The 60,948-nt window shown below is 40.0% G+C and overlaps 4 protein-coding genes across 5 annotated transcripts; all 4 read left to right on the top strand.

Annotated features, from left to right (window-relative positions):
* Positions 1-351: 351 nt before the first annotated feature.
* On the top strand, positions 352-2,117 carry LOC131248285 (pentatricopeptide repeat-containing protein At1g15510, chloroplastic-like). 2 transcript variants are annotated; one of them, XR_009172186.1, is made up of 3 exons: positions 352-738; positions 1,604-1,797; positions 1,895-2,117. XR_009172186.1 is itself a non-coding variant. In XM_058248489.1 (3 exons), exons 2-3 carry the CDS (start codon positions 1,604-1,606, stop codon positions 1,964-1,966), a joined length of 297 nt encoding a protein of 98 aa, XP_058104472.1. In that variant the 5' UTR covers positions 352-738; the 3' UTR covers positions 1,967-2,117. The 2 variants fall into 2 exon arrangements, 1 of the variants encoding a protein (XP_058104472.1); XM_058248489.1 differs by having other exon boundaries at positions 1,864-2,117.
* Positions 2,118-23,677: 21,560 nt separating this feature from the next.
* LOC131248284 (uncharacterized) lies at positions 23,678-25,139 on the top strand. Its single transcript, XM_058248488.1, has 2 exons — positions 23,678-23,875; positions 24,737-25,139. Exons 1-2 carry the CDS (start codon positions 23,726-23,728, stop codon positions 24,911-24,913), a joined length of 327 nt encoding a protein of 108 aa, XP_058104471.1. The 5' UTR covers positions 23,678-23,725; the 3' UTR covers positions 24,914-25,139.
* A 15,507-nt stretch (positions 25,140-40,646) lies between these two features.
* Positions 40,647-41,297, top strand: LOC131249490 (uncharacterized). Its single transcript, XM_058250300.1, has one exon. The coding sequence runs from the start codon at positions 40,647-40,649 to the stop codon at positions 41,295-41,297; it is 651 nt and encodes a 216-aa protein (XP_058106283.1).
* A 426-nt stretch (positions 41,298-41,723) lies between these two features.
* LOC131249491 (uncharacterized) lies at positions 41,724-42,905 on the top strand. The gene has a single exon (XM_058250301.1). It carries the CDS (start codon positions 41,724-41,726, stop codon positions 42,903-42,905), a length of 1,182 nt encoding a protein of 393 aa, XP_058106284.1.
* The last annotated feature ends 18,043 nt before the right edge of the window (positions 42,906-60,948 follow it).

Here is a 60,948-nt window from a genome sequence, read left to right on the forward strand (position 1 = left end):
AAGGCCACATATACATGTATGTAGAGTAAAAACACACTACTAAAAAAAATGAGGAAAGGATACAGAACATGTAGGATTTTAGCTACGGATATAAACCGTAGTTGGTACACCACTAGAAATGAATGGTCCTGGAAGGGACTTTTTGAGGCCCACCACAATATGTGTTCTATCTAATCCGTCCATTTGTTTTAAAATATAATTTTATGGTATCTTCCCAAAAAATAAGTATATTGAAGGCTCAAGTGGACCACATGGTAGGAAACAGTAGAGATTAAATCACACGTGATTCCTATGGTGTGGTCTAGTTAGGCCTTCAATATAACTCATTTTTTATATCATTCCGTGAATGTATTTATAAAAATAAATGGACGGAATGGATAAACCATATACATCATGGTGGGCCCCACGTAGGTACCTAATCCACGCCCAAAAAAATTGGGCGCGCGCTCAAAAAACAGCTGCGCGCCAAAATGAATATGCGACCCTCTCTCTCTCTCTCTCTCTCTCTCTCTCTCTCTCTCTCTCTCTCTCTCTCTACGCCCAAAACCGAGTCCCCTCTTTCTGCCCAAAACCCTTTCTCCCTCCCTCTCTCTCTTGTTAACCGATTTCTTGATTTCTCTCTCAAGAAGAGTTGCAGAGAATGAATCTAGAACTATAATCATTCAAGGTCAAGATCAAAGAGAATCAGGAAAAGATTAAACTCAACAAACAGCTCCCTTAGTCGGCAACATCATTGAGGTCAGTCTTCATTGTCAGATCAACAACCCTGGTTGAGAATGCGATCCACTTCTTTGCATGGATGCAGGAAACTGGAGCCCTTGCCAACTGATGTAGAGCGGGTCGGGGACAGTTTCATGGCCAAGATGGATCAGAAAAGGCCCAGTCGACGACAGAAGTGATCCGGGCCGTAGGACCTTAGATCGGGCGTATCTCGCAATCCGGAATGAGTTATCTGACGTAAAATATATGATTTTGGGGTAGAACGAGCTACTTTAGCCAACCAACCTTGCTACGCCGGGTTACGCAGCCCAGAATTGTGAAAAACCCCTATATCGACGGTCGTTTCCCTGTTTTAATTTTCTTTTTACTATAAATAGTAAGTTTTAGTTTGATTATAACTATTCATCCGCCGGGCTTTAGGAGTTGTGCCCAACGTGAAAAGAGCTTAGAATAATTAGGAGAACGGTTTGGTGAAGCCAAATAGGACACTTACTATTTTTGGCCGAAAACCTTGCGCACTAGTAGACATCACGACCGTCTATAAATAGTAAGTTTACTATTTATAGTCAATCGCGAATTCTAGAAGTTTTAGTTGTAGTTTGATTCTGATTTCTTTCCCATTGGTTGGTACCCCTATTTAAAGGGTTGTGAACTCATTTTTATTCATTCATTAATCAAATTCGAATTTATTAGAATTTATTTCTATTTCCTGCTTTCTTTCCTCGTGGATTTGAGAAGTCTCTGTGAGGAGTCCAGAGAAGTTCCGTGGATTTGGAATAGTTATCCTCTTGAGGAAGATGGTGCTCGACCTCACGTCCTCCCCTGCGTCACCAACAGATTCACCTATTAGCATGTCTTGAAAACCCGTTTGGGCCGGTTGCAGATGACGAAAGGGAAGGAACTTCATGGGATTATAAATAGGAGAGGATTCAAATTTGATGCTTCCGTGGCAAATGCTCTGATTGATATGTATGGCAAATGTGGGGATCTGGAGGCTGCTCGTTGGCTGTTTGACAGAATGCCTCAGAGAGATGCTGCTTCATGGACATGCATGATATCTGACTACTTGCAAAGAGGGTATTCAAATATTTTCTTTTCTTTTCTTTTTCTGCTTTTAGACCTTTAATTACAATGTACTTTCAGGCTTTCACTGTGCCCATCTGTCGTTCAACAGGAATGGGTTCTGATGACTAGCTGCGGCCTGGGTTTGAGGGACCTGAAGTCGCTGCCCTCCAAATCCCTCTGATCACGTGGCAATGTCCTCCCAGAGTATGCCAATGTTCATTTACTTTTCGAGTTTACAATGCAGTTTGTGAGATGCTGTACACTTTACTATTTCTTAACCTTATATAATTTTCAGTAACAAGAGTTTCATGCTTTTAGAAGGGAAGGAATCATATGATCCTAGCTTATTTTTTCGAAAAAACAAAGTTTTTTTCCTCGACCCAAGGATGTGCACATTTTACTTTCTTCCATTTGTAAAAGTGGAGCCCACTGCTCATTTATCCAGATCAATGGTATGTTGAGCCGTATTCTGAATGGATCAAAAGTTTCCTTTAATGGACAAGCCTAACTTTCGGTGTGGCTTGGAAGTAGACGAGTAGGTTGAGAAATACATCATCAGTCCACATTCAATTGAAAAAAAGAAGAGGACTAAGCTTGGTGGCTAGGATCTTCCTATCTGGGAGACTTTTGGGGCTTGGTCCATCCATGATAAGGCCCGACAGACCAATGGCCTGGTCTCTGGACCATTGGCCCTCTAGTACAAAATTGAAAATATGAGTATAATGCATATCTTCTTGCCAAGGATTCGGTAATTCCTCTTTAAATGCTTCTCGCTCAAGTCTCTCTGATTTAAATCCAATAGTAAAGGATTGAAGTCATATATTTGCTTCTTTTCCTTCGATCCATAGTTTCAAATTCTAAACTTCTTCTATGAATATGGAAATGAGCAGTCGAGGTGAAAGGAGGGAACATTGTTTATTTTTTATACTAATGCAGCCTAAACTAATATCTTGTTAATTGAGTTGTCTTCAATGGAAGATTTTAGAGCAACCCCCAATCATCACTAGGGTACATCAGATTATTGTTATGGATGAAAGAACGTTGCACAGTAGGATTATTGGATTTTCCGTTTTCCGTCAATTTGAGAATTGTTGAAAATCTTGCAATTGAAATTCAGGTTTCTGTCAATTTTCCATTTTCTGCATTATGTTTAGTTCTTCCTCACGTACATTTTCTGTTTTTATTCTTTTTTTCCTTTTAGTGCTTTGTTTGGTTGTTGGATAGGGACTTATTGCCAAAGGCTTACAAAAGACATCAGCTCGGTTGGGCAATGTACGTTGAATCCCATCTTTCTTCACCAAATCTGTACTCTTCACCGTTTGAGTTGCAAACCTGTACATGATTTTAGGTGGCCATGATGCATACTAATATACTGGATTGAGGAAATCTTCTCCGTCCATCCGTTTTTTGAGTTCATTTTAGGATAAGATGCCAAAAATAAATCATATCCAATGCTCAAGTGGGCCGAAAACGTGATAATTGAACGTCCACGGTTGAAATATTCGTAGGGCCAAAAAAGTTTTGAATCATGCTATGATTTCTGTTTTCAGTTCATCTCAGTACAAATGACGTTATTGACGGTATGGATGGCATGTAAACATCGCTGTCGAACATAGGGAGGTTTCAACGGTAGAAATTTCCCCAACCACCTTTTCCTTTTGTACGGCCCACTTGAGTCTTGTTTTCCGCTCAATTTTAATTTCATTTCCTTAAATGAGCCATCTCCTTAAATGAGCTCACAAAACGGATGGGTGGAGTGGATTTCTGAAAAACATCACGGTGGACCCACCTAAGTTTCAACTGCAGGAACTTCCTGCGAAACCTTTCGCAGGAAATCCGCGTCCGACCCAGTCAATGCCACGTGTACGAAACTACGCAATCCCGCTTAATCGCAATCCTGAGCTCTATCTCCATAGACATTTTAAAAGGTAAGAAACCACCGTCCTTGCAAGCACGATTATTGCAGCTAAGAAAGTCATTTTATACTCCAGTAGAGCACGAAACGTGATACACATGCACTGAGAAATTATACACGTGGCATATGTAAATTCAAACTAAACCGTCCACAATTCGCAGTCCCCAAAATTCTGATTCGTGGACATTGGTTATTTTCATTTTTAAGAGACCTGATTCTTGGATATTGTATATTTTCATTTTTAACCGTCCAATAAATGTCCGTTCACCGATCCAATGGTTAGATAATGAAATAAGTTTGAATTTCGATTCATTATTCATAGAAACGTAGACCCACATATTGGACAGTTTAGTTCGATTTTAATATTATTATTATTATTAATTTTACACATGCACTCCCACTATAGTAGGATTTCACCACAGCAATAACATTGGAACCCATGACCTCGTGCAGAAAGACTTGTGAGTCTGCCACCAAGGAAATCTAGTTCGAATCATTCGTTGGTCAAGCATACTATTTTTAATTAATTTTTAAGTGCATGCAGGTTGTCCATCACACGGAAAGTATCAAAGTAGTACTTATGTAGTTATGCTAAGATGCTTTATTTATTTATTTATTGTTTAATTCGCAAATATCATTTTTTTAATGGGAGTGATCTAAGAATATAAAGTTTTGCAGATAAGTTCTTACATTGGCTTTGTTCTTGTATAAGTTCTCAGAGGTGATATGAGTGGATTTTGATGTGAAAAATGATCCAGTGCTCTTCTAGTTGCTTCTGGACACACGCACAGTCCTATCGATTGATCTAATCCATTCATTAGGTTCAGCACATATTTCATCGGATACATTCTTAAAATCGCACAGATTGGATGATCTGATCCATCTATATATTGGCCTTCTTTTCCTTTTTTAATAACCATCCGATATCCAAGCCTTGGATGGATGGTTAGGATTCTCTGATAAATGTGATTCGGAATCACAAGTAATTCGTTATGGTCCCCAAGATGGTTCAAATTGTAGGTTTGTCATAGTTTTCTATAAATGATCTCAGCCATCCATTTTTGGCCACTGATCGAATATTTGTAACCGTCAGATCTGTGTGCTTTTTACCTAGTTGACTTCAAAATTTGTGCTGGACGTAAGGTACAGACCGGACGCGGATTTCCTGGAAAGACTTTCGCAGGAAGTTCCTGCGCTGCGATGCTACGTGGGGCCACAATGACGTTTCCTAAAAATTCACTCCGTCCATCCGTTTTTTCAGATCATTCTAAGGTATAATCCCAAAAATCACATGGATCTAAAACTGAAGTGAGCTGCACGAGAGGAAACAGCGGTGATTCAGTGACCACCGTTTAAACATTTTCATGGCCACAAAAGTTTAGTATAATGGAAATAGGTTTACGTTTTCACTTCATCCAAGTGGAAAACTTATAAACAATTAGGATGGCATATAAACATTAAGATGGAGCCGAGGAAGGTTTCAACGGTGGAAAACTCTTTCTCTACGGAGGATTTTTTTAGAAAAGTCATTGTGGGCCCCACGTTGCTTCTCAGTACAGGAACTTCATACGAAATCCGCGTCCGGACAGACAAGTCCTTGGACTGTCCAACTGTCTCGTTGCAACCAAGAGCAATAGAATATTCCACTTTTTAAGTTAAATTTTAAATATTTCATGAATAGCCCATCTGTCAACGTGAATGGTACGCATGAGTATTAAATTCATACAGGTGGGGCTCAAATGTCAATGATACAGACCGTTGATCTGATGGCCCATGGCACTAAAATCCCACGTTGGGAGATCTGAACTTTCCTGTCTCACAATTGCTTTGCAGGCAACGGATTAGAATCTTAAGATAACTACCCTTTGAGACTACCATTCAATAGGATCCTTACTCTTGCTCGGGTGGTAGAGTGGCAGGAGTTTCAACACCAGGTTCAAGGGTTTGAGTATCCATGGGTGGTGAAATTCCACTAGCGTGAGTGTGTGGGGGTGTGTGCGTTTTTTAAAAGAAAAAAAAACAAAACAAAAAGGTTTTTTTTAATTTAAAAAAACCCATCATTCAATGATATAATATTGGAGTGCAGAATAACACAAGCTTCTTCCAAGTTTATGCTGGTCCATTTCTTATCGCCTAAGGAATCTCTTTATTACGACTAGGTGCAGCCAAACGTTCCCTAAGCTAATATCATTTTATTAAAATGTATTCAAATGAGCATTGGTTTCGTAGATGTAGACGAATGCAAATGTCAACTAATGTTCGTCTTAGGAAGGTCCACCTAGACAAACTAGATCCAATTAATTCATCCTAGGGAAGGTGCACCTGGACTAATTTAACTGGCCCAGTTTGCTCCTGATCAGATGGCCAGGCTCGTCAGCTTAGCTACATATGGGATAGGATGGGGCCCACACATATCTAATTAACTCTGCCGTCCACATTGCATGTTTGGACTAATTAAGACCTGTTCATCTCAGGGAGGTGGAACTGCATTAATAAAATGGATTTGGAGGATTGCCAAGTAGCCTATAGTGTATTTAGTAAACAATGTGGACCTACTATGAAGTACATGTTTGATCCATGCCGTCTATCCATTTTAGCAGCTCATTTTAGGGCATGGCCCCAAAATTGAAGTATATCCCAATGTCAAGTAGACCACATCACATAAAATAATTGAATAATGACATCCACCATTGAAACCTTCCTAGGCCCACTGTGATGTTTATTTGTGATTCAAACTGGTTATAAGGTCACATGGATATGGATGAAGGGATAATAGAAATATTAGTTTGATCCAAAACTTTCATGGCCTCAGGAATTTTTCATAGGCATGCATTCAATTCCTACTTTTTCTTGTGGTTTGGGCTACTTGAACTTCGGACACCCTTCAATTTTGAGCTCAATGGTTAAAATGAGGTAGAAAAAATAGGTGGACAGCATAGATAAGACACATACATGATAATGGGCCCTACTTAATGAGCATCCATTTTGCCCTGTATACGTAGACTGGATAGGGATTTTTTAATGCTTACAAGCATGACATGATGAGATTTGGACAGTCTTGTCCTTGCTTGTACTAAGCTTCATTTACCTCTGGCATGATGGAATTTAATTACACTGTAATTATACTGTATGCTGTTGTTAGAGATGGAGTCAAATAGCAGGCATTGCCTGACCCCATGTCTAACAGAGGCCAGCTATCCAACTATATCTTGCCACAAGAGTGGAGGGTACTGGGAACATGTTGTAGAAAATATAGCCACGCAATGTATATTCGAAAGCAGTTCAATCCATTTTGTACTCAACGGGCTCCATCTCGGCCAGTCTTTCAATCAAATCCTACTGCATCATACTCAATATAAGCAAAGTAGCTCCCAATCCATGCCCCCGTCTATAGGGTCATCATGTCCCTGCCATAGATGTTGCATGTGGAATGTGATTTCTATTGTATTTGATGTCTTAAATCGAGTTAGATATAGGGTCTGTTGATGCCATTGATAGCCTGTTTGATGTCACATTCGATAACTTTGAATAATTCTTGATCTTATTAATGTTTTTTGAATTTTCTTCCGTTGGTCGATAAATTGGGCACTTTTTTGATATCATTAATGAGTGTTCGATACCATCAAGAATTTTTGAAAAATCATGTTTTGTCTCTAGACAATTGAGGTATTATTTCAATGTCATCGACAGGTATTCGATACCATTGAAGGATTAGTTTTGATGCCATATATGAGTATTCAATGACATCGATAGATTTTATGTAGATTTTACGTAAAACTGCGAATTTGCAGGATTTGTTTCCGATTTCGTTTGGAATTCTTTTCAAGGCTATTTACATGGGTGTAAACAGGATTGAGAGGTATTCTAAGGATTTCTAAATAGTCCTAGGGTTTTAAAGGAGTGTAATAAGGGTGAGATTCGAGGTTGTTCAAATTGGGTAAGTATGCTCTCTTTGTAATTTCTGCTTTCATAATGATCATCTGTCACTTTGTGCTGTCGTTTTTTTCTGAGAGGATTTTTTCACGTTAAAATTCATGTGTTCTCTTTGTGTTTGATTGGTGCTTTTGTATTGTTATCTCAGATTCATTTATGTGTGCTTCTGCAGTTCTCCCAACAATTTCCACCAATGGTTGTCCATCCTTCTCAAGAAGGGTTATTGCTGGTGGAAATAAGGAATGGAAGTGTTATTTCTTTGTTTTTCGTTATAATTTACTATTGAGAGTCGTGGCACCCATCGTATTGCATTTGACTCCAACACCCTCTGACGCAAAAATCCTCCCCCACGTAGCGATTGGGATTCCTAAAAATCTGATTCTCATTAATCCATACCCGTCCCTTATAGGTGCAAATGAACTAGGCTGGCAAAGTATAGGTTCTTTTGAGCTCCAAGTCAACATCATAGAGTGGGCCCATGTAATCAAACACGTAACTGTTGGGCCCACCGATGACTGTGACTGAGCTGATCATAACCGCAACTTCAAGGCTGAGCTCTTCATGATATATTTAACTTTGTTGGCCTTGGGTATTTGGCCCAAGGGTCGAACCTAGTTCATCATCTGGTGGGCTTTTGATGGGCCTGGGTTCACGTGCAATATTCAGACAGATATAGGAGCTTTAATGGTCTCAGCTCAACTCAGTGGAGGGCCCGAGCACATAAAATATTTATAATTTTCAGTTCTGATTCATAAGTATAATGATTTGTGGGACTTTGCTTCTAAGAATAATAGGGAAACTAAATTTATGGTAGATTCCAGTTGAATACGATTTGCTTGGAAGTTGGAATGGATGGTGGAACGGCTTCTAACGGCTACTTTCATGGAATTAGCATTTGATTCTTTGTCAGCCAAGATTTAAATTAGGGATATTTCACAAATGCCACTCTTTTATTGGCTTAATTGGAAAAAAAAAAAAAAAGAAAAGAAAAAAAAAAATCTAAAGATGTCACCACCTCATTTTAATAAGTTAATTTATTTTACCATTTTTTGTCAAATCAAAGCAAGCAATGATCATTAGTTTATTTCTAAAAATGACAAAAATACTGTCAAGACTTAAAAATACCTTTGCATATATCAATCGAAGGATAGGTCCAGATCTCTGCCTATCATTTTAAAATAGTTTCGATTCCTGTCCTCCTACTTTTGAATAATCAAAATCACTGTCCTCAGTCTTGAAATGGTTCAGATCACTGTTACTGTCCACGTACTTTTAAATGGTACAGATAACTGTCATATACTTTTGAATGATGCAAATCGCTAATTACCTAGTGTTGAATCCTGTAAGTAGTCATCTACCATTCTGGAATGGTCAGGATTGCTGCCTGCAAACATTTGAACGGTCCAGATTAGTGTCCATGGTTAACTTCCTAAGGATGTTTTCATCATTTTTACAACTAACCCACCTGTTGTACTTACTTGAATTTGACAGAAATTGATAAAATAAATACACCCATTAAAATGTGGGTGGGGGATATCTTAAAAAAAAGGAATTTGAACGGTTCTAGGTAAAACAATTGGTCAGCATTTCATAAAAATCCTTAGAGTGTGTGTGTGTGTGTGTAATGCTTAGCTGTGCACCGGTCTGCACGTATACATGATGTGACTCTAAAATCTGTACAGTCCACTTGAAGCAGCACCTCATGAAACTCCCCAAGCACAATTTTTTACTTTGGTAAAAAACTTTGGTGGGCCATAAAATATGAAAACAGTTTCCTCTTTTGATTTGCATTTCTCTTTGCTATGGCCCACCATAATTTCATATCAAGGTGAAAATTCATCCCTTAGGTTTATATATATACTCCTTTGATTTGCATTTCTCTTTGCTATGGCTCACCGTAATTTTATGTCAAGGTGAAAATTCATCCCTTGGGTTTATATATATATATATATATATATATAGAGAGAGAGAGAGAGAGAGAGTATTACTTATGAAGTTAAATGACCTGAATTCAATCTTGGCTTAAAAATTGTTCACCAGGCCCTAGCCCTGCCCATAGGCCTCATTAAAAGGTCCGGATGGCCTGCCAAGCCCATTGCCACCCTACATGTGATAGATTTAGTTATTACATTTAAAATAAAATCCGATAGTTATGGTGGGCTTTATCTAGGTTCCGACCATAAGAACTCGGTGTGGGCCAGGGCATGGGACTTGCATTGGTTGGAGATATCCCTAATGACTCAACATGGAGGAATTTGATTAGGCTAAGTGTTGCTGCTGAGAGGGCTAGGCAAAGGAGACCCGATTAGGTGAGACCCGGCCTCACCCAAGATGGTGTGTCCCTTACCATGGGGTTAATGTGGGGCCCACCTTGATGCATGTATTATGTATCCATGCCATCCATTCATTTTTCCAGATAAATTTAGGGCATTATCTAAAAATAAAATAAAAAATGAAGCATATCCAATTATTAGGTGGACCATATCATAAGAAACAGTGGTGATTGACCATCCCACCATTAAAACCTTCTTAGGGTGTGCATTAATGTTTCCGTAGTGTTCATTAACCATCCAATCTATTGATAAGGTGATGTAAGCGTAGATGAAGGGAAAAAACAAACATTAGCTTGATCCAAAACTTTTGTGGCCCATTAATAGTCAATTAACATTGTTTCTTGTGATATGGTCCACCTGATAACTGGGTTTGTTTCGTTTTTTAGATAATGTTATAAAATGATCTAGAAAAATGGATGGACGACGTGGATACATAATATATACATCAAGGTGGGCCCCACGGTAAACCCAAGATAAGGGCCACGCCATCTTGGGTGAGGCCAAGATCTCACCTGATCCACTCTTATGCAAAGTATGTTTGAAAGTTGTTCGGTCCATTTTAATCTTCAAGAAGAGGCATTTGTAACACAACACCTAGCATGTGCTGCATGAGATTGAGGATACGAACCGTCCATGGAGTGAATACTTTTGCACTCATCCTTGGATTGAAAATGACATCAAATGGATGGTTACAATAAATTTTTTTTTCCTTTAAATTGTGACCATTAGAAATTTCATTTTTGAAGTACCTTTCAAGGTGTTGGGGACACAACAAGCCCCAACACAACTTTTTTCAGTGCAGAAGTAACCTTAGACGGAATCACACAATGCAATAAGGAAAGAAAAATTTAAGCATCCATAGAGGATACATGAATTTTACGAGGAAAAACCCTTACTAAAAATTAAAAAAAAAACCCCCCCCAAGACACAAGTGATAATAAAAGAGTTATAAGAGATAAAACAATTTACAAATATGAGAACCTTAGTTTTCTCCATCTCAAACGGCTTTACTCACAAGCTTTCTCGATCTCATCAACCCTAATCCAGTATAAGCCCTGTTTATATAACCCCCGTACAAAATTAGAAATAAAATTGTGCACTTAAGTATTCTGCTCGGTCGCATCTTCGGTTGACCGAAACATCAACAAAGCCTCTCAGTCAATCGAAACAGATCTCGGTCGACCGGGAACATCACAAAGTGTTTCAGATGACCTAAGAATTACTTGGTTGACTGAACAGCTCTACACCAAATTAAAGATACTCTATCAACAATCTCTACCATGACTTTAATCATCCAGCTCCACTGTTTTAGGTTGCTATCATCATTTCTACTCTCCTTCATAGTAGCACTATCATCGTCGCTTCTTATGTATACTTTATCTTCATTCATGTTTTACCAAGACTAGAGAAGTTGAGTAAAATCTGAACTTCTCTGCAGGAATAACCTTCGTAAGCATGTTCATCGGATTTTCACTGATGTGAATCTTCTTAAGAGTAACACCGCATTCCTTTAACATCTTCTGGATAAAATAATGACGAACATTAGTATGGTTAGTTTGTGAATGGTACATCAATTTCTTCGACAAATTGATCGTGCTTTCATTGTCACAATATAAGGCACGACTTCCTGCTAAAGCCCCAACACATTCATCATTCCTTTTAACCAATTAGCCTCCTTGAATGCTTCTGTCATTGAAATATATTCCACTTTGATTGTGAAAAGAGCAACCATATATTGAAGCTTCAATATTTAATTGATCGCTCCACTCGCTAACATAAATGAGTACTTGGAAGTCGATCTTCTATTTTTCACGTTTCCGGCATAATCCGCATCTACAAAGCATATAAGTCTCTCCTCAGATTTGTGGAATGTCAAGATATATTCTGTTGTACCTCATATATAATGAAGTAACAATTTCACTGCCTTTCAGTGTTGCTTGCCGAGGGTTGACATGTATCTGCTCACAACACCCACTATATGTGAAATATCCGGTCTAGTACAAACCATAGTATACGTGAGACTGCCAATCACGCTCAATAGGGACACAAGACATATACTGCTTTTCTTCATCTAATGTATGACATTTCTTTAAAGAAAATTGAAAATGAGCAGTGTGGGTTGTGCTAACAAGTTTAGCATTTTCAAATTTGAATTTAACCAAGACATTCTCAAGATAGTCTTCCTAAAATAACTATAGCCTGCTCATTTCTTTGTATCTATGTAAGTCAATGCCGATAATCCTTTTTGCAGCCCCTAGATCTTTCATCTCGAATGTCTGAAATAATTAAGCCTTCTATATGTTAATTTTAAACACACTATGGCTGGCGATAAGCATATCATAAACATACAATACCAGAGAATGAATTCTCCATCACTCAATGATCTGAAATAGATATAATGATCGAACTCATATGTGATAAACTACTGTCTCAATATGAAAGAATCAAACTTTTTATACCACTACTTAGGTGATGGTTTCAGCTTATACAACAACCTTTTTAACTTGTGAACTTTATTCTCTGCTCTATGCATCTCGAACCCTTAAGACGTTTTATGTAGATATGTTATTCTAATTCCTTATGTAGAAACGTAGTCTTCACATCTAACTGTTCCAATTCAAGATTGTATTGTATAACTAACACTAATACAAATATGATAAATACTTGTTTGACCACATGCGCGGATATTTCATTGAAATCGACATATTCTTTATGAGCATAGCTCTTCATTACCAATTTGGTCTTGTTCCTATCCAGTTTCTTATAAGAAATCCTCTTGCACCCGATCGCTTTCCTTTCAATGAGTAGCTCCACTAGCTCCCACGTTTCGTTTGTGTATAGAAAGTCCATCTCATTATACATCGTTGTCATCCACTTCTTAGCATTTATGTCATCTAATGCTTCCTAGAAAGTTGACAGATTTTTCTTATCCGTAATGAGGGAAAAGAAACATTTGAGTCATTTTTGTATCTCAACGGTAACTTGCGATTCGTTGGTGGATTTCTCCTAATAGGTAGTGCCACCGCCTCTTTACGTACCTCTTCCCACGGCTTAGCTTCTTCAAGTATTTCAACTTTATCTATTTCAACGTCAATCATTGATTTTTCTATTTCCTTATGGTAATCCTTGTAGAATAAAGAATCCTCATTAAACTTGGTGTACCGGCTAAATATGATCTTGCAGAAAATCCGGTCATATAGTCTGTATTCTTTTAGACCATCACCATAGTTAACAAAAGTACACTTTTTCGCCCTTTGATCTAACTCATCCCTCTTAACTGATGGTACATGAGAGCAAGTGTCGCAACCAAATATCCGCAGCACCGAGTAATGAATTTCTAATCACTCCATACTTCATCTAGAATTTTACAATCAATTAGCGTAGACGGAGATTGATTCACTAAATTGCAAGCCGTGTTAACGGCCTCAGCCCATATCTCCTTACCTAATACACCATTACTCAATATACTTTAGAGTCTTTCCAAAAGAATCTAATTCATATGTTCAATCACACTATCTTGTATATGCCTCACGATTTCATTGTTTTTATAAAATTGATTAAATTCCTTAGAAGTAAACTCTCTATAGTTATCAGTCCTCAGAATTTTCACATTTTGCCTTGTCTACTTTTCGACCATTACCTTTCATGTTTTGAAAATGATGAAAATATCATATTTATGTTTCATGAAATAAATCCACACATTTTTAGAGAAGCCGTCAATGAATGTGACAATGAATGATGACCCTCCTCTATAAACAATGGGTAACGACCCCCACATATCCGAGTGCACATAATTAAGCTGTTATTTATTAACATATTTTTTAACTTTAAAATTCAACATTGATTGTTTTCCATATATGCAATGCTCATATATATCTAAATCAAAACTTTGAAAGCTAGAGAATTAAACTATGATTAAAAAATAACTTTACACCGTGCTCGCTCATGTGGCCTAACACCGCATGCCACATACGTGCTGACATCGTTTCCATTACAAACGTTACAACCCCACTTGATACAATGCTCCCAATCAACCTATAAAACTTTCCGCTCATCCATGCCTTCAAAATAGTGAGTGCCCCTTTTAAAATTTTCAAGACACCTTTATAAATGATGAATTTACATCCCAGTGCCTTAAGAGCTCTCATAAATATTAGATTCTTCTTTAAATATGAAACATGCCTCACTTCTGTTAGAGTACGATCTACCCATCATACATTTTGATGCAAACCGAACAAATTACTATCATCTTACAAGCATGAACGTTGCCTATAAGAACTAGGCCACCATCATACTCGTTGTACGTGATGAACCACCTTTTATTAGGACACATGTGGTATGATGCCCATATTTTCAAAATCCGCTCGTCACACAAGTTTCCAACCTTGGACATAAACAATATGTCACAATCACTTGTACCCTCAATGGATTCTACCATTTGGCCTCATTCGGTGAATCATATGATTTCTCCTTATTCTAGGTTTTAGAATTTGTACAGTTTTTTTCATATGTTCTGTCATACCACAATTCCAATACTTCAACTTTCCCTTACCCTTTGATTTAGACCTCGATCGTGACTTCTCATTCCCTTGCTTAGACAATCTTTCCTTGGCAAACAATACACTCGTAGAAATACATTCTCTAGTTATTCATTCTCAACTGCTTCAAGTGAAGGGATGGGATAATGATATTAAAGTCCGACCCTACCATGGCGCAAAGTATCCACAAGATAGTCGTAGAAATCAGGAAGAGACGTTAATAAAATTAAGGCTTTGTATTCTTCATTGATCTTCACCTCTACACTTGTTAATTTGTCAATCAGTTTGTTGAAGGCGTTGATGTGTTCAGAGATGTTTGACCCTTTCGCCATCTTTATATTGTACAACTGTCTCATCATATATATACGATTGAAGAGTGAGTTGGTCATGTATATATACACTCTTCAAGTTCACTCATAGGCTCGTGATTGTCATCTTATTAATGATATTATAAAGAACTTTGTTAGTCAAGTACAATTAAATTGCACTAATCATCGTCTTATCAAGTTTATATCAATCATCTTCTTCCAACGTAGTTGATTTTTTTGAGAATGATTTGATACTCTTGTAAGACAATTGATATAAGCATGGTTTTAAAACTCGAATGACTCATCCAAGTTGACTCTCATTTGGTAGCATCCCATCCGGTTTGCTTCCAGACTACCACAAGTCACCCCCCAACTGGGGTGAGTCAAGCCTATCCTGCCACCGGACACGTCCATCCTCCGTGCAAGGCTGAACAAGTGGCTAAGCCTTTTAACTATTCATATCGGTACGATCCGAACCATTTATCATGTCCTATTGTTAGCATGACCTGCCCGAAAATTGGGCACGTGCACTGGTCAGGTGGGCCCAACACATGTATATTCAATTTAAGCCGTTGGTCTTTATCTTCTAACCATCCAATTTTCTGAAACATGTTGGCCACTTGATGAGCGAACTTGCCTGAACTCTAGACAGTGCATGATAACTATAGGTCCCAGCTAATTAACTGTCGTGATTTCTCACACGGTGCCAGGGTGGCACACGTGCCTCATAAAAAATCTATCCTTTAGAGAATCGCCTTGGTACTTGTTCCAATAAATAAAATGAAATGAATTTGCAGTCCATCTTGGGCAACTTCCGAATTGCAAGTGAGCCCATGCACCGGTTTGATGAACAATATCACTATCTTATCTTTGCTTAAGATAAGGTCTCAGGTGGCTAACAGTGAAGTGTGAACTGACAGTGGGTGTACTAGCAAGCTAACCAAAAATAATAATAATAATAATAAGATAAGGTCTCAAGTCCAACGACTTGGATGGTAAGTTCAAGGCCAACCAAAGGATAATTTCGACTTTCATGTGTATACAGAATCCAACCCGTCCAATAGGTTAGCCTCATCATGAGAATCACGATTTGGAAAAGGCAGTAAAGCCAACCTTTGAGTGTACACACTTGCACTTTCCTATTAACCAATGGCTGGAAATTGTTTTATATGGTGTGGTTCGGTTGATGAGTGGATAGGGCTGACCTTTGCACTAGGCCATCCTTATGGTGGGGCCAACATGTTGGAAGGACTGGATTTCACATGCACTTAATAGATTTGAAGTTATCATTTGGATAGACTGTAACTTGTAGTCCAACCCCAACTAGTTGCACTTGAGACATCCTCCCTCAGAAATGGGGGTCCAATGGGCTGGCTTGACTTGTCAGGCTTCCAGGCCTCTTCATCCTGGGCTGTGTCGGGCTTAAAATCCAGCCTGTATAAAAAAGGGTTGGGCTTGGACATAGATGGTCAAAACCCAGTAAGGCCGGCCCGGCCCATTTTTTATTTTTTATTTTTTTATGTTTTTATTTTTTTATTTTTAATAATTCTCCATCTCTCTCATGCCTCCCCCTCTTGATCTTTCTCTCTCATCTCCAACCTATGCAAATCCTCTCTCTCTTCCAACTCTCTGTTCTGTCATTGTAATCCTTCTTTAAAAACAAATCTCTCCCAACTTTTCTACTTCCATTGCTAGATTTTCTCAACACATATCCAAAATCTCTACCATATCTAGAACCCATCTACCGAATCTAAATAAACCCCAGAACTAGAGATTGGAAAGAAGAAATGGATGGTGGGATTTGATTGAAATGAGCATGCAAGATCGGTTCTTTCTGCACTTAATGGCTACGAAAAAGCACTACTCTAAAGGTCAAGCATAGTGAGTCTCTCTCTCTCTCTCTCTCTCTCTCTCTCTCTCTCTCTCTCTCTCTCTCTCTCTCTCTCTCTCTCTCTCTCTCTCTCTCTCTCCTACCTTCCAGGGATGAGGCTCGGGATTGGGCCGGGCCTTGTACAAATACTTGGGCCAGTCTTGGGCTGGACTATTTTGGCCCATGTGCGGAGTCGGATTGGATTTGAGCTTACTTTTTACAGCGCCAGCTGAGCTTGGATATAACTTAGGGGTCGTTTGGCACCATGGATTTGGAGTGTTTGGCAACATAAAGTAAGTGGAGATTTTAAATCCCCTCAAAAAGGGAATTTGAAATCCAAGGTAGAAGCTTGAATTACATTTGAAATCCTTTCAAGAGTTGCATATGTAACATGTGTGTCACTAGACTACTAATCTATTGGGCACATGGCCTATTGATGATATCCTAAAACAATCAGGTTATCAACTGCACCACTATAATTGCTTTAGTAGGATAATCTGCACCATCCAAACATTATCCATATAAATCAATGGTTAAAAATAGTTGGTTACTCACTTGGATGTGATCCTATACTTGGCTTATCTAGGACTTGGAATTTCATTATTTTTGGGCAAAATATATATTTCAACAGACTTCTTACAATCATTGTGCTAAACATTACATACACACTAATTAGAGATGTTAAAGTTGATTTATTAATTAAATTCAAACCCTTATAAATATACTATGTATAACTACTTTTAGATTACAGGAAAATCTAAATCCAAAATGCCAAACGCAACCGAAATATTCCAAATATAGAAGTTCCGAAGGGGTTCCAAATCCACGCTCCCAAACAGGCTCAGCCTAGTAAAAAATATTCGAATGCACATTTCACAAGTTAGCCTGCAAAACCGTATGGTGGAAGTTGGGATTTTCAATTTCTACAAATAGGGTCCATGGTTCAGAGATCCAAAACGCAAATGCGATGGAAGTCATCGTGGATGGCCCACTCATTAAAAATATCCTGCAATGGAAGATCCTAAAAATAGAATATTTGGCCTTTTGTTGGTTGAATGTCAAGCTTTGTGGGCCCACCATGTATGTGTTTTATCCACACAGTCCATCTTTTTTGCAGCTCCTTTTAGGGGATTAGCTTGGAAATGAGCCATAGCCAAATCTAGATTTAGAACAACGCTGAAACAGTGGTGATTGAACACCAACCATTAAAAACTTCTTAGGCCTACTGTAATGTTTATTTGCCATCCAACTTGTTGATTAGGTCACATGGACCTAGTTGAAGCGAAAAAACACATGTAGGCTTCATCGAGAACTTTTGTAATCTTCAAGGAGCTTTAATGGTGAGCGATCAATCACCACTGTTTCCTTTCCTTTGGTGTGGTCCACTTGAGTTTTGAATCTACTTAATTTTAGGGCCCATACCCTAAAATGAGCTGGAAAATTAGACAGACTGTGCATAAAAAACATACATCATGGCGGGGATATTTACATAACTGAGTATGCCTCTCCATCACCACAACATTCTCTCCTTAGAAGATTAACTTTCCCTAATAGTGAAAAAATACTCCAATAATATTTACCCAAACATTACAAATCGCTTGGTGATAATAATCCAAAGAGAAGTCCCGCAACAAATAAATTACTACCTTACAACCGGCTTTGTTAGCATATATGTTACTTTGTTGCGGCGTAAATTTTTTTCAATTAGATTTGTCCATCCCTCACTAAGTTACGAACAAAGTAATACTATACATTAATATTCTTGATTTAAGCATGAAATACCAAATTTTTAATTAAATATGATGCACTCTAACTATCATGGTAATCACCATCATTTTTTTCAATTAGATTTGTCCATCCCTCACTAAGTTACGAACAAAGTAATACTATACATTAATATTCTTGATTTAAGCATGAAATACCAAATTTTTAATTAAATATGATGCACTCTAACTATCATGGTAATCACCATCATTTTTTAGTTGAATTTCAGTTCTTCTAGTAACCTCTTCAAATAAATATCTTTGTTGATACTATCGTAGTTGACATGTACACTGCTTTTATAATAAACAATGTCGCTACTGTTGATAATTTGATAATATCAAATTACGGATTTATAATTATTGTAAAATAGAAAGAAATTGAAAATAAAAAATATTAAGAACATGCTGAAGCACGTGTGATCACGATGTCCTCAGAGCATTATTCGCTCATTCTCAAAGTAATTGATCCCACTGACGAATTGCTGGCAAAAAGCTTCTAGGATACGACAAGCCTGTGTGTGGTTCCACATACAACAAGTATGAAGGAATCATCAGTGGAACTCGGTAAACATAATTTTGTTGGTAGAATAAAAGTAAAAGGAAAATTCTCAAATTGGAAAGAAAGAAAAAAAAAAAAAGTTTAGCTTTGTGTTCTAGTGCAAAGTCTTGGTACTCATCAGATCTGCTTTTTAAATATAAAAAGTTATATAAAAAAAAGTTTAGCTTTGCTGCAACAACAATATGTCCAGCAATATAAAAAATGAGATTTTTATCCCTCTCATTTTTGGGATCAACCCCTAAAATTATATGTAAAAATAGATTAATGGAATGGATGAAACACATACATCATGGTGGGGCCATAGAGTACCGACCACCACCACCACTGGGCTGGTGGTGGGGGGAGTAGTCAATCCGCTTTTATTTCCATTTGGGATTCAGTGCCACAATGAGCAGTGAGACTCGCTACTGAAGTGATGTCACCTATTTATATAGGTCCCACTATGATGTATGTTTTGTATCCACACCGTCCAACCATTTGGAGAGATCATTTTAGGGCATGAGCAAAAGAATGAATCAGATCCAAAACTCGAGTGGACCCCACCACAAAAAATAGTGGAGAGAGTCACGCCCACCATTTATTATGACTGAATCCAATCCAAACCTCATCACTTTGTCTACTGAACTCCGTCACTTTGTACTACAATCCCGTCACTTTATCTACTGAACCCTGTCACTTTGTGTTGCAACCCCGTCACTTTGTCTATTGAACCCCGTCACTTTGTACTGCAACCCCGTCACTTTATCTACTGAACCCTGTCACTTTGTGTTGCAACCCCGTCACTTTGTCTACTGAACCTAGATAAAGTGACAGGGTTGCAATACAAAGTGATGAGGTTCACTAGACAAGTGTGACGTGCTTGCAGTACAAAGTGACAGGGTTCAGCAGATAAAGTGACGGGGTTGCAGTAGACAAATTGATGAGGTTTAGATTAGATTCAGTCGTAATAAATGGTGTGTGTGACTTTCTCCACTGTTTTATGTGGTGGGGTCCACTCGAGTTTTGGATCTGATTCATTCTTTGGCTCATGCCCTAAAATGATCTCTCCAAATGGTTGGACGGTGTGGATACAAAATGTTGAGGGTCAAATATTGCATATCAGACCCATTTACAGCATAGTTTTACACGCATGATACCGTTTAATGGCCTGATTTAATTGTGTTTGTGATGCAGAGTGTATTTACGAACATGGACTGAAAAAGGGTGGTAAATGCAAGGATTTGACTGAAAAGTGTCCAGAATGCAAGATCATAGGGTTCCCACCATCTGATCAGTTCGAAACTTTATACATATCCTCACGACCATAAATTAACCGCACACATCAAATTTGAACCATTGAATCCCCTTAGAAGTGGCCCAATGGGTAGATCAGCCCCTTAATTCCTTAAGTGGGGCCCACTTGATCTCTGGATACGCTTTAATTTTGGAATCATCGACTTAAATGAGGCTACAAAACAGATGGACGGCGCAGATCTTTCAGATACATTACTATGGATCCCACATGTACATTGAATGTACGTAAGGTGCAAGTGCACCCACTGCGCACTGGATGAGACTCCTCGGGTCAAGCCGGTTGACCCGACCTTCTTCATGAAGGAAACAGCGTCCGCACGCTGTTTCGTCGGCTCGGAGTAGTGGGGCCCATTCTTTGCCCCATTGCATGATCAGAGCTGTCCATTCACTCCATAGATGGGGTAAAACCCTGTCTTAGTTTTCCTTTTCAGCCCATACACGTGTACGCACGTGGATCGTCAAAAACGCAAGATTAATGGCTAGTTGATTCTATACAGTGGACAGCACTACAACTCCACAAAAACTAGTCATTTCTGACCGAAATTTCGAGCAGAATCCAATGGACGGAATGGATTTCTCAAATTAAAAGGAAGTGGACCCCACCAACTTCAACAGCGACCCATCCTTGCGCAGGCCCTGTTACCACGACAGTCAGTCGAACAAACAGAGTTCAAAAGCAGGGCGTTTTCACTTTTTGTGGCGCACGCCGTTTCTCTGCTACGGAAGACTCCTCACCGCCTGTTGCTGCGAAGGCTCTCCTCCACTCCTAGCAAACTATAAAAACGAGGGCCGTGGGAGAGAAAAGAGGATGAAAAAGAGCTCGGTTTTGGAGAGGGAGAGAACGGCTGGAAGAAACAAAGGGTGTTTGGTTGGTTGGCTGCACGTCAGAAGGGAGCAAGGGTGTTTGGTTTGTGCTCGCTGAAAGCATCGGTTGGGTTTGGCAAGGTTAAGGAGTGATTTTTTTTCTCTTCTTCCTTCATGTTCTTTTCTTCCCCTTTTTATTTTTTATTTTGTTGTTTATTTAGCCTACCCATGTTGGGCTAAACCCCTTAGCTAGGGCTAAGGGGTGAAGATTTACTTTGTGCCATTGAATTGATGAACGACCTTGATTATAGTTTAGATTAAGGGGAATGATTTAGTCGTGAAATACAATGGTGCGTGTGAGTGTTCCTACTGTATGACGTCTGTTGTTCACTATTTTCCTATGTCGTGAGACCATTTTCTTGATTTTCATAGATTTGATTGAACATGTCCATAATAAATATTTGGATCATAATTTGTGATACCTTAGATCTCCCCGATTTCTACAAGTGGATCCTTGGCTCAAGTTTTGCACCTTAAATTCTATGATCTCTCCAGTTTTAATGGTTCATGCCCTGACATGATCTCCAAATGGGTTGATGGTGTACAAAACATACATCATAGTGGGACCCATATAAATAGGTGACGTTGCGAGTCTCATTATTCAATGTGGCATTGAATCCCAAATGGAAATGAAAGCGGATTGACTACTCCCCCCACCACCAGCCCGGTGGTGGTGGTGGTCGGTACTCTGTGGGCCCCACCATGATGTATGTGTTTCATCCATTCCGTTAATCTATTTTTACATATAATTTTAGGGGTTGATCCCAAAAATGAGAGGGATATAAATCTCATATGGACCACACTACAGGAAAACAATGGTGATTGGATATCCATCATTAAAGTCCTCCTAAGGCCCACCGTACTGTTTATTTGACATCCAATCTGTTGGTTTGGTCATAAAGACCCAAATGAAGGGAAAAAACAACGATCAGCTTGATCCAAAACTTTTATGGCCCCCAAAAAGTTTTTAAGGGTCAACGTTCATTCAACACTGTTTCATGTAATGTGGTCCACTTGAGATTGGGTTATACCTCATTTTTGGTCTCAGACTATAAAATGATCTAGAAAAATAAATGGACGGCATGGATGAAACACATACACCATGGTGGGCCCACATAGCACCAAGTGGCAGGGGAGTAGCCAGTCCGTTTCCAATGGAAACCGTGGACGCGGATTCACTAGGGAAAGCCTTTTGCATAAAGTTCCAGCGCGATGATGTATAGTGGGGTCCACAGTGATGTTTATAAGAATTCCAATCCATTCATCCATTTTTAGAGCTCATTTTAAGACATGTAACCAAAAATTAGGATGATCAAAAACTCAACTAGGCCATACAAGATGAAACAGTGGAGAAAGAAATTCCTACAATTGAAACCTTCCTAGGTGTCTTGATGTTTATATGCCATCCAAACTGTTATAAGGTCATTTTTACAAGGATGAAGTGAAAACACCAAAATATTATACCATAAACTGCTGAACATTCTATCCCATAAAGCATACCTACTCTTATAACTACCCGATAAATTTTCCTTTTAGTTTGATTGTTACTTGACGAACACATAAGACTCCAAAGGCACATCTCCACTTCTTCCACCCTGCTTGAATTCAACGAGCAACTTCTCAATCTCGCCACTCTCATGAATTATTAATCCAAGATATCAAAATTGGTCATTTTGGGGAGCAGAAATATTTCATGAAACCTGAAAATCTCACTAGTTGTCACAGATATGCAAGAGTATGTATCCTATGCTTCCATGAGTGAGTAAATAGGATGCATGCAACATGTGCATATATCACAACATCAGGGCAACAAATTTTTTACGGAATCTAGACCAGGCTCATGTGTAAACCATATGAATATCCAATATGAACAAGATAGATGTGTGGCTCAAAATTAAGTATGCCTGCTGGGTAAATTTTCTTGTTTAATCTTATCATGCACTTGCAAGTGGCCTTTAAAAAAAAATAAAAAATTCATGCACGTATATCTCTGACTCTCATTGCATCTCTGCTTTACAACATACTGAATCGTAGCTAGTTGTCCTCACAAATGTAGTTCCTGCATGTAACAGATTGTTGATGAACGACTTACTAGCCACCACACCACATGCATCAACTTTTGGGTTACTCTATTAAGTTCATGTGCAAAGAATCTATCTATGGAGTTTCATTTTTTCTAGCGTGTGGTTAGTTGGATTTCCTTGTAAGTATTATTGCTCATGCCCATTCAATCATCTTACATTATTCAACGTTGGCAGATTAGTCGAGCTGAAGTGCAAATATGACAATGTTTTTGTGCCTCATTTCGTTAAAACCACACTTTGATCTCATCGCTATGGCTAATGTTGGAATGACTGTTTGGCGGATTACACATCTAGCATTAAAATTTGATCACATGTGCTTTTGATACCTGTGTAGTGGACAGAATATTTTTTATCCAGTTTCTGGTCACTGATTCAGCCACCATTTGCAGAAACGGGGACCCGTATACCGGGGAATATTCTGAGGACAAGATGCGTTTTGCAAATGGAGTTCGGTATGAGGGAGCCTGGCACGAGGGAAGAATGCTGGGACTTGGGATGTATACATTAATAAACGGAGAGACAGTGTCAGGCGACTGGCAAAATGGTGTCCCTGATATGTTGAGCACGCAGAACACTCATGATGGATTTCCTGTCGCCGTCAACCATTCAGAAGTACTCGATGCAGTCCAGGTAATAGAACTTTCTATTCCCCATGATTTAAAATTTTCAAGTGAATTGCAAAAGCAGCAGCAAAAGACGAAATGGCAAGAGGGAAAAATGAGAATTACTAAGAAAGAGCTACATCATCTGCAGTGACTGCCATTTATCTTAAGACAACTGGTCACCTGACCTGGTCCTAGGCTAACTTTACATACCATCAATTGTTACAAGAATTTTGCCTTCAAAACTGCTATTTTCAGGGGCAGAAGTGGAAGCAAACATTCTAAAGGCATAGAAACAGGTCATGGTGTAAAAATGGTTGTAGGTGATTTGTTTTTTTTTCTAAATGGTGGTCAATTTCTCATTCATTGTATGCATGGGGCAAATTCTGCGATCCACCCCATCCAGATTGTGAGTTCTGTTGTGGATGTGGCATAACCCAAAAATTGCACCGTTTGATGATATCAGATATTAACCACCTTTATCTCCTGAATTTGACTGGTCATTAGTTCTTTTTTAGCTGTCTATTTGATGGTAACCAATTGTATGTTTAGGATCATTCTATCAATTGATTTTCTGGCTATGCGCCATCCACATTGGGCCCCCAATTTGAACGGTCTGGATTAGCGGGCTTGTATTCAAATTTTATGGTAGACAAGTTGCCACCATTCGTAAACGGTGATGAACAACGAAACATATATCCTCGTCCTCCAAGCTCAGTCATAACATTTCAGGGAAAATTGTCGTATGTCTAAACAATTAACCCATTGATTCGCCATCTATGCATGGTAGGGGATCCCGTCTGACCCAGCTTTATCATAAAACTGTTAGAAAAACAAAAAAGAAAAAAAAAAAAAAGAACTTTGCTGATGGTTCTCCTTTAATAATCAGGAAGCTCGAAGAGCAGCAGAGAAAGCATTTGATGTGGCCAGTGTTGATGAGACGGTGAACGAGGCAGTAGCAGTGGCCAACGAAGCAGCCAACAAAGCAAGAGTAGTAGCAGTGAAAGCTGTGCAAAAGCGGACGAATAATAGCAATGAAGATGACACACCGATCCCAATTGTGTGAGTCTTTTCCCCATGTTTCCATAAATCATGGGGGCATATCACTGGCATAATCAAAAGCAAGGGATTGATCTGAGATATAAGAGGACCAAAATAAAAAATTTCATCACTGCTATCACTTCTACCCTTTTTTTTTTTCACATTAAGATCAACGCATGGGTGATGAGCATTATTCATTTCCTATTTCCCTTTTCTGATCAATTGAAAGCCAACATAATTCATTTCTTTTATGGCACCATGGTGGGTGTAAAGTAGGCATTGACTCGGGGACCCATCATGGAATTTGGTCTGTTCTAGTCTCTCCCCTGTTGAATGATCATAATCATTCTACAAAAATGAACACAACCATCTAGGTGCATGCTGTGGCACCTTGATGATTCATGCAAGTTACACATTCTGTAGCTTGCTGGTGATAGTGGTTGGACCACTGGGCTGAATATCTTTGACTAGTCCATCTTGTTGGTGAAGCCCCTTTGCCACTAAACCGAGCCTGGAAGGCTCAATAAGTTCAATCGGGGAGATGCTCTAATTTATATATTCAGGAGCATCCAACAATATTCATTGGAGGCTGGACATGAACTAGTGATTATGTATGTACCTTTTGTTTTTTTACTGGATCAAAATCATTGTCCAAGGACTTGGATGCTTGTTTAGGATGTAGGTCCAACAGTAGTGTGGTAAGGCTACAAACATCTTGGGCTTGCATGACCGAGCCATGCATTAGTTGACCTTGGGGCAAACTAATGGTTTGTCATCCAATCCAACCTGATTGAAGATTAGAATTGTATTGCTATTTAGTAGGCAAAATACAGTGGGTTTTACAGTGATACAAAACAAGGATTGTAGATTTTGGATGCTTGGCTATGTATGTTGGAGAGACAGAAATATATTGAGTTGCTGCAGACCCATCATGAGATGATGTGCCATCCTTCAAGTGATTGTTCTTGGTTTAAAAAAAATGAGAATCTTTTCCTCTCCATCTAAAACAGACATAGAAAGACCTGCTTACAGGTAGGTGGTACTGCTAGAGTAAGCAACATAACATTTTTTTTTTATTGGGTACATCACAGTTAGTTCAGAATCCTGGCCAAAAACAACCCAGTTGCTGCCCGAGCTCATGTGGGGCTGTGCTTGGCTTTGTCATAGTCCTCTCTAGGAACCTCATCCAGATCCCAGGGAGGACCATGATACTATGTCCTTTATGATGGTCTTGCCATGTTCTCAGAATCTCAGAACATGTACTGCTCATTAGGCACCGTCAGTGCACCAATACAGCCTGTGGTACCCAAGTTAGCAGGAGAGCCACTTCTATTTAAAAAGAGATATCTTAGGAACCCACTGATCAGTTGTGCCCAACCCAACCTAAGGTGTAGCATCTTAATCAATCTAGGGCTTACCTAACTGAAAATGAATATGTTGTCTACCCTGAGAAATAGTAACCATGTTCGCTCTAGGGAAGGATTTGGGGCAAGGATCTTTGAAATCCTTGTATTTCAAATCTCCCCTGATTTTTTGTTGAGAATTGGCCAAATCCATGTACTTCTCAGAGCCACACCTGCAGAAATCCATGGATTTGGTAGTGGGAAAACCATAACCTCACATCCTGCAGTAGCTCATCAACAACTTGAATAGCAGCTGGGAATTCTCCAGCCAAAAGTCACCTCGTTTTAAGTTGACTCTTCCCATACAAGAGCAGTCCGCATGTGATATTGGCTCCACCAAAATCAAGAACCAATCATAAATTGCGGGTACATCCAAACAGGCCTTCTTGTCTGAAATCTCATGATGATTGCTCCCCACACACTTAACTGTGTGGAGAAACATGCGCTTCATGCACAGATCCCCTCGTATCAACTCAAATAGTCCAGCTACAATTCAATGCTTTCAAATCAACTACCCAAAATATAATCTCCAACGGTTTTCAAGTATTTTGAATGTGACCAAGTAATTCCAATGTACGGAACTCTGTAGGGTTATTTAGATGTTTTTGAACGTAAAATCATCAGAAATTTTTTTAAGAGCTAAAAGAGTCCAAATATAGAGAAAAAAAAAAGTTTAAAGATATTTTTAGAATATAACATGTAAATTTAGTATAAGGGAAATGTTGGATGAACCTCTTTTGTGATAACAAGACAGCTATCGCCATTACTCACAATCCGATCCAGCATGATTGACTAACTAGCAGATATTCTTTCAAAGGCTGTATCAAGAAAGGATTTCTACAACTCACTAAACAAGTTGCACATTGAAAATTTGGATGCTTCCACTTGAAGGAGAGTGTTAGCGTGAGTTGTCAAATAAATAAGTGAAATGTCAATTAAGAAACAAATCAGAAAGATTATATTTGTAATTGTACAATATTTATATATAACCAAGAATAGGGTTGCTAATCTCCCTATATATTTGTACAACATCTCTATATAAAAAAAAAAAATTTAAAATACAATAATAGAAAATCTGACCGTGGATACAAAACAAACGTCATGGTGGGGTCCATAGAACTTGGTGATGTCACTTCAGGAACAGTCTCGCTACTCAACCTGTCAGTAGCCAACCCAACGCACGCGCTCTCATTGTATTTTCTTCATAGTTTCTTCCGTCTCCTCTCTCTCTCTCTGAATTTTCTTCGTAGTCTCTTCTCTCTGTAAGCCTCTCTCCCTTACCAAAATGAGCCGAATGGTTCGCATTTTACTGTTCGTGGCGTTTTTGGATGCAACTGGATTCCTGAAAATTCACACCTTTCTTTTTGAGATTAGTCACCGAACACCCTTCCTAGTTTTCCTAAACCCCCGTTCTCCCATCGTACAACATCCCATTGAAATCCAAGAACCACAAACATCACTCAATGCCGATTCCTAGTTTTCCTAAACCCCCTTCCCGTACAACATCCTACTGAAATCCAAGAACCACAAACATCAAACATCACTCAATGCCTTGAATCCAGCCAAGAAGCACATTATGCTTCACCCATGGCTGTCCAAGAAACACAACCTGGCCAAGAACCCCTCAAAGAACCACAATTTGATTATGCAACCAACAATATATGTAATCTTTGCTCAGTCGTTTCAGATGATGCTGCCACCCCAAAAACATGCAAACATGCAATCTTTGCTCAGGTGTCCTATACCTTCTTTCTTTTTGAGATTGTTTGCCTTCTTTCTCTTTGAGATTAGTCACCGAAGACCCAAACCGATTCCTAGTTTTCCTTAACCCCCGTTCCCATCATACAACAACCCATTGAAATCCAAGAACCACAAACATCAAACATCACTGATTCCTAGTTTTTCTAAACCCCCGATCCCATCGTACAACATCCCATTGAAATCCAAGAACCACAAACATCAAACATCACTCAATGCCCTTGAATCCAGCCAAGAAGCACCGTATGCTTCACCCATGGCTGTCCAAGAAACACAACCTGGCCAAGAACCCCTCAAAGAATCACAATTTGATTCTGCAACCAACAATATATGTAATCTTTGCTCAGTCTTTTCAGATGATGTTGCCACGCCAAAAACATGCAAACATGCAATCTTTGCTCAGGTGTCATGGGAGCAACGTGCCCTGTGCCCTTTCAGATGATGTTGCCATGCCAAGAACATGCAAACATGCAATCTTTGCTCAGGTGTCATGCCAAAAACATGCAATCATGCAATCTTTAATTGATCAGGTGTCATGCAAACATGCAATCATTGCTCAGGTGTCATGCCAAAAACATGCAATCATGCAATCTTTGCTCAGGTTTCACGGGAGCAACGTGCCCTGTGTAAACCCTACCACTCATCAGGTGTGAAATACGCGAATATAAGAAAGAAAAGTGACAAACACCAGGTGTGACATACGTGAATATAAGAAAGAAAAGATTGCTGCGTGATGTGTAAACTGCTGGTGGTTTTCTTTAAGTAAACCCATTCACGATGACGCGGATTATCGTACTAACCCCATGGGGACTGGCCGCCGTCTGGTTGGATTCCTAACTTTGGAGCCACTGAGATGTATGTTCCTTACATCCATACTGTCCGTCCATTTTCACAGTTCATTTTAGGGCAAGATCCCAAAAATAAAACAGATCCAAATTTTAGGTGGACCATACTACAGGAAACCCTTGTGATTGAATCCCCACTATTAAAAATTTTATGAGGCAACAGGAATGTTTATCTGACATCCAAACTACTGATAAGGTCACAAAGATCTGGATGAAGAGACTGCATAAATATCAGATTGATCCAAAACTTTTGTGGTCCAACTTTTTAATGGTCGCTTACCACTATTTCCTGTATTATGGTCCTCATGAAATTTAGATCTACTTCATTTTTGAGTTAATAACTAAAATGAGTTTTCAGAACGAATCAATAGAGTGGATATTAAACACATCACCCTTGAAACCTCCCTAAGGCCCACCATGATGTTTTTGAGAAATCTACCCCATGCATCCATTTTTTAAGCTCATTTTAGAAACTGAGACGGAAAATTAGCAAGATGCAAGGCTAAAATGGGCAGAACCAAAGGAAAAGGTAGGTAGTGAATTTTCTACCTAGGAAACCTCCCCGAGATCGACAGCGATGTTCGTAGTGTCATTACCACTGAGATGAACTGAAATCATAAATATTAGCCCGATTCAAAGCTTTTGAGCCTAAAACGATCTCACAAAACAGATGGACGGATTAGATTTCTCAAAAACATCATGGTAGGTCTCACTTAGGTTTCCAGTGGAAAAACTTAATACGAAAGGCTTCTATTTATAATATCAATGGTCGAAATATGGACCCCACTTACACAAATCGATGGCTCGAACCTCTTCATCAGCTTGCGAAGAGCAAAAAGCATATCTTCAGAGTTCGTTTTGCCTGTCCCGAATCAGGATCCAGCGTGTGCCGCCGCCCATTGAGGCCCACATGCTGTGAGTGATCCGAAGATCAAAACCGTCCATGTTGTAGCATATATTCTATAACGGCCACCTTAAGGAAGTTGAAGTGAACGGATGGTTGTAATCACTATCTGTACATGAATTCAGAACAATGAAAAGAAACTTTTTCAATGGCTCGCATTCAACTCTAAAAAATCAAGGGTAAGGATCATCACTGAAGTGTGATTACGGGACAAAATAATAGCTTAAATGCTTGATAATGATAGTAAAGAGAATATAAACGGTTCAAATCGTCGGACAAGGTGGGCCCCAGTGGGTGGTGAACGGCGATACGCATGCTGGACTAAAGAGCGATCATGGAGAATTCATGCAGGCTAGCCTCATCTGACTGACGGGTGGAGGACCGTTGTACGCGGGTGACCCTCTCGCGGACGAGCCTGACTACTCTCTCCCACCTACTGCTATTGACGTCCTAGCCGTGGAAGATGATCGGACTCAATCGGAAGAAAAAGAACGTCGAGGATGATGCCAGGTCGGCATAAGATCTGGAGATGGTCGAACCAAAAGGGATCTTGATGATGAAGAACCCCAACAACGAACTGATTACGAACACCAGCCAGCTAGATGATGTGGGCTCCACCACGACGTATGCATTTTACCCATGCGGTCCATTCATTTTTCTAGCTCATTTTAGAAAATGAGCCCAAAAATGAGGCAGATCCAAATCTCATGTGGATTACACCATCAGAAAACAATGTTGATTGAAGGACCACCATTTAAAAAATATATATATAAAATAAAAAATAAAAAATAAAAAAATTGCGTTTAATTCAGTTTACCTAAAAACATTAGTTTTTCACGTCTTCTAAGATGCATGGAGTTCTAAACATTTAGTCAATTATACAAATTTTTTCCTTTTAAATATTATGGAGTATAAAATGAAATTCCGAGGGTCTTTCCTTTTCTTTAATTATTCTTATACATGTAACTTAAAACTCAAATACCAAAAAAGATGTCATGTAAATAAATGGACCACTCATCATGCAACCTAATGGACTCTGTCGTGTGAGTGGTCCCCATGTACTAGACCACAATCATATGGCATCTATTTTGTTTTCATTTCTTTTAGAGTTAGACTTCTATCACATCTATCATCATTATTTGTGGGATGCGAGATTTCTTTTTCACATAGGGCCTAGCCACCCTTCTTGCAATTCTCCAGAGGAATGAATCAGACCAAAGAGGTGGTTTGGAAATAATTTTGCAATTGAGACACCTTGATTATAACCTCATTAGCTGCATCATTGCCCAATGTCGAATCCATTAAGGATCGGATCCTATGGCTTTGGAGACATGAGAGGTGCCACCCTGCTTCATTATCGCATAGGCGCTATAGATGAATGGGCCATGGTCCAAAAACCACATTATTTGGAATACCTAAACTTTTAATATGTGGCACTCAAATGAACATTATTAAAAAACCAAATTTCAGCAATATGACTCACATTAAGCAATAAAATGTATAAATGGTTAGGATAGTACAATGGAAGAAAATTTTTAGTGGAGGGTGTTACGTCAATTTGTGACGTCTCCTTAGATGGCTCTCTCCTAATGTAGGCCTCTTTTGTACGTACACAGGCTTGGATAGGTAGTTTTTCACGTGATATTGCTTATATAATGAGAGGCATAGGTATAGAAAATTTATTTTATTGTATTCATTTTATGGGGTATTCTTGATATAGGATTCCTTATATACCTAGGAGATATATAAGTCTCATGTTTCTATTTTTCTTATTTCTAATGAAAAAGAAAGCTTTAGATTGCTGCCTCTTAAATTTGACATATTATTTAATCACATAAATTTTTATGCCTCCTCTCTTTTGTTTTGGTTTATCCCTTTTATCTTTTATTTAGTTATTTTTTTTTGTGTTTTGGCCTTGCTTATATTGATCATGTTTGGGCGTTTTTCCACAATAGAAGGAGTATCAGACCCATTAAATACCCAAATCAATCCCAACATAAGTGGGTATGGATATAGCTAAAAGGGTACACGTGCGAGTTTGGATATTTTATAGCTCAATTAACAATTGGATCGGGTGCAAGATTAGTTAAACCCATACCACGACTTATTTATTCACATATTACATTGCATGCATGTATGCACGCATACCACACCACAAGATTCTTGAACAACACAATCACATACTATGTGCAACTATCAACAAGTAAAAAATCCATTCTATTTATAAGTGGGATTGCAGGATCTGTGTGCCAAATGTCATGAGGAGAATGATTCTCATGAATGTGTACCTTGTGAGTTAAAATTATATTGACATATCTCTGCATCTTATGCTGCTGACAAGTGTACTTTGTCACGTTATAATTATATAGTCATGTTTTCATGAGGTACAAATCTTTTATTATCATAACATCCAAATTTGATCAAATCAACTCGTGATAAATCTAAGCCATTCATTACGTGAGTCATGTTAGTGCATTTATTTCTGCACATGTTTTGTCACGTGAGTTTATGTGTTATGTAATTAGTTGAGCCCTTGGAGATTGAAGACCGAAGATATAAGAGAACATGAAGTATCAATAAGTGAAGAAAAAGTAAATAAGGTTCCTTAGTTATTCTAACCTTAGACCCAAAATAGCCTTAGTAAGTAGATGATCCTAACCTTTATAGGTAAACCTTGTTTAATCATCACATAACATTAGGAACCAAATTGAAACATAATAAGTTAGACTAGCTGATATAAAATACATGATCCAAAAATAATAATTTTCAAGTGAATCTCAATCCCATCGGCAAACTGTCAATGGGTCTTGAGCGAACTTTCAATCAATCAAAGATCAGGGTTCAATCGATCAAACTTAAGGCTCTATCCATCGAACGTACACATAAATGTCTATTAAATAAATACCTATTTTTTAGAGTTTCTCGATGTCATTAAAATGGTCTTCAACCCCATCGAATGGGAGTTCAATCAATCAAAGGCATCACTCGATCGATCAACATAGTCATTTTTTGCCCATTTTTTACCGTTGAAACTCTATTCCTTTATATAAGTCATTTGATTCTTGAGCTTTTAGATAGACTTTTGGTATAATTAGAGACTGTGTTTTTCCATTCATAATGCACTTCCTAGACCATATTCCAAATAGATATATGCTAATCTTCTTGTGATTATTCAATTTAATGAGCATTTCATGCTCTTATTCGAAGTGTTATTAAATGAACTCTCACCTTTCTAAATATTAGACACTATGCCTATAGTCAACTCTGTCTAAACACCCTAAATTATCCATTTATGTGAATCTTTTAGATTTATAACATTTTCATTAGTTGTAGGAGATTGTACAACATCACTTGCCTTCATCACCTCATTGACACATCACATGCAAGGCGAGCATTCGTAAGAGCTGAAGTATCAGTATCAACGATCGAAGAAGCAATTGAAAAGTCAATTCATGCACGGGAGAGCATTAAAGAAGTATATCAAGAAAGCCACTACAAAAAGTGCTCAATTCGGTAAGTAAGTTATCAATTGTAAGAGTCTACATATTATTTCCTCGTGTAAGATTGAGTATAGAGTTTGTGACCCAAACTCGCGTAAGTTCTTGTGTTTAACCATATTGCTACCAATACAGGTGAGTACGTGTGTAAGTCCTTGTGTATGCCTCTGCTAGGAGTGTACGTTTGTTAGGTTCTTATGTATGATATAGGCTCTTGTGTAGGGCCGAATTCACCAAACACGAGTATATACGTATTAGTCTCAGTGGGATCCTCTAACAAGAGTATACGCAAGGCTTTAAAATAGGACCACTTGTGGTTGTTAGTTAGTCGATAGAAAATCAACTGAAGTCTCTTGTAAGAGCCATCAACACATGGAAACGTGTTCCTCCAGTGAAAATGTACGCTTATATAGGTTAGAGGTGAACCTGATTTAAAATCTCTAATGGTGAATGCGTCTGCTTGGAATGGAGTAGCAAAATCAAACCACTATACATACTTATGTTTGATATTGTCATTTGAGCACAATTCTATTCATGCTTATGTGGTTGATTAGTTAGATTATATGAATGATTGAATTGGATTATATGATATGAATTTAACTTGGAAAGCACATACAAGTTCACTATCTCTATAAAGTAGTTATTTAATTAGAACATTATTTGTAGTTTATGTGAATAGACTCACTTTAGCTTATAAGCCTTAATGTTATTTTGTCTTACTTGTTTAAATTGATAAATTTTTTTAAGTAAGCAATTATATTTTAATTGTAGATTTTTAAATTGATCATAATCACTCCCATTTAGGACTTAACCATAATTCTATATTTCCGTCAAACTTTTGCATATGTTGTGATAAACTATTCCACACAATTTGATATTCCTATTTGATGCATAATATTTCATGGGATTAGGTCGTATGGAATTGCATTTAACTCCATGCGAATTTCATCTAGTGTTTGATAACAACAAGAATCATGATTGAATTAATTCTAGTATATATCACATATTCAAATGGCAACGATGGATATTACAGGATTTCCAGTGGATTTCAAAATCCTCTGCAATTGTAGGCCCCACATTGAGATGTGTGTTTTATCCATGCCATCCATCAATAAGACTTTTACAAGTGACATTCCAGCTGTATATGCACACAAGTGACCAAACTCAATTGTAAAATATAGTCTAGTGATTATAATTTCATGTTTCACCAAACACAAACTTCTGTATTTTCTAAGTAAAGAATTTGATCCCAAAACATGGACAATAAAATATTATAGTATTATTAGACATATAATCATTACACAATAAATAATATTAATTTCATCTAATGTTATTTCATACCATTTAATACGGCTGTGACAGAGGCCATGCACACTAAATATTTCAATGGATATATATATACCGACACCTTAACTCCTCCGAGGCATGAGTGCCCATTTCGGGATATGGATATGAGAAATGATGCAGGCACCTTGCTAAGGTGTTCGGTGTGGACGTGGATTGCGTCCTACGTGGGCCCTTCTCTACACATGAATGGGCATATCTGTGTGGAGGGCACCATGACGTGGCTGTTTATCTATGCCGTCCATCCCTTTTCTTGGATTATTTTAGGGTATGACCCTAAAAAATAAAAAAATTGAAATAGATACAATACTTAAGTGAACCACACACAGGAAAGTGGATTGTGTTACGAGAAAATGGATGGATGGTGTAGATAAACAAATACATCAGGGTTGGATCACAGGAACTCTTGTCAAAGAGCTTATTGTCAGCCACTCCCACTAGGGAATCGCTATGGATCAGGGTGTAATTACTTGTATTTAATTATTTGTGTAATTAATGTAACGTAAACTTATTATTTGGTGTGAATCACCTGCATCTGACTTTATATTTTTGCTTATACCTTAAAATAATCTCAGAAAAGGGATAAACCGCATGGATAAACACAAACACAACGGATCACCATTGTTTTTGTGGTGTGATCCACATGAGAGTTTTATCTGCCTCATTTTTGTTATCATGCACTGGAAATTAGCTTTCAAAACGAATGGAAGGAATAGATATAAGGCACATACATCACAGTCGGCCCCAACGTCAGGGATCCGCCGTAGCAGCGCCCGCACATTAATATACCTGTTTTGTTTCGCCAACGTAGATCGGACATGTTACAAAAAATCTCTTCAATGGACGATCCACCGTTCCTCGCGGCCTCTAAATAGAGCAAGAACAGAGAAATACAGGTATGGTCCACATTCAACTGAAAGAAACTGCAAAATTGACGGCTAAGATGGTATGAGAGTGTAGGGCCATGATCCATCGACACGTGATGCCATAAGACAAACCGTCTGTATCACTGAACAATGGGCCCACTGAAACAAACAGAGTATAATACGCATATCCTCGGATACAGGATCATACAATTGCCCAAGGGTATTTTTGTCCATTTAGGGGCATTTTGGTCATAATTCTCATATCCCTGATCGATATATAGGCATGGATTATTAGGTTGGTAGGATGAGATGCTACCGAGTGGCCGAGATTATTCTCTTTGGATTGTGTACGGTCGTGCTCACTGAAAAGACAAGAAAGCAGCTTCATGGAAGTTTCCTCGCCTTCCCCTGCATTGGAGTTTTCTGCTCTTCATTTTCAATAGACTAATAATAGGTGTAATCCCTCGAATTATACAGGCTTGGCTGCATGTACACCAACATTACACGCGTGTTAAATCAGGGCCATTCATCAGTTAAAACATCCTGTGAGGATGCACTGGACTCTTAATCAGTCTAGTTCACATACCTGGTAGGGCATATATCCGTATTGAATATGGACCGTTCGTTATTTATTCATAACCGTCCATTTTTATCTTAATAGTTTCTCTTCCTGATGAGTATAATAGTATGATCTTGGGAATAGTGAATCCTTACAGCACGATCTACCTATTGAATGGCCATGATATCTCACGAGCGATTGCATTTATTTGCATTATCTTTCCCAGAACAAGATGACATATGATAGTGAACGCAGATTTGCCGGATCCAGCGAAATAGGTGCGGCCCTGACCTTGGGGCGCATCGATGCATGTGTTCTATATTCATGCCGTCCATCAGTTTTTGCTTTACGATGTAGTCTCCACAATGAAGCAGATATAATTAATCTCAGGTGGACCAGATCATAGGAAACGGTGATCATTGAACGCCTACCGTTAAAAACTTGCTAGGGTGCACTGTAATATTTATTTTACCATCCATCTATCAGTTTTTTTCAACTCATTTTAGATTATGATCTAAAAAATAAAACAGATTTAAATCTCGAGTAGAACACCTACTGTTAAAAGCATCATTATCTGTCATACAACTTATTAATAATGGCACATAAAACATAAATACCAGCTTGATCCAAAAACTTTTGGAGCTTGAAAAAAGCCTTTATTAAAACAGCGGTTATTGAAGTTTTCAATGGACAATCACGACTTTTTCTTGACCTATTTCACTTGAGAATTGGGTCTAATTTATTTTTTGGTCATACGTTGAGATGAGCTGAAAAAATTGATGAAGATAGCATATATATATATATATATATATAGACAAATACATCATGGTATGTCCCACAGTTGAGAAAAGTTGACAGGAAGATTGTTGGCAAAGCTGCCCACTTCCTAGTTAGGATACATTCCTACGGCATTGAGATTAGGGGTGTACATGAACTTAGCTTGGTTATCTCGCTCCACTCAGCTCGAAAAAGCTTGATTTGACATGGTTTGAAGCTAAGTTTGAGCCAAGTTGAGCTGTTTTTTTTAGCTCAAATAAATTTCAAACTAAGTTCAAGCCTGTCCGAGCTCGACTCAACTAGGATTGAACCCCAACTCAAATTGAACGCGGAACAAACTAGTTCGGTGACTCGGTTACTTTGATATTGATGTTGCTCACCAAGTGTTCAGTGAAATGACTCAACGAAGTATCGGCTAGTCGCAAGGAAGGTATGTATATGAAACAAATATCATTTTTTTTTTGATTTTAATGTTGCCTATAAGGTGTTTGATGAAATATTTGTAAACAATTGCTGCTGTTTTACATACAATGAGAAATTGAAAGTGCACAGCATGCGTTTGTGAAAATGCCGCAGAGGCGTGAACTGGCCCGAGTTGCTGACCGAACCGAGCCGAGCCAGTCAGGCTCAAAGATCGGGCCGAGCCGAGTTCAAGCTGGAGTCAGCTAGTGGCCGAGCCGAGTCAAGCTGAGCCCCAGTTCAACTCAGTGTACACCCTAAGTGAGATGAAAAAATTATAGAGCCCTCTTTGATGTATGTATCTAAACTATATTGTGCATTCGTTCGCTCAACTCATTTTAGGGCATGAGCCAAAAAATGAGGTAAATCTGGTACTCAAGTTGATCACATCATAGGAAATGATTGGAATTGTATAATTAATGTTGAAAACCTTTGGGGGCGACATAAGTTTTAGATCAAGTTGATATTTGTATATTCCTTTCAATCACATGAACATGTTGGATGATAAATACACATCCTTGTGGGCCCTAGAAAAGTTTCAAGGTTGAATGGTGGATGTCCTTACTCCCACTAGTTCTTATGGTGTGGTTTACATGAACTTCCATTCTACCTCATTTTTTGGCTCATGCCTTAAAATGTGAAGGTAAAATGGATGGATGGTGTGGATCGCACACATACATTAGTGTGGGACTTATGGATTTTACCACTACCTAATGCCTCTTCATTCCTTGCTTTTTGGACCCTCTTTTCAAGTTGTATTTACTTAGTTATTTTCCTCTCAAAGAAACACTTTTAAAAGTTATAATTAACTATTTACTCCCATTTATATGGGTAATTAAAAAATAGACACTTCTTAAATAAAAAATGATAGAGAATTAAAAAAGGAGGATTATGTCCTCAGAAAAAAGCAATGAAAGATGTATTTAATCCTCAGTTTCGACTGTCTCAAAGAGATTAAAGAGCTATGAAATTCACAAAAAGCCGCTTCTGAACAGCTATTTATATAATTGTTCAAACCATCAAGTTTGTTCATTTTGAATGAAGAAATGGGACTCAATTCAAATCCATCGACTCACCATCCAATCAACCAATCCAATTACCACGGCCACTATTTTTGTTGGTCGATTGACATAATGATGGATATTTTCACATATACGATGTGCAAAGTTCGTTATTAGTGAATATATAATCTCATTGCCCATGCGCATGTGTGCCAGTGCTGCGAAGACACACATCTGTGCCACTAGAACACGCACGATATCCTAATTCTCTTTAAGAACTCCTAGTAAGAATATTGAAGAAATTAATGCTTATAAACAACTCTAGTTTTTTCTCTCCAAATAATGTGAATTCGAAGTATTTAAAAGAGTTTCAATCTTGCAAATCAAATTTTGGAGGAAAAATGAAATTTATACATTTTTTAATAAAAGTGGAGAAAAAATACGTGTGCATGGACTAGAATTGAATATTTCTACGTACTATTTTAATCGTACCCATTGGAGATAAAATCTCAACAATCTCCACTTACAAACAGCCAAAGATACTCTATCTAGACACTGTACAAGGGTGATCCTGACCTTTGATTTTGCATTGGTTACTGGCATCTAACCATCTCATCCTGGGCCCAAATGAGGAGATGTATTGTGTGTTATGGGAAGATCCGAGCCCCTTCAATTCCAAGGTCTGACGCCACATTAACCGGATCGGATACATAAGAGTAAAACTGGCCTGATCTAAAGGATGATGCTCGGTTCGGCCTTAGTTGAGCTTTGGCACTAGGGTTGACGGTTCAGACCGAGGCGATCGATGTGACGATCATACCAAAACCTACTTGCAATATCTTGGACCGCCCCTCTACTGCCCGACCAGAGACAAATCATCCGAACACTCACATCCGTGTCACCCATTGCGGAGAAACTCGACTCAACGGGTTGAGTCCGTCGCCCACCTCGGAGCTCAGAGGGGAGATCTCCAGAATACTCGACCGACAAGTAAGGCTGGTTCCGTCATAAACCCAGGCCGGAACTCGACTCGGACTCGAGACATGGTCCTCGCTTAACAACTCAATGGCAAAAGTTCATGTGTGCTGGTCTAGGTCCGAGGCTCGGAGTCAGGGCCTCTTTGGCTTACGATCCCGAACCGAGGCCGAGGCGAGATGTGGACCCACCATGCGCTAAACTAAGAAACTATTTTAAATGGACACGACCGATTGTCTCGCCCGCAGATACACATGATACGCTACACGATCTCCGGATTACGGATAATATCTCCACGATCATAGTATTTCATTGATTGAGCGTATTGAGCCAAAATTAATGAACCCAGACCGTCTGATAGGCATGTATAAATACAATGAGACTCCATTGCTACAGGTACGCAACATCTTGCACTCTCCTACAACACTCGAACTAAGAACTAGATTCCCTTGACCTGACTTAGGCACCAGAGGGTCCCCTGCTTAGACCAGGGTCTCCTTTGCTCATTATAAGTGTGCAGGTTCGAGAAGCTAAAGCAGTTCGGAGTTTACGAGTTGGAGTGGAGAGTCGTTCAGATTTAGTCATCAACATTTTTGGCGCCGTCTGTGGGTAGCTGATACGAAAGGTCAAGTTCCTATCTTTAAGCATTATGCGAGAGGGGAGAAGAAAGTGGCCGCTGTGAAACCGGATCAAAATGATCAGACCCGATGCTCTTCACTACTTCATGCCAAATCGGCCCCGGGGCCTTCCCAGCGTTCTCGTAATCGGGCGTGCAAGTATCGAGCTATGCAAAGCAAGATACAAGCCCTACGCGATGAAATTAACCAGATGAGGCAGCGACAGGAGACACAGCCACATCCTTCTCAGGAAAACCATGTTCTTGAACCGGCTGGCCTGGTTGTGGAAGCCCATTCCACGCCAAGGAGTATGAGACCCGAGGGGCCTCAACGTCAACTCGCTCGGGCGCTAGCGTCGGTTCAGAACCCTCCTCCGACCCAAATCTGAGTTTCGGCTCGGAACATAGCGACTCGAGCCCCGACAAATCCTCGATCACCTCGGCCCTGGCACCAACAGATCTCCGCCACGAGTTGAAAAGGAGGAGGAGAAGGAGAACTCCCAAAATAGAAGATACCCAAGAGATAGTAGCTGAAAACAAAGATCCTTAGGAGACACGGTTCGCGGAGCTCAACAACAAAATTCTGACACTAGAAAAGAAGCAGCAGCCGTCGTCAGTTCCCGCCGCCGTTCAGGCAATGATGGAAGAGACCGAGCCTCCCTTCACCACGGTAATCATGAGCGAGGTGATGCCACAGAGGTTCCGAATACCTCTCATCATCTAATACTTTGGGTCTAGTGACCCATTCGAGCACATGGAGGCTTATCGTTCATGGATGCAAATCCAGACAGCGACGGACGCGATGATGTGCAGAGGATTTTCAATCACACTCACAGGATCCGCTTGGTGTTGGTACCACCAGCTCAAACCCAACTCTATTGGATCCTTCGTAGAGCTTAGCCGATCATTTCTTACCCAATTCATAAGCGGTAAGAAGAGTCGGAAACCAAACACCCATCTGTTCACTATCAAACAAGAGCTAAAGGAATCATTGAAAGACTACATCGCTCGTTTCAATGAAAAAGCATTACAGGTGGAGGGCTATGACGACAAGATGATGCTCTCTGCGATGTTCAGTGGTCTAAAAGAGAAAAAGTTTGCATTCTCCATCGGGAAGAATCCTCCGAAGACATTAGCCGAGCTCATCACTAAAGCTCAAAAGTACACTAACGATAACGAATTCTCCAACGCCCGTAAGAATGTTCAAGTAACAGAGCCGACTGGCAAAGAGAAGAGGCCAAGAAACGAAGAACCTCAGATGCCCAGCAAAGGGCCAGATGACCGCGCTCCCCACGACCGTCATCTAAGAAGGAAATCAGAGGGTAAATTCCATTCTTACACCCCTCTCAACACATCCACCGAGCATATTTTACTGGACATCCGAGGGCATAAGCTTCTGAATTGACTTGTTTGTATGAAGGCCAACCCGAATCATCGAGACAAACACAAGTATTGCCATTTCCACCGAGATCATGGCCACAACACAGCCGATTACGTGGACCTCAAGGATGAGATTGAGACCCTCATTCGTAAAGGTCATCTACACAGGTATACCAAGGAAGAAAAAATGGCTCAGAAAGAAGAACGAGAGTAGCTGAATAACACCCCAGAAGAGCCAGCCGAGATCCGCACCATCTTCGATGGCTCGTCTGGTGGAGGAGACTGAAACCGTGCCCAAAAAGCCCATTCTCGGAAGTCTGATCTGGAACATTACATCCACGTGACCGAGCAGCCTAGCAAGGAACTCCGGGTCAGCCCATGCAGTTTGACCTTCACGGAAGATGACGCACGCGGAATCCAGCATCCGCATGATGACACCCTAGTGGTTAATATGACCATTACCAACCACAAGGTGTACCGCATCAGACTGGGGATTCCAAGGTCACACCTCCGACCGATAAAGACCCCCCTGTACGGCTTTGCTGGAGAAAAGGTAATCTCTGAAGGAGCCATCTCCCTCCCCGTGACCGTGGGAGAAGGACAACATCAAGTCACCCTCATGGTGGACTTCCTCATTATCAATGTGCCATCAGTGCATAACATCATTCTGCGTAGACCTTCTCTCAATGCAATGAGGGCAGTCATCTCCACCTATCATCTAATGATGAAGTTTCCCACCGAGGGCGGAACAGGTTACCTCCGAGGTGATCAGCATGAATCTCGAAGATGTTATGCTATAGTAGTAAAAAAAGGGTCCGTGAAACAAGCATTCACTGTCAACATCCTAGATCCCAGAGGACCCACAGAGGACTCACCGGTGGAAGACTTGGAGAAAGTACCATTCGATGAAGCAGACCCGAGCAAGATCGTTCAGCTCAGAACTTCATTAAGTTCTGAACAGTGGTCCGAAATGTTAACTTTCCTACAACGACATAAGGATGTCTTTGCGTGGTCGCATAGGGATATGGCCAGGATCTCCCCGGATGTCATGGTCCACAGGCTGAATGCAGACCCAGATTGCAAACCCGTGAAACAAAAGAGGAGACCGTTCGATGCCGAGCGGTACGAAGCCATAGCCGACAAAGTCTCCATCCTGCTTGACGTTGGCTTCACAGAAGAGGTACATTATCCCGATTGGATCGCAAACGTGGTCCTCGTCAAGAAAGCCAATGGGAAATGGCGGGTCTATGTAGATTACTTGGATTTGAACAAGGCATGTCCGAATGATAGCTTCTCGTTGCCTCGGATCGATCAGCTGGTAGATAGCACAGTGGGGCACGAACTACTTTCCTTCCTGGATGCTTACTCTGGGTATAACCAGATCGCTATGCATCCTCCAGAGAAGCAGAAGACTACCTTCGTCACTGACAAGGGACTCTATTATTACCGGGTCATGTCATTTGGCCTGAAAAACGCTGGGGCCACGTATCAAAGGTTGGTGAATCAAATGTTTGCCAAACAAATTGGGCATACTATGGAAGTGTACATCGATGATATGCTTGTAAAGAGCATCAAGGCGTCCGATCACTTGGCAGATCTCTGGAAAACTTTCACTATCCTCCGAGAATACTAGATTAAGCTGAATCCCGCGAAGTGTGCCTTCGGAGTTGGCTCCAGTAAATTCCTCGGGTTCCAAGTCAGCCAAAGGGGTATTGAAGAAAACCCTGACAAAATCAAAGCACGCCTCGAATTGTCAAGGAGATACAATGCCTCACTGGAGGAGTAGTAGCGATCGGACGGTTCATATCCAAAGTCACGGATAAATGCATCCCCTTCTTTCAACAGTTGAAGGGTCATAAGAAGGGCATAATGGACGACGGAATGTTAACAGGTCTTTCAACAGCTAAAACAGTATTTAGGTTCGCCACCCTTATTATCTAAGCCCGAATAAGGCGAGCCGATGTCCTTAAATCTTGTGGTCTTGGCCTCAGCTATCAGCTCAGCTCTAATTAAAGAGGTACAGGGCAAACAGTATCCCGTATATTATGTGAGTAAGGTCATGGTGCCCACCGAGACGAGATATCCAGCTCTGGAGATGTTAGCAATCTGTCTCGTCATCTCAGCTTAGAGGTTGGTCCATACTTCCAGGCCCATTCTTCCGTCGTGTTGACCGATTCTCCCCTTAAACAAGTCCTCCAGAGGCCCGAAGTGTTAGGTTGGCTAACCAAGTGAGTCATCGAACTCGGGGAGTACGACATCTAGTTCCGACCTAGGACAGCAATTAAGGGTTAAGTCGTGGCTGACTTCATCGCAGAAGTCACCACCTTAAACGGAGGGATCAATGCTGAAGTCGAGATGACTCCTTCACCTGTTCCTCCAAATGATCAGAAAGCGGTATCAGAACCAGGATGGGTTCTCTATGTAGATGAGTCGTCCAATGTCAAGCGTGCCGGAGCAGGAATTGTCCTAGTCTCACCCGATTCCACATCTATCCAGTACGCGATCAGACTCGATTTCAAGGCCTCTAACAATGAGGCGGAGTACGAGGCTCTGCTGGCCAGACGCAGGCTGGCGGCTAGCCTGGGGGTCCAGTCTCTCCAAGTACAATGTGATTCTCAGCTACTTGTGAATCATATCTCCACCGAATACGAGGCCAAGGAGGCTAGGATGATCACTTACCTAGACGAGGTGAGGAAATTGATAAAAAGATTTTGGAGCAGCACTATCCACTAGATTCCTAGAGCAGAAAATTCCTGGGCCGATACCCTGGCAAAGCTAGCATCAGCCATAGAAGGGAAGATCCCACAAATCATTCCCGTGAAATTCATAGAAAATCCGAGCATCGACCAGGCGGTTCCGTCCAGGGGACTTGGTCCTTCGTCGAGTCTTCCAAAACACCGCAGAACTGAGGGCTGGGGCACTCGGGCCTAATTCGGAAGGGCCCTATCGTGTTGTCCGATCGACCAAACTTGGCTCTTACCACTTAGAAGACCTCGAGGGCCGTCAGCTCTCTCACCCCTGTAACACCGAGCACCTGAAAGTCTACTACCCTTGAGGTAATGGCCATTGTTGGCTCCCAATAAATGTACGCCTCTGAGCGACTAGCCTATAAGGCTTTCAATAAAATTTGCATCTCTTCCTATCTATATGAACGGATTATCTACTAAGAAAAAGTTGTCTCTCGTGAGCAGGGGCGGACTTAATGAACTGATCTCTTAAAGAAATGGTTAAAGCGTTATCCCATGAAAATTCTATAAGGCATCCCCTCATAATCAGGAGAAAAGCTAATAAACGACTCGACTCCCCGACAGAGGAGTCGGTTCATCGCCTGACTGGCAGGTGTATTAAAAGTTACTCGCCAATCGTGGGAGGAGTCGATCCCCTAGGGCTCCGGACTTAATAATCGCAATACTACAAAACTCAATGTTCTACGAAATGGCATTAAAATGAGCTGATTCGTCAAGGAGTCGGCTCCGCAATGCCCCGAAATGAATCAACCTCCGAGGCTCGCCTGCTCGCAGGCATCTCGGCGATGCCTGTAGTCGAGTCTCGGGGGGCTTGGGTGGCCTTCTTCTTACCTACCCAGTGAGTCTGAGCCCCTACCTCCTTGTTTCTTCGAGGTGGAGGGAATAAAGGCACTGCTTCTAAGGGGCCTTCGAACGCCCCTCTCCTGTCATCTGAGCTTGCCGACTCGGAATCATCATAGTCTTCTCGGACCATATCCATATCAGACGACATTCCGTAGAAGCAAAGGAAAAAGAAGCGACGCCAAAGGAAGAGAGGAAAGGCTCATCGGACGTCCCCCAAGAATCACCTCCGTCAGAAACCCCTGATCGGTCAGAATCGCCTCGTCGAAAAATTCAAATTAGTCGGAATCGCCTTCGCCGAAAATCGCCTCCTCAGGAAACCAACAACCACACAAATTTGGAATGCAGAAGTGAGAAGCGCTTTCGAAACGCTAGGAATTATATAGCCTGAGAAGGATCTCTGCATTAATGGTGAGGCATGATGGCCGCAGCCGAATCGTCGTGAGCCGACTCCGAGACATACGTGGCTGCAGATCACTAGTTCAAGCTCTGTCAAGCCGCATATTTCTGACATTGGATTACGAGCTCAGAGTAGCGAAAGCGGCACTCAGGCAAGGGAAACGTCGCTCAAACGTCTCCCATGGCATACGTGGCAGTCAGCCATAGGTTCAGCAATGATTCGATATCTTAACCATCACCACGTGTCTTCTGGAGGTTGGCCCGCGGACAAGAAACCCCGAGGACGTATCTCTTCAAATATATAAATCATAATTACACCCGCACACGTGGAAGATATGACAGGGGAAACGATTGATCTTCCGTATATGTTTACTCTCCAAGTCCATGTCCGAACTTGGAGAGTAGGGGGCTTCTGTTATGGGAAGATCCGAGCCCCTTCAATTCCAAAGTTCGATGCCACAATAACCGGATCGGATACATAAGAGTAAAACTGGCATGATCTAAAGGATGATGCTCGGTTCGGCCTCAGTTGAGCTTTAGCACTGGGGTTGACGGTTCAGACTGAGGCGGTCAATGTGAAGATCATACTAAAACCTACTTGCAAGATCTCGGACCACCCCACGACTGCCCGACCAGAGACGAATCATCCGACCACTCACATATGTGTCACCCGTTGCGTAGAAACTCGACTCAACAGGTTGAGTCCGCCGCCCACCTCAGAGCTCGGAGGGGAGATCTCCAGAATATTCGACCGACAAGTAAGGCCGATTCTGTCATAAACCCAGGCCGGAGCTCGGCTCGGACTTGGGACGCGGTCCTCGCTTAACAACTCAATGGCAAAAGCTCATGTGTGCTGGTCTAGGTCCGAGGCTCGGAGTCAGGGCCTCTTTGGCTTAGGATCCCGAGCCGAGGTCGAGGCGAGATGTGGACGCACCATGCGCTAAACTAAGAAACTACCTTAAACGGACATAACTGATTGTCTCGCCCGCAAATATGCATGATACGCTACACGATCCCTGGATTACAGATAATATCTCCATGATCATAGTATCTCATTGATTGAGCGTATCGTGCCAAGATTAACGGACCCAGACCGTCTGATAGGCAGGTATAAATAAAATAAGACTCTATTGCTACAGGTACGCAACATCTTGCACTCTCCTATTACACTCGAACTAAGACCTAGATTCCCTTGACCTGACTTAGGCATCGGAGGGTCCCCTGCCTAGACCAGGGTCTCCTTTGCTCATTGCAAGTGTGCAGGTTCGAGAAGATAAAGTGATTCGAAGTTCGGGAGTCGGAGTGGAGAGTCGTCCAGATTTAGTCATCAACATTGTGTATTATTCATAATTCTCAGCATTGGTGGCAACACCTGGACCTATATGCATAGATCGTGAGGTGATCATAGCCATTCATGTTTCATGTGCTACATCAGATTGCACACACGTTGAATGAATAATTCTCACCGTTGAAATGTGTAGTAGAATGCGGATATGAATGTCGAGAATGTAGGGGCTCGCATTTAATCCCCTAAATCAGTAGCTAAATAAATCAATGGCTACTAAAGTCCCAGAGTTTGGTGGCTGGATCTTGCAATATGAAAACGTTTTGGTCATGGCCCACCTACAGTAGGACCCAGCAGAGCAATTGTCAGGATTGCCCAACATGAGCCCAGCTTTGCAGTGTACGGTGGGGAAGCCTTGGATCGAGGATCTTATATTTTCCTAACTAATCTGAGCAGGGAAGGTGAGCACAAAAGTAAGATGCTTTCTTCCCACTTGTATAACGTAGAGGAACAAGACCATTGCCAGATCCTACGGCCATGATTATCAGACGCTGGTTCGTATGTGATGAATCCAACACTATCTAGCTACTGGTGTAAGGACTCTGTGGGGCCCACCGTGATGTATGTATTTTAGCCATACCGTCCATCCATTTTGCTGCTTTATTATAGTGCATGAACTCAAAATTGAAGCATATCCAAAGCTCGAATGGACCACACCACAGGAAACAGTGAAAATAATGATGTGTATGGTTGAAACCTTCTTAGGGCCCACAGTGATGATTGTCATCCAGACTGCTCGTAAGGTTACACAGACCTGCGAAGGGAAAGCACAAATATCATGTTAATCCAAAACTTCTACCGCCCCGAGAAGTATTGGATGGCAAGCGTTCAATCCAGTCCATTCATCTTTCCTTCTTTGTGTGGACAAAAGCACTATTCCAAAACCCAGGTGGGCAGTAGAACATGAACTCAATGGTTTAGGTATTAATTCCCTCTGGAGTAGGCCACCCTTGTGTTGAATCAACCTAATGTTTTGGATCAAGGCCTAAAAAGGAGTGCTGTTCGTGATGGACGGGTGGATCTCATGCACTTAAAGTCGTTTCCCTCCAAGAAGCATTTGCTACTAGTAGCCACACAACCGTTTTTTCCTTTTCCAGTAAATATAAAGTCCCATGTCTATTGTCGTTGCTGCTGTGGTTTGTCGTTTAGCTACTGGATAGCTGAATTATTACATAAAGACTGAATTTTATAAAGAAAAAGAAGCTAACGTCTTCAGATCGGAAACGGATTCGCTAGTGAACCTGCAGACACTAGCCAATGGATACGGGGCGGTGTTCAATGGCCCCACCATGATGTATATGTTTCATCCATACCGTCCATGTAATTTTTCACATAATTTTATGTTATTGCTTCAAAAAATAGGTGGATCTAACTCTCAAGTGGACCACAGAGTATTGATTGAACGCTTACCATTAAAACTTCTTGAAGGACACAAAAGTTTTGGATTAAGTTGATTTTTGTTTTCCCCTCTATCTGGGTTTTTACGACCTAATCAATAGGTTGGATGTCAAATTAACATTACAGTGGGCCCTGGGACGTTTTGAATGGTGTACATTCAATCACTACTATTTTCCGTGTTGTGCTCTACCTCAAATTTAGATCTACCTCATTTTAGGAATTAAGCCCTAAAATGATATTAAAAAATGGATGGAGAGCGCGGATAAAACACATACATTATGGTGGGCCCACTGAGCACCGACCACTAGCCACTTGGCTAGTGGTAGCGTCACTGACTGTGATGCCCTGAAATTTAGGGGTCGTGCATATATTCGACTCTTAAGTTCTCGGGTATCACTTATAATCAATCTTTATTAATTTACGTTTAATCAGATTTAAATGCACAGCGTGGAATTACTTGGAACATGAAGCACAATCACAACACGTCTACTGGAATGGAAAGAGGTCAAATATATACAAGTCTAAGAAATATAAATGGGTCATACAAGGTGTTGTCCGACAAAACTACAAGAAAGGAATGATATGTCCAAAAGAATAGAGTTGAGCCCACTACTCAGCGATCCAAATCCCGCCTATCAAACCGATGGAGAGCTGCCCATCAACTGAAAATATGACAGCTCATCCTCCTCATCAAGGCTGGTGCCACTAAGCTCCTCATACTCTGTATCACCTGCATCTACGGGAGTCTGGTTGGTGTTTTAGAACACTGTCCCAGAGTAGGAGTGAGTGATCAACTCAATGGGTGCTATTAGTCTTAAGTTACACAAACATCAATTATATTATGAATTTAATGAGGTAAACATTCATAAATCCTTAGTTAATCTTGTTAATGCATATGCGTGATAAATGATATGATGCATGACCTCGCCACAACACTCCCTCGAGCGACTTCGTCTAACGATCACATTGACCAGCACTCCTTCATTGCGACCTTAACTGTCGACTCGCCAAAACCTAGTTAATGCAATGCATGAACAATGTTAACCGAGTATTTAGTTAATTCCGTTCATCTAGCAGATTGGGAAAACTGGTACACCCCACAATATCAATGTCATTAACTAGTTGCGAGGCCAAGACCTTACGATCTTTAATCCCATCGGGTTCCCCATCCCCGATTTCAAGCACATGGGGACTGCTGGGAAAGGGATCGCTAGTGGTCACTACGGGGAGGCTCGTCACCCCAGCGTAGGCCGACAGCTCGGACACAGTGTCCCATTCCACTATGTCTGGCTCTCGAGACAGTGGATCAGTTTCAAATGGTTATCAGTGGGCTTGAGTGGGCGAAGGGTGTCCCAGGTTCTATTCAGGCATGAGCAGACATGGTTAACAATCATAGTTAGTCAGTAATTGGACTAGACCGTGCAAGTCCAGGTGAGTACGTGATGGACGACATCAGGTACAAGCGACTCACGTAGTCCAACTACTGTCGCCCATTCACATCCGCCCAAACCCGGGGGTTTAGTCTCAGGATAGTCCTACCAACGGAACCACCTTCACGCTCATCAATTTCCCGACCAACCTAAGGATTTAATGGTATTCAGTAACACTTCAACAATTCATGGTTTATCATCTAAACCCAACTATTGTCATGCACTCGTACATCGACATAGAATTTCAGATTTTTTTTATAAATGTAAGTATTAACAAAATTATAAAATAAATGTGCATGTGTGTTGTGAGGGGTTAGTAGAGATCAAGAGCTATAAATCATTCATAGCACAAACATGTATAAAGGATTAATGCTAGCATAACATACATCGAGGACTTATGCAAGCACACATATACAACAAGGATTAATGCAACCTACAAACTATGAGGAATCATCACACAAGAATCAAGCAATAAGTGAACATGCATTCACCAAATTCATGCCCAATAATGTTAATGAACAACAAGCAATACATAATCATTTCATATCATTTGGGGAATCTATCATGTAGAGTTTGGCTAGGGTTTCTCTAGATTATCCAAGTACTTCACTAAACAATCGTAATCATTAGATTCATACTAAATTTGGTGCTAGACCACCTAAGAACAATAGTCCGCACCTATGAATCGTTGAGAGCTCTAGGAAACGATCTAGGGTTGCCAAACCGCAGTGGATTCGTAGAGATCCTGAGTCAAAGGAACTTTGCATGTTAGGATTACATGCAACATCTAACTCAACACAAAGGATCTCAAGAAGATGGGTGCTTACCTCTCCGATCGGTTGGAATTCGAATTTAGAGTGGTGAGTGTGGGATCTCTTGAGGAAAAAGGAAAGAGTTGCAAGGATCGACTTCTCTTGGGCCCCACCTTCAACTATGGCCCACTTTCTCTCCCTTCTTCACTCTCCCTTCCTCTCTTCTTCCTTTCTTCTTACTCCCTTTTCTCTCTTCTCTCTTTCTCTCTTTCTTTTCTCTAGGGCAAATCGTATGGGGAGAGGAGGTACCCAAATGAGACCCTTTTATAATGCAAAATTTGGTGTAAAGGGCCCCAAGGGCTAAGTTTTTACTATACCAGACCTCTGGGAGGGTCTTTCAAAGCTCTAGGGCCCACTATGGGGCGTAGGAGTCGACACTCACCGTTGGATAGTTGGCCCTAATGATAATCTACGTATGTATATGATCGGCTCGCCATTTGGATGCGTCAATCGATAGATATGATTAGAAGTCTGTTCAACGGTCACCGACAGTCGATCGGGGCCGCAGCTATATGAATATGAGTAGGAAAATATTCTTACTCCATGGGTAAAGTTTGGTCGTAAACCGACGGTCCGAAATCCATAACTTTGCATAAGAGTGAACGACCCAATTCACTTAAGTTTCAATTCATTCTTTTAGGGTATTTGCACTTCTCATACATTCGTCTTTTAGCTCAAGTTGAGCGGTTCTAGACAACACCCAGATCCGACTTCTGCGATAGATATCAAGCCCAGTAAGACGAATATTATTATATGGTTTTGGAACTAGTGGCCCACCAATGAGGTCTAGAGCTTGTTCGAAAAATTGGGGCATTTCTGAAATAAATTTGGTATTGAGATTTCTCGTGAGTAATGATTAGGGTTTAGATTAATTATGTTCATAGTGTGGCTTATATATAAATAGTGAAAGTAGAGATTTGGTCATGATTACTCTAAACTGTCGGTTTTAGGCTAAAAGAGTAATGGGATTAATTTGGTCTATTATTCAAGATTTGGGCCTTATCTGACTTGGTCCCGGTTAGATCTTTAATTTAGTCATGATTGTCTCGATTAGTTAGCGATGGGTCGGTTAGATTTAGGTCCTATGTGAGTAAATCATGGTGCTACACCTCAAGTGATCGAGCGGATTCGTTGGCTTCCTGCAGTTAATTAATCAGACTTGTGCAGTTCTTTACTGGTTCCACCCGTGTATAAACTAACACTAGGTACTAATGGTTAGTAAGATTTATAAGAAAAAAAATTCAAGGATTTTTCGAAATCCAAAACAGTAAAATCCAAGATATATATTACACTGACCAAACCGCATCCGGATCTAGCAAATGTGTTCAACCTCATCGATGTACCCACAGGTACTGTACTACGATGCCTTCCACAGGGTGTGTATTGTACTACCCTACAAGTGGGGCCCACCGTTCGGTAATCCAATCCATTGATGTGTGGAAGAGAAATACTTGATACTCTGGCGGCGTGTGTTGGATGAAACGCGGGCACTTAAAATTTAAAATCAATTCAAGGTTGCATACATGGGCTACGATATTCAAATTAAAGCATCTAAATCATGTCTGACATTTTTAGATGAATAATGAACCAAAAAATATCCTTAATTCAAATATCTAGCTTTTGGATTGGTGGCCACTAATCGGACGGTTAAAAAATTTTAAAAAAAATAAAATTTAATGGTTTTATTTCACGAAAAATGTTTCAAATAATCGGATTATTCAGCCAATCATGGGGTTCCACGATTTAGCCGGTTTAACTTCAGTTAATATATTCCACGTGTACCATTTCTACTGACTGCATATCAAGCATACGTAGCCAGAGTATCAAATAATTCCCCATCATGGAATGCGCCAAACATTCCCCATATTGGATGATCTGGATATGAAATATTTTGGCCTTCTTTTGGCTGAATATGAACCGTTGCTGTATTGTTTAGTAACCGTCTGATTGGTTGGACATCTTCAGAAGGATTAGGATTTTATCTGTTGGGGAGATTTTGGGTGCTTGAGTTATCCTCATTGGGGCCACATAATCTCAACGGTTCAGATCACTGAAGCATGTTCCCCACCTAGCTATACGGACTGAATGCCTGACTACTATCTTTGGACCCCGGGAATTATCTAGCACCTCATTATCCGAAAGCCGATTGCGTCCTGCCCCGCCTGATCAGAGTCGGTCAAGGCAGGGACGCGGATTGCGTACTTGGCAGCAGCTTTGAGTGGCCATCGTGATGTATGGGTCTTATCCACACCGTCCATCCATTTTTTCGTATCATTTCAGAGTACAAACCCAAAAATTAGGAAGATCCAAGGCTCAAGTGGACTACACAATGGGGATTAAACTCTTACCGTTGAAAACTTCTTAGGGGACATAGAAGTTTTGGATGGAGCTGATATTTGTGTTCTCTCTTCATCCAGGTCTATGTAACTTTATGAATAGGTTGGATGAAAAAAAAAACCCATCAACGTGGGCCTTAGAAAAGTTTCAACGGTGAGAATCATTATCACCGCTGCTTCCTGTGGTGTGGTCCACTTGAGCCTTGGATCTGCCTCATTTTTAAATTCATATAGTAAAATGATGCGAAAAAAATGGATGGACGGTGTGGATAAGACCCATACATCACAGTCTGCTGCCCATTCCCCGCTGGAGACGAGCGGGGTGGGACGCAATCCGCGTCCTCAAGGCAGGGGCTCTGGGTGGCCCACCGTGATGTATGGGTTTTATCCACGCCGTTCATCCATTTTTCCATATCATTTTAGAGTATGAGGCCACAAAAGCATTTATTAGTGGACTCATTATACATTGCCTACCACGTTCAAGATTTCAGTGATTGAGAACCGTTGTTTTGATGGGCCTCATAATGTGTATGGCCTGCACACCAAAAATCCTCAAGATTTGAAGACCACATATATAGAATTATTCGGCACTTGCTGTATTTTCTCTCTTAACCGTTTCTTTGTTGGACACCTATTGAAAGGCTTGGATTTTTCCATCTGGCAGATTTTTTTATGCATGACCGTACATAAAGTGGCCCATCATATCAATGGTCTGGACTAGTGAAAGATGGGCCCCACTTACATAAATCGATGGCCCGAACCTCTTCACCAGTCGCAAAAGGCAGAAGACACATCTTTAGAGTTCGTTTCCCCTCTGCCAGTACTCAGGATCTAGCGTGTGCCGCCACCAACTGGGGCCCACATGGTGAGTTATCAGATGATCAAAACCGTTCATGTAGCCACCATAAGGAAGTTGCACTGAACGGATGGTTATGATCACTATCTGTGGATGAATTCAGAACAATAAAAGATAATTTTTCAATCGCGTGCATTCAACTCTAAAAAAATGAAAGGTCAGGATCGTCACTGAAATGTGATTATGAGACAAAACAATAGCTTAAATGCTAAACAATGAAAGTAAAGAGAATATATACGGTTCAGATCGTCGGATAAGGTGGGGTCCAGTGGGTGGCAATACTCACGATGGATTAAAGAGCGATCATGGAGACTTCATGCAGGCTATCGTCGTCTGACCGATCGATGGAGGACCGTCGAATTATGTGGGTGGCCCTCTCACGGACAAGCCTCATCAATCTCTCCCACATGCGGCCATTGCTGAGGTCATGGCCTTGGAAGATGATCTGACTCAGTCGGAAGAAAAAAAGCGTGGACGATGATGCCACGTCGGCATAAGATCTGGAGATAGTCGAACCCAGAGGGATCTTGATGATGAAGAGCCCCAATATTGAACTGAGTATGAGGCCTGGCCCATGGGCCGCCGATCCCAGTAGCTTCAGCTTGGCTAGCGCCAGCAGCTGCATCCCCATCTGGGAAAGAGAGGGAGAGAGTTTTGCTACGACAGAAAGAGGGGGAGAGGAACGTAACTCTCTGCTTAGGTAATGAGAAAAATAACAAACAACGAAGGGTGGCTTTACTTTTTTGTGGATAGACAAAATTGCCCCTTGTAATGACGAAACTACCTCTTGCGAGAAGAGGAAGGGGTATGCGTGTGGCTGCCTAGTTAGCGAAGAAAAGTACAAGAAATGTTAGGCTTTAATTAGGTTTTGATACTTAAAATGACAATCAAAACATGAAAACGAGAAATTTTACGAGTAAGGAAAGGTTTGGAGGGGAAATAAACAGCCATGTAGGCATTCGTATGTTTGTTACGAAGAGAGTTTAATTAAAATTATTAAATTTTCTAAATGCGTGTATATATATATATACACGCGCGCGGAAACGCTCCCCGGCGAACCAGTTCGTACGCATTCTTTTCCTCTCTTAAGTCCTTTCAATTCAAGTATTTCTCATGTAAATTTATTTGTGCAGAATATGTTAGATCTAGCTACTTCAATCATGCCATGTGGCAATTAAATCTCAACAGAAGTATTTTTTTTTTAAGAAATTTTTTTTTAAACTGTTGATCAAAGGACTAAAGAAAATCGCAATCCATAAAGTTATGAGTATCCCAAAAAAAAAAAAAAATACGGCTAGTAGCTACGACAAAGTTACACGTGTCATGTATCCCACTCACGTGGTAAAATCGTTTAATCACCACAGCAGCCTCATTAATAAAGTTGGGTTTTGACGCGGTTGAAGGAAGTGATAAATTTGGCCGAAGCATCATGGCATTAAATAGAAACTCTACGGTTGGAAATATTTAAGGGAACAATATCTACGCTAATTTAGGCTAATTTTATGGCGAATTGTTCACATTCATCTGGAGAATAAGATGACTATTACCAACAGATGATAGCTTAAGAAGAACCCTTGTTTACGTAATAAGGGTAAGACGTGCACATAACCAATGGCCAATTCACATGAAACAACTAACATATGTGGCATAGTTTGATAAGCCATGACCATCTCCAGGCCCAGATGGTTATTTCCACATCATCAAACAAGACAAGTTGCTATAAAGATCTCTCTCCATATACCCACCTTAAAATTCTATAAATAGAAGAAAATTGAAGAGCTTTGGGCCCTCAAATCGAACTCAGATTGATTCAGTTCGGTGACTCAATTACTTTGATATTATTGTTTCTCACCAAATGTTTAATGAAATGACTCAATGAAGTGTGGATGTTGGTAAGGAAGGTACGTATATGAAACAAATACCCTTTTTTTCTTAATTTTTATGTTGCTTACAAGGTGTTTGATAAAATACTTGTAAAACCATTATTATTGTTTTACATACAGTGAGATTTTGAAGGTGCAGACCATGTGTTTGTGAAAATGCCGCACAAGCGAACTCGGCTCAATCTTGGCTCAAACTCGGCTCGAACTAGCCCAAGCTGCTAACCGAACCAAGCTGAGCTAGCCAGTCAAGCTCGAGGACTAAGCCGAGCCAAGTTCAAGCTAAGGTCAACAAGCAGCCGAGCCGAGTCAAGTTATGCCAAGCTCGACTCAATTCGTCTTGTGTACACCTCTAATCACTATCAATGCCACTTATGCTAGATTGTCATGGGATATATTATAATTTTTTATTTTCATTTCAAGTCAATACAATTGAATTTCATTTACTTTCACCCGAGTCCTTACTCTTGCTCGGGTGGTAGACTCTTAGGAGTTTCAACTCCCGATCAGGGGTTCGAGTACCCATAGGTGGTGAAATTCCGCCAACGTGAGTGTGTGGGGTGTGTGTGTGTGTGTAAAAAAAAAAAAAACATTACACGAATCAGATTATCTCTTCTATCATGATAAGAAAAGGTCATTCAAATTGAAAGTAAAAAAGAATTTATTAAAAGGATAAATCATTAATTTCCTTCGCAAATTGTCTGATTTCACTTACAAGTAATTGAATAGATAATTGAATTGCTTCAATTCTTGATCATATACGGCTACTTATGATATTTTTATCTATCTCGGTGCTTAGGGTTATAAGTGTTTAAGTTCGAATAAAGCCATAAAAGGCTCCAGGCATGCCAACACCATACACATGTACTATCGACCAAATTTCAAGCCACATAAAATGGAAAGCTATCTCTAATAAATTCTTCAACCAGTTACTCAACTGTATAAACGGTGGTAATCAATTTCTTATTTTAAATTGCTTTGAAAAGTCTTTTTAATCAAACAAGTCTTTTGAAAAGAGAAACATGTTTAATTGAATTTCCCTAAAAACATGAGTTTTAAATATTTAGTTAATTATAAAAGTCTTGTTTTTTAATATAGAATATAAAATGAAATTACCAGGGCCTTTCCTTTTCTTTTAATTATTCTCTCATCCATAGCTTAAAACGCAAAAGCCAAAAGTGATAACCCATCAATCATGCAACCTAAAGCGGGAAATCGAATTGCGTACTGAGTTACTCATTTCGATTTTATCGTACTGAGCTAACTCAGTTGGGCCCACTGTGAATTCGTATGATTTATCCACGCCGTCCATCCATTTTTCCATCTCATCTTAGTGGTTGAACTCAAAATTAAAGCATCTCCAAAGCCAAAGTGGACCACACCATAGGAAAACAGTGGTAATAATGACCTCCACCATTGAAACATTGTAGGGCCCAAATTAATGTTTATTTGTCATCCAACCTGTTCATAAGACCACACAGACATGGATGAATGGAAAACATAAATAACTGCTTGATCCTAAACTTCCGTGGCCCCAAGAAATTCTCAACATTACAATTTCATTTCACACTGTTTCCCTTGGTGAGGTCCACTTGAGCTTTGGATATATTTCACTTTTCGTCTCAATCTCTAAAATTATCTACTAAAATGGATATACAGAGTGGATGAAATACATAAATCATAGTGGACCCCACAGTTTACTCAATACTCTACTCACTGTACTAGACCGTTCACATGGACTCTATTTTGTTTTCTGTCTTTTCCTAATTTATTTCAATATCACATCCATCTTCCTCAGTCCGCCTTATTAGCTACATCATTGGGGACATGAGAAGAGTACCAGCCCATTTTCTTTGCTACACATGCACCATACATGAATGTACGGCTGATTATTTGCATAGGTCAAATATACAAGAATATACGGCTGATCATTTCATTAGGTCAAATAGTAAATGGGTCATAGTCCAAAAATCCCACTAATTGGAAAATCCTAAACCTTTAATAAGTGGCACCCAGATGAAAATTAAAGAAACAAAATTCAGCAATGACTCATATTAAGCAAGAAAAGGTACAAATGGTTAGGATTGTGCAATCAAATTAAAAAATAAAAAATAAAAAATAAATAATTAGTGGACAATTATTTAAATGGGACTAGGACTGAGTCCCAAGCCTACACATGTCTAAAACCCTCCTCTAAAATGTGTAATGTGTGACTGAGTCTCAATCCTACAAGTCTAAAACTCTCCTCTAAAAGGTCTAATGTGTGGAGGATCACAGCAATATACTATTCAGACATGGTTTTCTTATCAGATATGCTTAAATCATTAGATCAACCATCTTCAATTCCACAAATAAAGTTTATACATGTTACAAAAATATCTTTAATGGGCGATCCACCGTTCCTCGCTTTTTAATCAATAACTTTTAAATAGAGAATCAAGAACAGAAATAGAGCAATAGTCCACTTTCAACTGAAAGAAACTGCAAAATTGATGGCTAGGATGGTATGAGACTCTGGAGCCATGATCCATCGACAACTAATGGCATAAGACAAACGGTCTGGATCACTAAAAACTGGGCCCCACCCGAACAAACATGTAACCGAGTACAAACTGCATATCCTCGGTTCCAGGATCATAAAATTGCCCATGAACTATGAGGACATCTTCGTCAACTTAGGGGCATTTTGGTCATATTTCTCATAACCCTGATCGACCCGTATCATTTTATGGGATGTGCATAGATTATTAGTCTGGTAGGATGAGATGCTATCGAGTGGCTGAGATTATTCTCTTCGAATTCTGTACGGACAGGAAAGCAGCTTCATGGAAGCTTCCTCCCTTTCCAGTCTTGGATTTTTCTGCCCTTCGTTTTCAAGAGAGTCATAGTACGTGTACACACTCGAATTAAGGGAGCTTTGCGGAACGTACGCCAACATTACACACGTGTTAAATCGAGGCATTCATCAGGTAAGACATCCTGCGAAGATGTCTTGCACCCAGGCCAGTGACATATCTGGTAGGCACACATATGCGTAGTCAATATATGTCATTCCTCATTTATTTATAGCCGTCCATTTTTATCTTAAAATTTTGTCTTTTTGATGAGGATATTGGTATGATATTGGGAAGAATGAATCCTTGCAGTACGATTTACCTATTGAATGGCCTGGATTTCTCAAATGTATGCCAGTTTGGCACGTATTCTGCAAAGAGATCCATTCCACCTCACGAGCGATTGCAGTTATTAGAATTCGTCTTGCTTAGAATATGATAACACATACCAGTTAACTTAGATTTGGTGCGACTTCGGATCAAGCTAAGTGGGTGCGGTCCAAATCGTGGTGCCCACCTCGATGGATATGTTGTATATCCACGCCGTCCATCAATTTTTACAGCTCATTTCAGTACATGATCTAAAAAATGAAATAGACAAAATTCTCAGGTGAACCACACCACAGGAAACAGTTTCCATTGAACGCTTATCATTAAAAACTTACTAGGGTCCACTGTAATGTTTATTTACCATCCGACCTGTTGATAAGGTTACTTGGTCCTAGATGAAGGGAAAGAATAAATAGTAGCTTGATCCAAAAACTTTTGTGGCATCTAAGAAGTTTTTAATGGTCAAAATTCAATCCCTACTGTATGGTCCACCTAAATTTGTATGTGCTTATTTTTTGCAACACTTCGAAAAATGAGTTAGCAAAACGGATGGACTGCATGGATGTACAACACATACACCGAAGTAGGCCCCACGGTTAGGGCCGCACCCACGTGGCTAGATCCAGAGTCACACCTAATCCTCGTTCCAGGTGGGCCAGAATTGGCTCCTTTGATTCCTGCCTGCACGAGAAGAGGGCCAGGTTCCCGGTGCTCTCTCATGAAATGCATCTTATTCGCCTATGTTTAGTAGCCTTGTGCACGCGCCCCCTCCACCTTTGGAATTTTAGATTTGTAAATCATTAATTGCCAAAAATTGGATTAAAAAATATGTAAAAGAAAAAATTGAAATTAGAAAATTGAGATTGAAATAAGAAGATATTTAAAAATCTATTGGATTTAAGGCGTGATGAGAGTGACTCGGCTTAAGTTCTCCTTCGAATGTTGTCTATGGTGCAATGGGAATACTGGACAATCAACGTTACCTTTAAATGTTGTCTTGTAACACCGGTACACTCGATGTATAACCCAAATCATTACTATGTATATATGTCAAAGACACGGACTGAATACGAAAAATAGATAAAACAATCCGTACAAATCAAAGAAAGCCGAATGAAGAATTTAATTGTGAAAATCGAAACTAGAAAAGTACGTTTTATGGACTGTAAAGGTTGCCTTAAAAGAATGTCTAAACCGTTCCGGCAATAGATATGGTTGTTTAGGTTTCGAAAAAGAAAACATTAAGGTTTTCACCTTTATTCAGAAATTTAAAAAGATGGTCATTCTGGTCAACCATTGCAGAAGAAAAACTGAAATTTCAAATGGCAACAAAAAACGTTTAAGCTTTGGCAAATATACTTGCATGCGCACACCACACCATACCATGCCACGACATGGCCCAACTCGGCGTGCACGTATGTAGATCATGGTATAGGGTGAGTGTATTGGCAGAGACCCTCCAACAACTAAATTCACATGCCCTTGAAAGGGGCCCAAGCCCTATCCTTTAAAATGACTTTTAAAGGGAATTTTTAAAAGAAATAAAATGCTTTTTAATAGTTTATTTATTTTGAAACACTAAAAAATATATAATTCTCCATATGTTTCAAAATAACGACTTTCAAGTTAAGTAAGAATAATCATGCATTATATCGATGTCTAATAGACTTGAATTGATACTTAGAATAAATAAGATAGTTTTACACGGGTCAAGTGACAAACAGTTTTGAGGCAAACCCCTATTAATGAAAAACGACTACACATATCACCCACACAATTATTCCGATACATATGGTTTTGTGGTTTTGTGCTTTTTGGTCATACACTTTTATTTAGATTTCACTAGTACTATAGGGAATTCGTCCAAATTCTCTTGAGAAACAGTCTCACTTCCACATTCATATGGGTGAATTTCATCAAGTGTACACAACAACTAAATACACTACAAATATATATGACATATGAATTTATGAAGAATTCTAAGACTCAACTTTACTAATTGTTGCTTACACTACCTATACCATAGAAATGTCTTTCTTATCGTGGTGCTTAAACATCTCCTAAAATCTTTTTATTTACACATTTAAAACCTATCGCATGGGATATCTATTTGTATAAGTTGGGGTACCAAAACCGGTAGCTCATGGTAGTAGGTTCAGCCTCATTCCCTTTGACGTATATAGGACTAGTTATTTATTAAGTTATTTAGTTAGAAGACATGTTAGGTTCTTCTCTGATCTCACAAAATCAATGGCTATTATTCCATCGTTTAGTAAATGTCTTACCATATTATGTTGGAGTCGAATATACCTACTTTTACTATTATAGATATTTTTATTGGTCATTATTATAGTAGCTTCACAATGTAAAAGTATAGGTAAAATATGTTTTGGCCACAAAGGTATATCAGCCAATAGATTTTTAATTTATTCTACTTCTATTCATGTCTTTTTCAAAACAATGAACTCG

This window comes from Magnolia sinica, chromosome 6 (assembly GCF_029962835.1).
Source record: "Magnolia sinica isolate HGM2019 chromosome 6, MsV1, whole genome shotgun sequence".
In the NCBI taxonomy this organism is placed as follows: Eukaryota; Viridiplantae; Streptophyta; class Magnoliopsida; order Magnoliales; family Magnoliaceae; genus Magnolia; species Magnolia sinica.

What these genes read in the sequence shown, in the direction of transcription:
- LOC131248285 (XM_058248489.1), top strand. Translation starts at nt 1,604, where the DNA reads ATGACGAAAGGGAAGGAACTTCATGGGATTATAAATAGGAGAGGATTC. An exon ending in TCTGACTACTTGCAAAGAGG is followed by an intron (nt 1,798 to 1,863) that starts GTATTCAAATAT and finishes ATGTACTTTCAG; the next exon opens with GCTTTCACTGTGCCCATCTG.
- LOC131249490 (XM_058250300.1), top strand. Translation starts at nt 40,647, where the DNA reads ATGGAGGCTTATCGTTCATGGATGCAAATCCAGACAGCGACGGACGCG.
- LOC131249491 (XM_058250301.1), top strand. Translation starts at nt 41,724, where the DNA reads ATGACCATTACCAACCACAAGGTGTACCGCATCAGACTGGGGATTCCA.
- LOC131248284 (XM_058248488.1), top strand. Translation starts at nt 23,726, where the DNA reads ATGCTGGGACTTGGGATGTATACATTAATAAACGGAGAGACAGTGTCA. An exon ending in AAGTACTCGATGCAGTCCAG is followed by an intron (nt 23,876 to 24,736) that starts GTAATAGAACTT and finishes TTTAATAATCAG; the next exon opens with GAAGCTCGAAGAGCAGCAGA.